The sequence below is a fragment of the Triticum urartu genome, chromosome 4 (assembly GCF_003073215.2).
Source record: "Triticum urartu cultivar G1812 chromosome 4, Tu2.1, whole genome shotgun sequence".
Classification (NCBI taxonomy): domain Eukaryota; kingdom Viridiplantae; phylum Streptophyta; class Magnoliopsida; order Poales; family Poaceae; genus Triticum; species Triticum urartu.
This window is the reverse complement of record NC_053025.1, coordinates 151141061-151213149: the sequence shown is the minus strand read 5'-3', so window position 1 is coordinate 151213149 and position 72089 is coordinate 151141061. Positions and strand designations below refer to the sequence as shown.

The following is a 72089-nucleotide window of genomic DNA, read 5'->3' as shown; positions in this document are numbered from 1 at the left end:
GCTTGCTCCCTTTGCACCAAAGAGGAAAGGAGGACGCTGCGCGGGCTGGCACCCGCCTGGCGCCCTGAGTCGTCATGGCTTGCGTCACGGGCACCTCACAAGGTACCCTGCCTTGATTTCTCCGTCTCCTCGTGAGCCAGCCTGATGAGGCCGCGCCTGAGGAAGTTCCGTGTCGTCTGCCCCGCGAGGCTTGGCCCCTCGCGAGGGTCTTGAGTCTTGTGTTGATGAAGATGGGCCGTGCTGGGGCCCCTTTGAGCCACGCCGCAGGCCGTAGGCAGGCAAGTCTGGGGACCCCCGTTCCCAGAACGCCGACAGTAGCCCCCGGGCCCAAGGCGCGCCTGGACTTGGCCGTGCTGAGAGGCGAAAGGGCAAGGTTGAAGCGCCGCGGGCCCTAACAACCTGCGGCCTTGGGCGCCGCGTGGCGGTTGATTGGACGTGGGCGGCACTGTTCCCCCACGCCCCCTTATTCTGCGCCCTGCTAGGCGGACTTGTAGTTGTACACAGCCGCTCCCCTTCCTGTTGCTCGAGCGTCCCCTATTCTTCCTCCCTCCGAACGCCAGCTCCTGCCTCCAATCCAATCTCGAATCTTCCCCCTCCTCCCCATCGCCATGACTCCGACGAAAAAGGAGAGAGAGAAGAAACTCATGCCTCCGTCTTGTGCGCCGCCATCGGTGGCTCCCGCCGTCGGTCGGTCGACCATACTCAATCAGGAGTGTCTGGGCAAGGTTAGCTTGGCTCTGGCCACCATCTTCAATGAGTGCGGGAGGACGAAGGCTTGGCCCGCGTCCCACTTCTCCATCGACAGGATAGCCACCGAGGTCCCATATTTTACCGACGCCCTGTGGGTGGGTTTGGTTCCCCCCTTTTCTGATTTCTTCAATGTCGTGCTCTCCCATTATCAGATCCACATGATGCATCTAAGTCCTGAGTCCATCACCCTCCTTTCGGTCTTCGCCTTCGTTTGCGAAGCCATGGTGGGCATCCCTCCTTCGGTTGCCTTGCTGTGCCACTTCTTCTCGCTGCATCTTGTCGACCCTACCCAGTGCTGGGCGTGCGTGAGCTTCGCTGCCGAGCCTGAGACTGTGGCCTCTGGGATTGACTTCAAGCTCCCCCTGCCCGCGGTTGGGTTCCGCGAGCGGTGGCTGTATGTGGACGCGAGGGTGCCCAGCCCCCTGCTATCGGAGCCGACATCGCCTGCTGTCCCCAATTCGGGTTGGGGCCAGGAGACGCTCGAGAGCCCTCGGCTCATCTTCGTCTGGAGCCGCTTCGCGCTCCTGAGGAAGCTCGGTGTGACAGCGCCCAAGGTGGTGAAGGAGTTTCTGTTATGCCGTGTTGCTCCCCTTCAACGCCACTCTTGCCGGATGTGGGCCTTCCGTGGGCGCGAGGATAGCATGAGGCTCCAAGAAGAGGACCTGGCTCCTGAGGTGCTGAAGTCGGCGCTCTTGACCTTGGCCAGGGACCCCAACCCCAGCAGCGTCCGGCAGGGAGGGGCCTTGCTGTATCTCTGCCAGAGCAGGGTCGACTTCGTGAAGCAGATGCCCATCTTTGATGAGTGGGTGCTGCGCCCCGCCGGCCTCCAGGGACCTCGTGAGAATCCAGTGGTGGTGACTGCCCTTCCAATCGGCCAAGGTGACTCATCCTCAAGTGGCGGAGCAGGGAGGCAGGAGGCGCCGGAGGCCGAGGGGGCTCCTGATGAGGTGACAGCGCCGGGTGATGCTCCCGAGGGGACAGCTCCTGGAACCCGTGCCGCTGAGGCTAAGGGTGGCAAGCAGCCGCTCCCAGCGCCCAGGGCTGAGGCCTCGGAGGCCCCAGCCGCGTCTTCTGGCGAGGTGATGGGTGGCACGCGCCAGGCAGGCGCCCCTGATGCGGATCGCTCCGATGCTCCATCTTCGTCGCAGGTTGATCCTTGCGCTCTTCTCTTGGGCCGCTTCCGCGTGGACTTTGAGGCCCTCCGGAGGAAAAGGGAGGCCCTGGGTGATGACTTCCCTTGTCGCGTGCTGAAGCGCAGGAAGTACTTCGCCACTGACGAGCAAGTCTTCTCCCTTCCTGGCTTCTGATCCTCTTGTTGCTTTCACTGATCCTTGCTCCGCAGGCCCCTTCCGGCCGAGCTCGCGGAAGTAGCTGAGGTGCCGCCTCCTTTGGCTCCGCCCCCTCTACCGTCCTCAAGTGCTCCGAGCAGCTCTGCCCTTGTGGTGAGGGCGATTGAAGGGGTGGACCATCCCGAGGTGCACCGCGGCCCTTCATTCCCCCCGATTTTCCTTCGCGGGCCCTCTCGGGGCATAGCCAGCCTGCCGTGGGCTTCTCGTCTGGTCGTGGACTGCGACTGGTTGAGGCGCCCCCTGCGCCCTTCATTTGGAGATGGGCTGGCTCCAGGCTGGCTTCTGGTGCGGGGCGCCCGGCCGTCGCGAGGGTGCCAGCCCCCAGCCCCCTGCCCGGAGGGGGGACGATGATTCGTGGCCCCCGGCGCTTGCTTGGGGCAGATGATGGTGTGGAAGACGTGCTTGAGCGCGCCCGGGAGCGCCGCGCTCGCCGCCAAGGGTTCCTTCGAAGGGCGACTGACGCGGTGAACCTGCTTGGGGAGGAGCTTGCTGATGAAGACGCGCGCCTGGAGGCCGAGGGCCTGCGCCTGGCTGCAGGGAGGCGCGAGCTGGATGCCGCCATCGCCCTCGCGCGCCGTCATCGTGATCTTGATGATGAAGAGGCAAAGGCGTCGCTAGAGGCTTCTCGGGTGGCCCGATCCCGGGCTACCGAGGAGGCCCGGGGAGCTGACCGACGGCGAGAGGCGGCGGAGGAGCGGACTCGGGAGCTCCTGGCCCGGTGCCACTCACTGGAGGAGCAAGTGGAGCTGCGCGAGTTGGCCCTTGCATCGATGAGGGTGGCCTCCGGCGACCCAGCTGAGCTCCAGAAGCATGAGGAAGCGTTGACGCTGGAGGCCGCCGAACGCACCCGCGAGTACGAGCGGCTGGAAACGAGGGAGCGCTTGGTGACGCAGGCGGAGGACGATGTCGCCGCACGGGAAGCTCGTGTCCTGGAGGAGGTCGGACGCCGGGTGGCGATGGCGCGCCAAGACCTCGAGCGCGAGTTCGAGGGGAGGCTGGAGTTGATCCGGGCCGAAGCTGAAGGGAGGACCGCAGCCTTGAGGGCCAAGCGGGAGGAGGCGACGCGGCTGGCCGATGCTTCTCGGGCCGCCCTTGAGGCAGCGCAAGGGGAGTTAGCCGCCTCCCAGGCCGAGATGCTCCGTCTTCGCCAGCGAGTGGAGGAAGCTGAGGGCGTCGCGCGCCAGAACGCGGATGAGATATGTCAGCGGCAGGTCCTGGAGCACATGCACGGCCCCATGCTCGCCATGCTCCGGGAGAGAGCTAGCACAGCCTTAGGCAACATCTGTGAGGCGGCTGTTGGCGAGCCGCACATAGTCAACTATGCTGGCAACCTTCAGTTCTTCACCGTCGTGGTGACGCAGCTGGAGGCGCGGTCGGCCAGGGCCGACAGGTTGGTGGAAGAGAGGAGCCGCGCCCTGCTCAGGCGCGCCTTTTCCCGTGTCTTCAACCATCTCCTGAACATGGATTCCCACTTCGATTTTGACGCCGTCATCGCCCCAGTTCCCCAGGTCGTCCGAGGTGACCTGGCGCACTGGGTGGAAGACAACGTGGACGCCCTTGTCAGGGCCTTCGCTTCGGACGACGACGACAACGTGATCGTGGCTGCTGACGAGGGCGGTGCGGTGAACGGCCCTGACGCCGCTGGTGGTGACGCGGACAACGATGGCGAGTTCGGCGACGCCAGCGGCGGCTCGGGAGGTGCTTCCGAGGATGCATTGGGGGATTGGTCCGACTGAGTGTGTATCTCTCCTGTCTTTTTTACCCTGCATGAATAGAATTCAGGTTTTTGACTTGATGGCTGTGAGAGCATTTTGGGAGGGGAAGCCCCTCATGTAAAACCTGTGTTCATCGTATTAGTAGTTTTCATATTGCACGAGCGCCCGCGCCTGGTGGTTGGCTGGTTTACCTTTGTTTCGCGCAAGCCCTGAAGCAGCCTGTGGGAGGGCGTGACGTCTTGGGTGTTCTTTAGTTGAATCCGTAGGATATGAGAGTGTCCCCGGCAGGGAGCTTCACAGGCGTTGGCCTTCTTCACAGGCTCCGGGCCTTTTCCAAAATGCGACAGCTTCACAGGCACTCGCCTTGCTTCACAGGCTATGGGCCTTTTCCAAAATGCGATAGCTTCACAGGCACTCGCCTTGCTTCACAGGCTCTAGGCCTTTTCCAAAATGCGATAGCTTCACAAGCACTCGCCTTGCTTCACAGGCTCTGGGCCTTTTCCAAAATGCGATAGCTTCATAGGCACTCGCCTTCTTCACAGGCTCTGGGCCTTTTCCTGAGCGCGACAGCTTCACAGGCATTTGCCTTGTTCACAGGCTCTGGGCCTTTTCCCAATAGGACAACCTCCGCAGACACCCGAAAATCCTCCCGAGAGGGAGCAACAGCGGCAGTTTGGGTTGCGCACGAGCCAGGCCTGACCTGACTCGCGAGGGGCTCGTGAGGGGAGGCAGCTGTGGCGAAGCGGTAACCAGAACGCGAGAAATGGCTTGAACGAGAATAAGCACCCCTTCCCCGAACACACGCAAATCTCAAATTCGAATCCAGCTTAAGTCCAGCGGGGGAAAAGATACAGCCAAAGGGAAAGGCAATGAAAGCAGACAAAAAGGCCGCGTCCGGCACCTAATCTAGTCTTGGACGTCTTCTCACCAGCGCGGAGCTAAGTGCTGTCCACTGGGCGTGGGAGGGAGCCCCAGGGCCTGAGGCCGGCACCCCTGAGACTCCGGGGCGTGTACAGCCCCACTCATTATTACGTGAGAGTGTCATCGAGCGGCGAGCTTCACAGGCACCGGGCCTTCTTCACAGGTACTGGCCTTGCTTCATATCGCCAGATGAGGGCCCCGCCTTGCGCCACACTCTAGTGCCATCAGCAACGACCGGAACCCAGGACGCCGCCCGATGGGGTAGAGCGGTCGCCAGCGGTTCCCCCGACGACCACGGGTCCTCCGCCAGGGGCAGGCCCTGAGGCACCTCCCCAGCAGAGGGCCTACCTCCTGAGAACACCTTGCTCCGAACGCTGCGGTGGTGATGTCGGATCTCGACCCCTCTCCTGCGGCCCCCTGCGCCCTCCTCCCGAGGGGTAGGAGACTGTGGGAGCGGGGAAGCTGCTTGCTGCGGTGACCTGCACCTCCTACGATCCATGGTTAGCGTATACCTGCTCCTGAAGAATTAGCGGTGCCCGATAATCGTTGCCTCCAGCGTGGCCAGTGGGACCGTTCCGGGGCTCCTGGAAAGGCTCGGCTTCTAGTGCCTCGTCCCCCCAGCTTGGGCTGAGGAGCGAGCCTTGTTCGTTCTCGTGAGGGTGTCCTTGGTCCATCATGAGGGGCACGTATTCCTCCGGCGCCATCATCCCGAATGCCACACCGTAATGCCCCGCATGCCACGCGGTCCCGCCTGTCACGCCCACTACGGGGTGGCAGCGCGGCCGCCCACTGGGGTCGCGGGTCGCGTTGAGTCCTTCTTCTTCGCGGGCCGGGGGTGGGGGCAGCGCCGCCGCCGGTCCGGTGCTGACAGCTTCGCTGACATCGGAGTAGCCTTGGAGCCCGCGGGCACGCGCGGAGCCCCCGCGTGGGTCGCCCTGGGCTTGAGATGGGAGCTGGGTGGAGAAGGGGTGAGCCCCCGAGGCGGCGAAGCCCAGGAGCTCCGCCACTCGCTCCAGCAGCACGTCGTGGCCACCCTCCAGCAGTCTGCACTGCAGCAGCTCTCGGGCCACCGTGAGCGCGGCCCTCGAGTTCGCCTGCTCCCGGCGGGTGTACGACGTCGTGGTCGCGGCGTGATTGGAGGCCCTTGCTGCCGACCGTGCCTGCCGCGGTGTAAGAGTTGTCGAAGTCTGTCTGCGTCGCCCGCGGCCCGCAGCGCCCTGCAGACCGCGAGCTGCCTGGGGCACGGGGTCGCCTGAGGCGAGCGGTTCTGCGCGGGCGGGCCACGCAGCCCATGGGTCGGGGTTGCCCTCCTGGTCGCCGGGCATGGTGATGACGACGCGACGGGGCACGGAGCGGTGGAAGACGAATTCCGGCGCACCCCTACCTGGCGCGCCAAATGTCGGATTTCGGGTTCCGGCAGACCCTTAAGGTTCGAACTCTGGGGTGCGCGCGAAGATTACGCCTTCTACCTCACCGTCTCGCAAAGATCTAGACTATTGAATGAACTGCACAAGAGACACAAGGTTTATACTGGTTCGGGCCACTGTTGTGGTGTAATACCCTACTCCAGTGTGTGGTGGGTGGATTGCCTCTTGGGGCTGATGATGATGAACAATACAAGGAAGAACAGCCTCGCAAGGGTCTGCTCTTGGCTGGGGCGATGAACTGTTAGGAGGAGTTCAGTCGCCCTTTTCTCTCTTTCTCACTCTCTCACCCACTGCCTTACTCTCACTCGCCGGCCCCCTTGTTATGTGGGTGGCTGGTCCTATTTATAGAGGCCCTCGTCCTCTTCCCAAATATCGAGCGGGAAGGGAGCCAACAATGGCGGGCTAATTTGAAGGGGGACAGCAAGTATCAGCTATCCTGACAAAAGCAGTCTTCGCCTGCGCAAAGCTCTGGTGATGACGCCGTCTTGGGCTCCATGGTGACCTCCGTCTCGTAGTCCTCCTGGTCTTGGTCTCGTTGCACCGAAATGGCAACCTTTGCCTGATGCCTCAGTACTCCGCGGCTGCGCTTGCTCCCTTTGCACCAAAGAGGAAAGGAGGACGCTGCGCGGGCTGGCACCCGCATGGCGCCCTGAGTCGTCATGGCTTGCGTCATGGGCACCTCGCGAGGTACCCCGCCTTGATTTCTCCATCTCCTCGCAAGCCAGCCTGATGAGGCCGCGCCTGAGGAAGTTCCGCATCGTCCGCCCCACGAGGCTTGGCCCCTCGCGAGGGTCTTGAGTCTTGTGTTGCTGAAGATGGGTCGTGTTGGGCCCCCTTTGAGCCACGCTGCAGGCCGCAGGCAGGCAAGTCTGGGGACCCCCGTTCCCAGAACGCCGACAGTGTAGTTTAAACTTCCAAATCTGACCTGACGGCCAGGGGCATAGCTTTCGATCTACTCTAGATGGCCAAGTGAATTAGCCCACAGTGCGAAGCCGCCGAAGACGAAGATCTGTCCGGGAAGGAAGGTCTCACCCTAGACTGCATCGCCATTGATGATCGTAGGAGCCATCAAGCCTGACGGCGACGACACAGAGGAACTCTCATTGGAAGCACCAATGTCGGTGTCAAAACCGGCGGATCTCGGGTAGGGGGTCCCGAACTGTGTGTCTAGGCCGGATGGTAACAGGAGGCAAGGGACACGAAGTTTTACCCAGGTTCGGGCCCTCTCGATGGAGGTAAAACCTACGTCCTGCTTGATTAATATTGATGATATGGGTAGTACAAGAGTAGATCTACCACGAGATCGGAGAGGCTAAACCCTAGAAGCTAGCCTATGGTATGATTGTTGTTGTGTATGTTGTCCTACGGACTAAAACCCTCCGGTTTATATAGACACCGGAGAGGGTTAGGGTTACACAAAGTCGGTTACAATGGTAGGAGATCTGCATATCCGTATCGCCAAGCTTGCCTTCCACGCCAAGGAAAGTCCCTTCCGGACACGGGACGAAGTCTTCAATCTTGTATCTTCATAGTCCAGGAGTCCGGCTGAAGGTATAGTCCGGCCATCCAGACACCCCCCTAATCCAGGACTCCCTCACCGGCCTCCTCCTCCCTCCATCCTTTATATACGTGGCCAAGGGGCACCCCATAGACACACAAGTTGATCATTGATCTCTTAGCCGTGTGCGGTGCCCCCCTACACCATAATCCACCTCGTTCATATCGTCGTAGTGCTTAGGCAAAGCCCTGCGCTGGTAACTTCATCATCACCGTCATCACGTCGTTGTGCCGACGAAGCTCTCCCTCGACACCCTACTGGATCATGAGTTCGTGGGACGTCACCAAGTTGAACGTGTGCAGGTCGCGGAGGTGTCGTACGTTCGGTACTAGGATCGGTCGATCGTGATGACGTACGACTACATCAACCGCGTTGTCATAACGCTTCCGCTTTCGGTCTACGAGGGTACGTGGACAACACTCTCCCCTCTCATTGTTATGCATCACCATGATCTTGCATGTGGGTAGGATTTTTTTTTGAAATTACTGTGTTCCCCAACAATGGCATCCGATCCAGGTCTATGCGCAGATGTTATATGCACGAGTAGAACACAAAGGAGTTGTGGGCGTGGGTATATACATATTGCCTGCCGTCACTAGTTGATTCTTGATCCGGCGGTATTGTTGGATGAAGCGGCCCAGACCGACATTACGCGTACACTTACGCGAGACTGGTTCTACCAACGTGCTTCGCACACAGGTGGCTGGTGGGTGTCACTTTCTCCAACTTTAGTTGAATCAGATTCAATGAACAGGGTTGTTTTAGAAGATCAAAAAGCAATCCCTATACCGCGTTGTGGTTTTTGATGCGTAGGTAAGAACGGTTCTTGCTCAGCCCGTAGCAGCCACGTAAAACTTGCAACAACAAAGTAGAGGACGTCTAACTTGTTTTTGCAGGGCATGTTGTGATGTGATATGGTCAAGACGTGACGAGATATAAATTGTTGTATGAGATGATCATGTTTTGTTGAAGTTATCGGCAACTGGCAGGAGCCTTATGGTTGTCTCTTTATTGCATAAGATGCAAGCGCCATATAATTGCTTTACTTTATCGCTATGCGATAGCAATAGTTGCAAGAGCAATAGTTGGCGAGACAACCATGTGACGACACGTTGATAGATATCAAGATGATGGAGATCATGGTGTCATGCCGGTGACGATAGAGATCATGACGGTACTTTGGAGATGGAGATCAAAGGCGCAAGATGATCATGGCCATATCATGTCACATATTTTGATTGCATGTGATGTTTATCCTTTATGCATCTTATTTTGCTTAGTTCGGCGGTAGCATTATAAGATGATCTCTCACTAAATTTCAAGGTATAAGTGTTCTCCCTGAGTATGCACCATTGCGACAGTTCATCGTGCCGAGACACCACGTGATGATCGAGTGTGATAAGCTCTATGTTCACATACAATGGGTGCAAGCCAGTTTTTCACACGCGGAATACTCGGGTTAAACTTGACGAGCCTAGCATATGCAGATATGGCCTCGGAATATTGGAGACCAAAAGGTCGAGCGTGAATCATATAGTAGATATGATCAACATAGTGATGTTCACCATTGAAAACTACTCCATCTCATGTAATGATCGGACATGGTTTAGTTGATTTGGATCACGTGATCATTTAGATGACTAGTGGGATGTCTATCTAAGTGGGAGTTCTTAAGTAATATGATTAATTGAACTTTAATTTATCATGAACTTAGTCCTGATAGTATTTGCATATCTATGTTGTAGATCAATTGCTCGCGTATAGCTTCCCCGTTTTATTTATGATATGTTCCTAGAGAAAACTATGTTGAAAGATGTTAGTAGCAATGATGCGGACTAGCTCTGTGATCTGAGGATTATCCTCATTGCTGCACATAAGAATTATGTAATGCATCGCTAGGTGACGGACCTTTTGCAGGAGCAGATGCAGACGTTATGAACGTTTGGTAAAGCTTGGTATGATGACTGCTTGATAGTTTAGTGCACCATGCTTTACGGCTTAGAACCGAGACTTCAAAAACGTTTTGAATGCCACGGAATATATAAGATGTTCTAAGAGTTGAAATTGGTATTTCATACTCATGCCCATGTCGAGAGGTATGAGACCTTTGACAAGTACTTTGCCTACAAGATGGAGGAGAATAGCTCAACCAGTGAGCATGTGCTCAGATTGTCTAAGTACTAAAATCGCTTGAATCAAGTGGGAGTTAATCTTCCAGATAAAAAGGTGATTGACGGAGTTCTCTAGTCACTATCACCAAGTTACCGGAACTTCATGATGAACTATAATATGCAAGGGATGACGAAAACGATTCCTGAGCTCTTCGTGATGCTGAAATTGACGAAGGTAGAAATCGAGAAAAAGCATCAAATGTTGATGGTTGACAAAACCACTAGTTTCAAGTAAAAGGGCAAGGGAAAGAAAGGGAACTTCAAGAAGAATGGCAAGCAAGTTGCTACTCCCATGAAGAAGCCCAAAGCTACACCCAAGCCTAAAACTGAGTGCTTCTATTGCAAAGGAAATGGTCACTGGAAGTGGAACTGCCCTAGATACTTGGAGGATGAGAAGGATGGCATAGTGAACAAAGGTATATTTGATATACATGTTATTGATGTGTACTTTACTAGTGTTTATAGCAACCCCTAAGTATTTGATACTGGTTCAGTTGCTAAGAGTAGTAACTCGAAACAAGAGTTGCAAAGTAAACAGAGACTAGTTAAGGGCGAGGTGATGATGTGAGTTGGAAGTAATTCCAAGGTTGATAAGATCACCATCGCACACTACCTTTACCTTTAGGATTACTGTTGAGCCTAAAATAAATGTTATTTGGTGTTTGCATTGAGCATAAATATGATTGGATCATGTTTATTGCAATACGGTTATTCATTTAAGTCAAAGAATAATTGTTATTCTATTTACATGAATAAAACCTTCTATGGTCATACACTCAATATAAATGGTTATTGAATCTCGATCGTAGTGATACACATATTCATAATATTGAAGCCAAAAGATGCAATGTTAATAATGATAGTGCAACTTATATGTGGCACTGCCGTTTATGTCATATTGGTGTAAAGCGCATGAAGAAACTCCATACTGATGGACTTTTGGCATCACTTGATTATGAACCACTTGATGCTTGCGAACCATGACTCGTGGACAAGATGACTAAGACTCCGTTCTTCAGAACAATGGAGCGAGCAACAGACTTATTGGAAATAATACATACTGATGTGTGCGGTCCAATGAGTGTTGAGGCTCGCGGCGGGCATCGTTATTTTCTGACCTTCACAGACGATTTGAGCAGATATGGGTATATCTACTTGATGAAACATAAGTCTGAAACATTTGAAAAGTTCAAAGAATTTCAGAGTGAAGTGAAAAATCATCGTAACAAGAAAATAAAGTTTCTATGATCTGATTGCGGAAACAAATATTTGAGTTATGAGTTTGGTCTTCATTTGAAACAATGTGGAATAGTTTCGCAACTCACGCCACCTGGAACACCACAATGTAATGGTGTGTCCAAACGTCATAACCGTACTTTATTAGATATGGTGCAATCTATGATGTCTCTTACCGAATTACCACTATCATTTTGGGGTTATGCATTAGAGACAGCTGCATTCACGTTAAATAGGGCACCGTCTAAAAATCCGTTGAGATGACACCGTACGAACTGTGGTTTAGCAAGAAACCTAAGCTGTCATTTCTTAAAGTTTGGGGTTGTGAAAAAGTTTCAACTTAATAAAGCTAAAACCCAAATCAAAGAAGTGCGTCTTCATAGAATACCCAAAAGAAATTGTTGGGTACACCTTATATCACAGATCCGAAGGCGAGATCTTTGTTGCTAATAGTGGATCCTTTCTAGAGAAGGAGTTTCTCTCAAAAGAAGTGAGTGGGAGGAATGTTGAACTTGATGAGGTAATTGTACCTTCTCCTGAATTGGAAAGTAGTTCATCACAGAAATCAGTTCTTGTGATTCCTACACCAATTAGTGAGGAAGCTAATGATGATGATCATGAAACTTCAGATCAAGTTACTACCGAACCTCGTAGGTCAACCAGAGTATGGTCCGCACCAGAGTGGTACGGTAATCCTTTCTGGATGTCATGTTACTAGACCATGACGAACCTACGAACTATGAGGAAGCGATGATGAGCCCAGATTCCGCAAAGTGGCTTGAGGCCACGAAATCTGAGATGGGATCCATGTATTAGAACAAAGTGTGGACTTTGGTTGACTTGCCCAATGATCGGCAAGCCATTGAGAATAAATGGATCTTCAAGAGGAAGACAGACGCTGATAGTAGTATTACTATATACAAAGCTCGAATTATCACAAAAAGGTTTTCGACAAGTTCAAGATGTTGACTACGATGAGATTTTCTCACTCGTAGCGATGCTTAAGTCCGTTTGAATCATGTTAGCAGTTGTCGCATTTTATGAAATCTGGCAAATGGATGTCAAAACTACATTCCTTAATGGATTTCTTAAAGAAGAGTTGTATATGATGCAACCAGAAGGTTTTGTCGATCCTAAAGGTGCTAACAAAGTGACCAAGCTCCAGCGATCCATCTATGGACTGGTGCAAGCATCTCGGAGTTGGAATATATGCTTTGATACAGTGATCAAAGAATATGGTTTTATACAGACTTGTGGTGAAGCCTGTATTTCCAAGAAAGTGAGTGGGAGCACTACAACATTTCTGATAAGTATATGTGAATGACATATTGTTGATCGAAAATAATGTAGAATTTTCTGGAAAGCATAAAGGAGTGTTTGAAAGGAGTTTTTCAAACGAAGACCTTGGTGAAGCTACATACATATTGAGCATCAAGATCTATAGAGATAGATCAAGATGCTTGATATATTTTCAATGAGTACATACCTTGACAAGATTTTGAAGTAGTTCAAAATGGAACAGTCAAAGGAGTTCTTGCATGTGTTGCAAGGTGTGAAGTTGAGTAAAGACTCAAAACCCGACCACAGCAGAAAATAGAAAGAGAATGAAAAGTCATTCCCTATGCCTCAGTCATAGGTTCTATAAAGTATGCTATGTTGTGTACCAGATCTATTGTGTACCTCACCATAAGTTTGGCAAGAGGTTACAATAGTGATCTAGGAGTGGATCACTGGACATCGGTCAAAAATATCCTTAGTGGAATAAGGAAATGTTTCTCGGTTATGGAGGTGACAAAGAGTTCATCATAAAGAGTTACGTCGATGCAAGCTTTGACACCGATCTGGATGACTCTAAGTCTCGATCTAGATACATATTGAAAGTGGGAGCAATTAGGTAGAGTAGCTCCGTGCAAAGCCTTGTAGACATAGAAAATTTGCAAAATACATACGGCTCTGAACGTGGCAGACCCGTTGACTAAATTTCTCTCACAAGCAAAACATCATCACTCTTTGGGTGTTAATCACATAGAGATGTGAACTATATTATTGACTCTAGTAAACCCTTTGGGTGTTAGTCACATGGAGATGTGAACTAATCACATAAAGATGTGAACTATTGGTGTTAAAATCACATGACGATGTGAACTAGATTATTGACTCTAGTGCAAGTGGGATACTAAAGGAAATATGCCCTAGAGGCAATAATAAAGTTGTTATTTATTTTTCCTTATATCATGATGAATGTTTATTATTTATGCTAGAATTGTATTAACCGGAAACTTACTACATGTGTGAATACATAGACAAACAGAGTGTCACTAGTATGCCTCTATTTGACTAGCTCGTTGAATCAAAGACGATTAAGTTTCCTAGCTATAGACATGAGTTGTCATTTGATTAACGGGATCACATCATTAGAGAATGATGTTATTGACAAGACCTATTCGTTAGCTTAGCATTATGATCGTTATAGTTTCATTGCTACTGCTTTCTTCATGACTTATACATGTTCCTCAGACTATGAGATTATGCAACTCCCGAATACCAGAGGAACACCTTGTGTGCTATCAAACGTCACAACATAACTGGGTGATTATAAAGATGCTCTACAGGTGTCTCCGATGGTGTTTGTTGAGTTGGCATAGATCGAGATTAGGATTTGTCACTCCGTGTACCGGAGAGGTCTCTCTAGGCCCTCTCGGTAATGCACATCACTATAAGCCTTGTAAGCAATGTGACTAATGAGTTAGTTGCGGGATGATGCATTAGGGAACGAGTAAAGAGACTTGTCGTTAACAAGATTGAACTAGGTATGATGATATCGATGATCGAATCTCGAGCAAATAACATACCGATGACAAAGGGAACAACGTATGTTGTTATGCGGTTTGACCAATAAAGATCTTCGTAGAATATGTAGGAGCCAATATGAACATCCAGGTTCCGCTATTGGTTATTGACCGGAGATGAGTCTCGGTCATGTCTACATAGTTCTCGAACCCGTAGGGTCCGCACGCTTAACGTTCTATGACAATTTGTATTATGAGTTATGGGATTAGATGACCGAAGTTTGTTCGGAGTCCCGGATGAGATCGGGGACATGATGAGGAGTCTAGAAATGGTCGAGACGTAAAGATCGATATATTGGAAGGCTATATTCGGACATCGGAATGGTTCCGAGTGATTCGGGTATTTTTCGGAGTACCGGAGAGTTACAAGAATTCGTATTGGGCCTTAATGGGCCATACGGGAAAGGAGAGAAAGGCCTCATGGGTGGCCGCGCCCCTTCCCCATGGATGATCCGAATTGGACTAGGGAAAGGGGGCGCCCCCTTCCTTCCTTCTCCTTCTCCCTTCCCTTTTTCCTATTCCATGTGGGAGGTGGAATCCTACTTTGGGCACCCTATGAGGGCCGCCCCCCTCCTCCCTCCATCCTTTATATACGTGGCCAAGGGGCACCCCATAGACACACAAGTTGATCATTGATATCTTAGTCGTGTGCGGTGCCCTCCTCCACCATAATCCACCTCGGTCATATCGTCGTAGTGCTTAGGCGAAGCCCTGCGCCGGTAACTTCATCATGACTGTCATCATGCCATCGTGCCGACGAAGCTCTCCCTCGACACTCTACTGGATCGTGAGTTCGTGGAACGTCACCCAGTTGAATGTGTGCAGATCGCGGAGGCGTATGTTCGGTACTAGAATCGGTCGATTGTGAAGACGTACGTCTACATCAACCGCGTTGTCATAACGCTTCCGCTTTTGGTCTACGAGGGTACGTGGACAACACTCTCCCCTCTCATTGCTATGCATCACCATGATCTTGCGGGTGGGTAGGAATTTTTTTTGAAATTACTGTGTTCCCATGGTAATTTGAGAGTCTCTAAACAACATGGTAATTTGCGTAGGTTGTGAATTTAGTCCTAATATGATGGGCATGCAAGATGGATATAATAAAAACTTTCATATAAAGAGCATTGAATACTATGAGAAGTTTAATTCCTTATGATTGTTTTGAAATATAAGGATGGTGATATTAGAGTCATGCTAGTGAGTAATTGTGGATTGGTAGAAATACTTGTGTTAAAGTTTGTGATTCCCGTAGCATGCACGTATGGTGAACCGTTAATGTGATGAAGTCGGAGCATGATTTATTTTTTGATTGTCATCCTTTGTGTGGAGGTCGGGAGCGCGCGATGGTTAACTCCTACCAACCTCTCCCCTAGGAGCATGAGTCTAGTACTTTGTTTCAATGACTAATAGATTTTTGCAATAAGTATGTGAGTTCATATTACACCAATATAAATAAAGAATGTGTTCACAACAGTACCAAAAGTGGTGACTTATTTCATTATACTAACAGATCTCATGAGTTTTTCTTTTGAGTTTTGTGTTGTGAAGTTTTCAAGTTTTTGGGTAAAGATTTGATGGACTATGGAATAAGGAGTGGAAAGAGCCTAAGCTTGGGGATGCTCAAGGCACCGCAAGGTAATATTCAAGGACAACCAAGCATCTAAGCTTGGGGATGCCTGTAACATCCCAAATTTTCAATTTGGAATGTTATACATTAGGTCATCATTGCATATCATATTTTATTGCATTTTTTGGCTTGATCCTGGAAATTTTACGCAACTCAAGGACCCACGGAGAGAGTTGGGGATTTCGTTATTTTCATATTTGAGTTTTCTCGAAATTTGAAAAGAGGATCGTTTGCTTTTAATTATTTTCTCTTCGAATATTTTTTTTGTAAAAAAATAAAAGAGAGAGGATAAAATGACTTCCTCAAAATAAAGAAATATTGGAGATTTAATATGAAAATCAAATAAAAAACTTATTCGGAGTTTTATCGCTATTTTATTTGAATTAGGAAAAATATGCGTTTTTCAAAATTGCATTAGAGTCCCAAATAAATGTTCACCTTGTCCGGTAGATTTTTAGAGGACGTGGAAAATTTATTTCAGGATTTTTGGAGTCTGTTTAGTATTTCTTTTATTTATTTTTCTATGCAGAATATTTTTTTTGAAAAAGTCAACCGACCTACGGGTCGTGCCCGAGCCGGATTCCTTCGGTCGCGGGGCTTTATAAGCCGCAGCCCGAGCTGCCCCGTGGCCCAAGTCGCCGCCGCCAGCCCACCCCGCCGAAACCCTAACCCTAGCCCCCCCGCCGCCGCGCGCTGCTGCTGTCGCTGCCGCCGCTCGCCGCCGCCCCCGTCACAACCGCCGCCGCCCGACCCCGCCGGAGGTAGCCGCCGCCGCCATCGGTTTTTTGCGAGAAAACCGACCGTTTTTTTTGTTTTTTAGATCAGTTTTTTTCGATTTAGTTATTTAGCGGACGTTCATCCATACATTCGTTTTAACGAACGGTTTTCGCCCGTTAACCGCAGACAGCGAACGTTCGTTCGTTAGCCTGTTTGTCAGTTTTTCTTTTTCTCAGATTTTTCGTGATTATTTTTTATCGTGATTTCTGATCCGATTTTCATTTTAGTTTATCTTTTCGCTCGTTTATCGGAATCAGGCGATTCAAGCGCCTAGAGTTTCGTCTCCAAGCCCTATTTCTGTTTAATCAACTTAAACACGTTTTTGCTACTGTAAAATTTGACTTTAGTCCAGATTAGTAAACGGATCTTGTTTCTTTCGCAGTTTGAGTTTCATTGCTTCGTTTGATTTGATTCTTTTTGCAAACCGGAGTTCTTAAGTTGAACTTTCTGGTTAGATCTTCTTATTTGAGTTTTACCCGTGCATCTTTGCTTGGTTGCTTATTGTATGCTTTTTTGATTGCGATAGAGTACCCGGAGTGTGAAGCGTGCTACTACGAGTCTCTAGGTTGCACGGATCATCAGCAAGGCAAGTAACACTTTGATCATACTTCTTTACTACCCAGTTTTATTGCATTAGGTCAATCCTCAAACAATTGCATGATTAGGATCTGATTAATATGTAGGTTTTGGGAAGTATATGAGGTAGTACCTATTGTCCTATTTATTACCAAACCTTTGGGAGTTACTTATACGTTGCTTATATTGCTATGCTATGCTCGTAGACGTGGTTTGGGTTTGAGTGTATTCATGACAGATGTGAGTATTTTAATTTATGGTTAACTTAAGGTGGCAACTTTAATACACATCTGGGTGGATTGAGGCACCCGGGGAACCCAGTGTTGCCTGTATTTTTGGAAATCCCAGGGTACCGTGTGATTCTCCTATGGACTGCCACCCAGGCTCAAAGGGATCATAAGATTATTCATGCTAGAAACTTCCGTGTGCAGCCACATGCCATTATGGGCTCTGGCATAGTTGAGTAAGTTGTGGGAAACCTTTCCATGATGGGCTAGCAGATGTAGGGGATTGTAGGTGTACCAGCCTATCTATCGGTTAAGGGGACCTCTTCAGAAAGACTGTGTCTCGGTCATCCGTTTCTCAAACATCATGTAGTGAGAGAAACCCAACGGAGGAGATCGAGTCTTGTGGGGAAAAGTGCACAAACCTCTGCAAAGTGTACAAACTAATCATGGTTAGCCGTGTCCCCGGTTATGGACATCTTGAGTATCTAGTTCTTGGATTATCATGTGGATCTCATCACTCTTAATATAATTTGATTGGGTTTAATGATGAAGCTTAATTGGGATTGAGTTGGGTGAACCTTCTCAATGTTCAACAACCACCATGATAGTTAAATAAAATTTATTCCTTTGTTGTAGGGAAAAATTGGCTTTCCGCAAAACATATTAACCATACAGCCTCCACCAGCCATATACATGTAGTGATAGCATTATTCTGTTCATTACTCTCTTGCGTTACCTTGCCAGCATATTCCATGTGTTGACCCATTTTCAGGCTGCAATGTTCATGTTGCAGACTTTTCAGACGACGAGTAAGGTGCCTTAGGTCGTGGTCTTTCACTCAGTGATGTCGCTGGAGTTGATGGACTCACTTTATCTTCCAAGCCTTCCGCTGTTATCGTATTAGATGGCATTAAGCCATATTTATTGTAATAAGTTCTCTTTTGAGACATTCGATGTAATAAGTGTGTGATTGCTACTCTGTTATAAATCCTCAAGTACTGTGCGTGTCAGCATTATCGATCCAGGGATGACACTAATGCACAGAGATCAGGCTGTTTGAGGTCCGGTCGCTACAATGCCCCGGATGGCATCACCTCTTTCGTCTTCGTTCCATCGGTAAATTTACTTGAGGCTATATTTTAATGCACCACATGATAGGTGTTTTGCTTGGAGCGTCTTGTATGATATGAGTCTTTGCTTTTTAGTTTGCCACAATCATCTTTGCTATACATACCTTTTGAGAGGGACACGCATGAATCATGAATTTATTAGAATACTTTATGTGCTTCACTTATATATTTTGAGCTAGGCAATTTTGCTCTAGTGCTTCACATATATCTTTTTAGAGCACGTCGGTGGCTTTATTTTATAGAAATTGTTGAACTCTCATGCTTCACTTATATTATTTTGAGAGTCTCTAAACAACATGCGTAGGTTGTGAATTTAGTCCTAATATGATGGGCATCCAAGATGGATATAATAAAAACTTTCATATAAAGAGCATTAAATACTATGAGAAGTTTGATTCCTTATGATTGTTTTGAGATATAAGGATGGTGATATTAGAGTCATGCTAGTGAGTAATTGTGGATTGGTAGAAATACTTGTGTTAAAGTTTGTGATTCTCATAGCATGCATGTATGGTTAACCGTTATGTGATGAAGTCGGAGCATGATTTATTTTTTGATTTTCATCCTTTGTGTGGAGGTCGGGAGCGCGCGATGGTTAACTCCTACCAACCTCTCCCCTAGGAGCATGAGTCTAGTTCTTTGTTTCAATGACTAATAGATTTTTGCAATAAGTATGTGAGTTCATATTACACCAATATAAATAAAGAATGAGTTCATGATACATCCATTTTGCATCAAGCTTTTATATCGATATTTATTGCATTATGGGCTGTTATTACACATTATGTCACAATACTTATGCCTATTCTCTCTTATTTTACAAGGTTTACATAAAGAGGGAGAATGCTGGTAGCTGGGATTTTGGGCTGGAAAAGGAGCAAATATTAGAGACCTATTCTGCACAGCACCAAAAGTCCTGAAACTTCACGGAAGTCATTTCCAGAATATATAATAAATAATGAGCGCAAGAAGTTCCAGAGGGGGCCACACCCTGCCCACGAGGGTGGGGGCGTGCCCTACCCCCTTGGGCGCGCCCCCCTGCCTCGTGGGTCCCCTGGTGGCCCTCCGATGCCCATCTTCTACTATATGGAGTATTTCGATGAGGAAAAATCATAAGCCAACTTTCGGGACGAGACTCCGCCGCCACGAGGCGGAACCAATCTAGGGCTCTGGCGGAGCTGTTCTGCCGAGGAAACTTCCCTCCGGGAGGGGGAAATCATCGCCATCGTCATCACCAACGATCCTCTCATCGAGAGGGGGTCAATCTCCATCAACATCTTCACCAGCACCATCTCCTCTCAAACCCTAGTTCATCTCTTGTATCCAATTCTTGTCTCCAAGTCCGGGATTGGTACCTGTGGGTTGCTAGTAGTGTTGATTACTCCTTGTAGTTGATGCTAGTTGGTTTACTTGGTGGAAGATCATATGTTCAGATCCTATATACATATTAATACCCCTCTGATTATGAACATGAATATGCTTTGTGAGTAGTTACGTTTGTTCCTGAGGACATGGGAGAAATCTTGCTATTAGTAGTCATGTGAATTTGGTATTCGTTCGATATTTTGATGAGATGTATGTTGTCTCTCCTCTAGTAGTGTTATGTGAACGTCGACTACATGACACTTCACCATTATTTGGGCCTAGATGAAGGCATTAAGAAGTAATGAGTAGATGATGGGTTGCTCGAGTGACAGAAGCTTAAACCCTAGTTTATGTGTTGCTTCGTAAGGGGCTGATTTGGATCCATATGTTTCATGCTATGGTTAGGTTTACCTTAATACTTTTGTTGTAGTTGCAAATTCTTGCAATAGAGGTTAATCATAAGTGGGATGCTTGTCCAAGTAAGGGCAGTACCCAAGCACCGGTCCACCCACATACCAAATTATCAAAGTACCGAACGCGAATCATATGAACGTGATGAAAACTAGCTTGACGATAATTCCCATGTGTCCTCAGGAGTGCTTTTCTCTATATAAGAATTTTTCCAGGCTTGTCCTTTGCTACAAAAAGGACTGGGCCACCTTGCTGCACTTTATTTACTTTTGTTACTTGTTGCTCGTTACAAATTATCTTATCACAAAACTATCTGTCACCTATAATTTCAGTGCTTGCAGAGAATACCTTGCTAAAAACTGCTTATCATTTCCTTCTGCTCCTCGTTGGGTTCAACACTCTTACTTATCGAAAGGACTACGATATATCCCCTATACTTGTGGGTCATCAGTTCACAACAGTACCAAAAGTGGTGACTTATTTCATTATACCAACGGATCTCTTGAGTTTTTCTTTTGAGTTTTGTGTTGTGAAGTTTTCAAGTTTTGGGTAAAGATTTGATGGATTATGGAATAAGGAGTGGAGAGAGCCAAAGCTTGGGGATGCCCAAGGCACCCAAGGTAATATTCAAGGACAACCAAGCATCTAAGCTTGGGGATGCCCCGGATGGCATCCCCTCTTTCGTCTTCGTTCCATCGGTAAATTTACTTGAGGCTATATTTTAATTCACCACATGATATGTGTTTTGCTTGGAGCGTCTTGTATGATATGAGTCTTTGATTTTTAGTTTTCCACAATCATCGTTGCTATACATACCTTTTGAGAGCGTCACGCATGAATCGTGAATTTATTAGAATACTCTATGTGCTTCACTTATATCTTTTGAGCTAGGCAATTTTGCTCTAGTGCTTCACATATATCTTTTTAGAGCACGGCGGCGGCTTTATTTTATAGAAATTGTTGAACTCTCATGCTTCACTTATATTATTTTGAGAGTCTCTAAACAGCATGGTAATTTGTGTAGGTTGTGAATTTAGTCCTAATATGATGGGCATTCAAGATGGATATAATAAAAACTTTCATATAAAGAGCATTGAATACTATGAGAAGTTTGATTCCTTATGATTGTTTTGAGATATAAGGATGGTGATATTAGAGTCATGCTAGTGAGTAATTGTGGATTGGTAGAAATACTTGTGTTAAAGTTTGTGATTCCCGTAGCATGCACGTATGGTGAACTGTTATGTGACGAAGTCGGAGCATGATTTATTTTTTAATTGTCATCCTTTGTGTGGAGGTCGGGAGCGCGCGATGGTTAACTCCTACCAACCTCTCCCCTAGGAGCATGAGTCTAGTACTTTGTTTCAATGACTAATAGGTTTTTGCAATAAGTATGTGAGTTCATATTACACCAATATAAATAAAGAATGAGTTCACAACAGTACCAAAAGTGGTGACTTATTTCATTATACTAACGGATCTTATGAGTTTTTCTTTTGAGTTTTGTGTTGTAAAGTTTTCAAGATCTGGGTAAAGATTTGATGGACTATGGAATAAAGGAGTGGAAAGAGCCTAAGCTTGGGGATGCCCAAGGCACCCCAAGTTAATATTCAAGGGCAACCAAGCATCTAAGCTTGGGGATGCCCCGGATGGCATCCCCTCTTTCGTCTTTATTCCATCGGTAAATTTACTTGAGGCTATATTTTAATTCACCACAGGATATGTGTTTTTCTTGGAGCGTCTTGTATGATATGATTCTTTGCTTTTTAGTTTGCCACAATCATCCTTGCTATACATACCTTTTGAGAGGGACACACTTGAATCGTAAATTTATTAGAATACTCTATGTGCTTCACTTATATCTTTTGAGCTAGGCAATTTTGCTCTAGTGCTTCACATATATCTTTTTAGAGCATGGCGGTGGCTTTATTTTATAGAAATTGTTGAACTCTCATGCTTCACTTATATTATTTTGAGAGTCTCTAAACAGCATGGTAATTCACGTAGGTTGTGAATTTAGTCCTAATATGATGGGCATCCAAGATGGATATAATAAAAACTTTCATATAAAGAGCATTGAATACTATGAGAAGTTTGATTCCTTATGATTGTTTTGAGATATAAGGATGGTGATATTAGAGTCATGCTAGTGAGTAATTATGGATTGGTAGAAATACTTGTGTTAAAGTTTGTGATTCCCGTAGCATGCACGTATGGTGAACTGTTATGTGATGAAGTCAGAGCATGATTTATTTTTTAATTGTCATCCTTTGTGTGGAGGTCGGGAGCGCGCGATGGTTAACTCCTACCAACCTCTCCCCTAGGAGAATGAGTCTAGTACTTTGTTTCAATGACTAATAGGTTTTTGCAATAAGTATGTGAGTTCATATTACACCAATATAAATAAAGAATGAGTTCACAATAGTACCAAAAGTGGTGACTTATTTCATTATACTAATGGATCTTATGAGTTTTTATTTTGAGTTTTGTGTTGTAAAGTTTTCAAGTTTTGGGTAAAGATTTGATGGACTATGGAATAAGGAGTGGAAAGAGCCTAATCTTGGGTATGCCCAAGGCACCCCAAGGTAATATTCAAGGACAACCAAGCATCTAAGCTTGGGGATGCCCCGGATGGCATCCCCTCTTTCGTCTTTGTTCCATCGGTAAATTTACTTGAGGCTATATTTTAATTCACCACATGATATGTGTTTTTCTTGGAGCGTCTTGTATAATATGATTCTTTGCTTTTTAGTTTGCCATAATCATCCTTGCTATACATACCTTTTGAGAGGGACACGCATGAATCGTGAATTTATTAGAATACTCTATGTGCTTCACTTATATCTTTTGAGCTAGGCAATTTTGCTCTAGTGCTTCACATATATCTTTTTAGAGCACGGCGGTGGCTTTATTTTATAGAAATTGTTGAACTCTCATGCTTCACTTATATTATTTTGAGAGTCTCTAAACAGCATGGTAATTTGCATAGGTTGTGAATTTAGTCCTAATATGATGGGCATCCAAGATGGATGTAATAAAAACTTTCATATAAAGAGCATTGAATACTATGAGAAGTTTGATTCCTTATGATTGTTTTGAGATATAAGGATGGTGATATTAGAGTCATGCTAGTGAGTAATTGTGGATTGGTAGAAATACTTGTGTTAATGTTTGTGATTCTCGTAGCATGCACGTGTGGTGAACCGTTATGTGATAAAGTCGGAGCATGATTTATTTTTTGATTGTCATCCTTTGTGTGGAGGTCGGGAGTGCGCGATGGTTAACTCCTGCCAACCTCTCCCCTAGGAGCATGAGTCTAGTACTTTGTTTCAATGACTAATAGATTTTTGCAATAAGTATGTGAGTTCTTTATGACTAATGTTGAGTCCATGGATTATACGCACTCTCACCCTTCCACCATTGCTAGCCTCTCTAGTACCGCGCAACTTTCACTGGTGCATTAAACCCACCATTACCCTTCTCAAAACAGCCACCATACCTACCTATTATGGCATTTTCATAGTCATTCTGAGATATATTGCCATGGAACTTCCACCGTTTCGTTTATTATAACACGCACCATCTTTGTCATATTGCTTTGCATGATCGTACGATAGCTAGCATGATGTGCTACGGTAGATTATTGCACATGCCAGTACACCGCCGGAGGCATTCATATAGAGTCATACTTTGTTCTAGTATCGAGTTGTAATTCTTGAGTTGTAAGTAAATAAAAGTGTGATGATTATCATTATTAGAGCATTGTCCCATGTGAGGAAAGGATGATGGAAGCTATGATTCCCTCACAAGTTGGGATGAGTCTCTGGACTTTATGAAAAATAAAAGAGGCCAAAGAAGCCGAAATAAAAGAAAAGAGGCAAAAGAAGCCCACAAAAAAATGAGAGAAAATAGAGAAAGGACAATGTTACTATCCTTTTTCCACACTTGTGCTTCAAAGTAGCACCATGATCTTCATGATAGAGTCTCCTATTTTGCCAGTTTCATATACTAGTGGGAATTTTTCATTATAGAACTTGGCTTGTATATTCCAATGATGGGCTTCCTCAAATAGCCCTAGGTCTTCGTGAGCAAGCGAGTTGGATGCACACCCACTTATTTTCTTTTTTAAGCTTTCATAAATTTATAGCTCTAGTGCATCCATTGCATGGCAATCCCTACTCACTCACATTGATATATATTGATGGGCATCTCCATATCCCATTGATACACCTAGTTGATGTGAGACTTTCTCCTTCTTTTTGTCTTCTCCACAACCACCATATTTTATTCCACCTATAGTGCTATATCCATGGCTCACACTCATGTATTTCATGAAAGATGAAAAAGTTTGAGAAAACTAAAGTATGAAGCAATTGCTTGACTAATATCGGGGTTGTACATGATGAAATACTTTGTGTGATGAAGATGGAGCATAGCCAGACTATATGATTTTGTAGGGATAACTTTCTTTTGCCATGTTATTTTGAGAAGACATAGTTGCTTTATTAGTATGCTTGAAGTATTATTGTTTTTATGTCAATATTAAACTTTTGTTTTGAATCTTATGGATTTGAATATTCATGCCACAATAAAGAAGATTACATGTATAAATATGTTAGGTAGCATTCCACATCAAAAATTCTGTTTTTATCATTTACCTACTCGAGGACGAGCAGGAATTAAGCTTGGGGATGCTTGATACGTCTCGAACGTATCTATAATTTTTTATTGTTCCATGCTATTATATTATCTGTTTTGGATGTTTTATATGCATTAATATGCTATTTTATATTATTTTTGGGACTAACTTATTAACCCAGAGCCCAGTGACAGTTTTTGTTTTTTCCTTGTTTTTGAGTTTTACAGAAAAGGAATATCAAACAGAGTCCAAATGGAATAAAACTTTATGGTGATTTTTCTTGGGCCAGAAGAAACGCGGGAGACTTGGAGAGCATGCCAGAAGACCAATGGGGAGGCCACAAGCCCTAGGGGCGCGCCCCAGGGGTGAAGGAAATATGCCCTAGAGGCAATGATAAAGTTATTATTTATTTCCTTATATCATGATAAATGTTTATTATTCATGCTAGAATTGTATTAACCGGAAACATGATACATGTGTGAATACATAGACAAACAGAGTGTCACTAGTATGCCTCTACTTGACTAGCTCGTTGATCAAAGATGGTTATGTTTCCTAGCCATAGACATGAGTTGTCATTTGATTAACGGGATCACATCATTAGGAGAATGATGTGATTGACTTGACCCATTCCGTTAGCTTAGCACTTGATCTTTTAGTATGTTGCTATTGCTTTCTTCATGACTTATACATGTTCCTATGACTATGAGATTATGCAACTCCCGTTTACCGGAGGAACACTTTGTGTGCTACCAAACGTCACAACGTAACTGGGTGATTATAAAGGTGCTCTACATGTGTCTCTGAAGGTACTTGTTGAGTTGGCGTATTTCAAGATTAGGATTTGTCACTCCGATTGTCGGAGAGGTATCTCTAGGCCCACTCGGTAATGCACATCACTATAAGCCTTACAAGCATTGTAACTAATGAGTTAGTTCCAGGATGATGTATTACGGAATGAGTAAAGAGACTTGCCGGTAACGAGATTGAACTAGGTATTGAGATACCGACGATCGGATCTCGGGCAAGTAACATACCGATGACAAAGGGAACAATGTATGTTGTTATGCAGTTTGACCGATAAAGATCTTCGTAGAATATGTGGGAGCCAATATGAGCATCCAGGTTCCGCTATTGGTTATTGACCGGAGACGTGTCTCAGTCATGTCTACATAGTTCTCGAACCCGTAGGGTCCGCACGCTTAAAGTTCAGTGACGATCGGTATTATGAGTTTTTGTGTTTTGATGTACCGAAGGTAGTTTGGAGTCCCGGATATGATCACGGACATGACGAGGAGTCTCGAAATGGTCGAGACGTAAAGATCGATATATTGGACGACTATGTTCGGACACCGGAAAGGTTTCGGACATATACCGGAGTACCGGGGGGTTACCGGAACCCCCTTGAGGGCTTAATGGGCCTACATGGGCCTTAGTGGAAATAGAGGGCAGCAAGGGGAGTGTGGGGCGCCCCCCCCCCCAAGGCCCAAACCGAATTGGTTTAGGGCAAGGGGGCCGGGCCCCTCTTTCCTTCTCCTCCTCTCCCTTTCCTTCCCCCTCTCCTACTCCTACTAGGAATAGGAGGAGTCCTACTCCTAGTGGGAGTAGGACTCCCCCTTGGCGCGCCTCTCCCTGGCCGGCCGCCTCCTTCCCCTTGCTCCTTTATATACGGGGGCAGGGGGCACCCCATAGACACACAATTGATCATTGGTCCCTTAGCCATGTGCGGTGCCCCCCTCCACCATAACCCACCTCGATCATATCGTAGCAGTGCTTAGGCGAAGCTCTCCCGTGAAGCTTTGCTGGATCGGAGCTCGCGGGACGTCATCAAGTTGAACGTGTGCAGAACTCGGAGGTGTCGTGTGTTTGGTACTTGGATCGGTCGGATCATGAAGACGTACGACTACATCAACCGCGTTGTGCTAATGCTTCCGCATTCGGTCTACGAGGGTACGTAGACATACTCTCCCCTCTCGTTGTTATGCATCACCATGATCCTGTGTGTGTGCGTAGGATTTTTTTTGAAATTACTATGTTCCCAACAAGGGGGTGATACGTCTCGAACTTATCTATAATTTTTGATTGTTCCATGCTATTATATTATCTGTTTTGGATGTTTTATATGCATTAATATGCTATTTTATATTATTTTTGGGACTCACTTATTAACCCAGAGCCTAGTGCCAGTTTCTATTTTTTCCTTGTTTTTGAGCTTCGCAAAAAAGGAATATCAAATGGAGTCCAAACGGAATAAAACTTTCACGGTGATTTTTCTTGGACCAGAAGACACACGTGGGATTAGAGTCCAAGTCAGAAGACCCTCGAGGAGGCGATAAGCTAGGGGGTCCGCCCTTAGGGCTTGTGGCCCCCTCAGAGACCCACTGACCTCCTTCATTGGCCTATAAATTCAGATATATTCCCAAACTCTCAGAAGCATCCATGAAAAAACTTTTCCGCCGCCGAAACCTTCTGTTCCCGTGAGATCCCATCTTGGGGCCTTTTCCGGTGATCTGCCGGAGGGGGATTCGATCACGCAGGGCATCTACATCAACCCTATTGCCCTTCCGATGAAGCGTGAGTAGTTTACTTCAGACCTATGGGTCCATCGCTAGTAGCTAGATGGCTTCTTCTCTCTATATGTTCTTCAATACCATGTTCTCCTCAATGTTCTTGGAGTTCTATCCGATGTAATATTCTTTTGCGGTGTGTTTGTCGAGATCCGATGAATTGTGGATTTATGATCAGATTATCTATGAATATTATTTGAATCTTCTCTAAATTCTTATAGCATGATTTGATATCTTTGTATTTCTCTTCGAATTATTGATTTGGTTTGGCCAACTAGATTGATATTTCTTGCAATGGGAGAGGTGCTTAGTTTTGGGTTCAATCTTGCGGTGTCCTCACCCAGTGACATAGTAGGGGTAGCGTGGCATGTATTGTATTGTTGCCATCAAGGATAAAAATATGGGGTTTTCATCATATTGCCTGAGTTTATCCCTCTATATCATGTCATCTTACTTAAGGCGTTACTCCGTTCTTTACAAACTTAATACTCTATATGCATGCTAGATAGCGGGCGATGTGTGGAGTAATAGTAGTAGATGTAGGCAGGAGTCGGTCTACTTGACACGGACGTGATGCCTATATACATAATCATTGCCTTGGACATCATCATAACTTTGCGATTTTCTATCAATTACTCGACAATAATTTGTTCGCCCACCTTATTATTTGCCTTCAAGAGAGAAGCCTCTAGTGAAACCTATGCCCCCGGGTTTATTTTCCATCATATATTTTCAGATCTATTTTATGTTTTAGCAATCTTTTATACCTATCTCTATCAGATCTCACCTTTGTAGTTGACCGAGAAGGGATTGACAACCCCTTTATCGCGTTGGGTGCAAGTGTGTGATTGTTTGTGCAGGTGCATAGATTGGTGACTTGCTTGTACCTCCTACTAGATTGATACCCTGATTCTCTAATTGAGGAAAATACTTATCTCTACTTTGTTGCATCACCCTTTCCTCTTCAAGGGAAAAACTAACACAAGCTCAAGAAGTAGCAGTCTCTGATTGTAGTGTCACGTTAGCAGTATCCTGCAGTAGTGAACCGGCTAGGTCAACTCACATCTCGCAATGCATCGATCAATCGAGCCAGCAAACTACATACGCGCACAAGTCTTGCTCGCATCGATCGGGTTCAGTAAGCAGTGAAGGGATCACTCAGGTTCAGCTGGCAGCGAAGGGATTGCTTGGTTCAGTTAGCAACGAAGGAATCGCTCGGATTTAGTAGTAATTCGAGGGATCGATCGCTCGTGTTCAGTAAGCGAGGGATCGCTCGGGTTCAATGTAGTATGAGGGATCGACCGCTTAGATTCAGTAAACGAATGACTCGCTCGGGTTCAGTCGGCGAAGGGCTCGCACACGCTCGCGTACTAGAGAAATGCATAAATCACTGTTGGGGATCGTTGCAGAAATTAAAAAATTTCTACGCATCACCAAGATCAATCTATGGAGCTTACTAGCAACAGAGGGGAGTGCATCTTCATACCTTTGAAGATCGCGATGCGGAAGCGTTGCAAGAACGCGGTCGGTGGAGTCGTACACGAAGCGATTCAAATCGCGGCCGAATCCGATCTAAGCACCGAACAACGGTGCCTCCGCGTTCAACACACGTGCAGCCCGGTGACGTCTCCTGCGCCTTGATCCAGCAAGGAGAGAGGGGGAGGTTGGGGAAGACTCCGCCCAGCAGCAGCACGACGGCGTGGTGGTGGTGGAGGAGCGTGGCACTCCAGTAGGGCTTCGCCAAGCACTCGAGAGACGAGGAGGGAGAGGGGTACGGTGTTGGAAATATGCCCTAGAGGCAATAATAAAAGCATTATTATTATATTTCCTTGTTCATGATAATTGTCTTTTATTCATGCTATAATTGTGTTATCCGGAAATTGTAATACATGTGTGAATAAATAGACACCAACATGTCCCTAGTAAGCCTCTAGTTGACTAGCTCGTTGATCAACAGATAGTCATGGTTTCCTGACTATGGACATTGGATGTCATTGATAACGAGATCACATCATTAGGAGAATGATGTGATGGACAAGACCCAATCCTAAACATAGCACAAGATCGTTTAGTTCGTTTGCTAGAGTTTTTCCAATGTCAAGTATCTTTTCCTTAGACCATGAGATAGTGTAACTCCCGGATACCGTAGGAGTGCTTTGGGTGTACCAAACGTCACACCGTAACTGGGTGACTATAAAGGTATACTACGGGTATCTCCGAAAGTGTCTGTTGGGTTGACACGGATCAAGACTGGGATTTGTCACTCCGTATGACGGAGAGGTATCTCTGGGCCCACTCGGTAATGCATCATCACAATGAGCTCAAAGTGACCAAGTGTCTGGTCACGGGATCATGCATTACGGTACGAGTAAAGTGACTTGCCGGTAACGAGATTGAACGAGGTATTGGGATACCGACGATCGAATCTCGGGCAAGTAACGTACCGATTGACAAAGGGAATTGTATACGGGGTTGCTTGAATCCTCGACATCGTGGTTCATCCGATGAGATCATCGAGGAGCATGTGGGAGCCAACATGGGTATCCAGATCCCGCTGTTGGTTATTGACCGGAGAGCCATCTCGGTCATGTCTACATGTCTCCCAAACCCGTAGGGTCTACACACTTAAGGTTCGGTGACGCTAGGGTTGTAGGGATATGAATATGCAGTAACCCGAAAGTTTTTCGGAGTCCCTGATGAGATCCCGGACGTCACGAGGAGTTCCGGAATGGTCCGGAGGTAAAGAATTATATATAGGAAGTGCTATTTCGGCCATCGGGACAAGTTTCGGGGTCACCGGTATTGTACCAGGACTACTTGAAGGGTCCCGGGGGTCCACCGGGTGGGGCCACCTATCCCGGAGGGCCCCATGGGCTGAAGTGGGAGGGGAACCAGCCCCTAGTGGGCTGGTGCGCCCCCCTTGGGCCTTCCCCCTGTGCCTAGGGTTGGGAACCCTAGGGTGGGGGGGCGCCCCACTTGCCTTGGGGGGCACTCCACCCCCCTTGGCCGCCGCCCCCTTGGGAGATTGGATCTCCAGGGCCGGCGCCCCCCCTTGGGGACCCTATATATAGAGGGGGGAGGGAGGGCAGCCGGACCCATGCCCCTGGCGCCTCCCTCTCCCCTCCAACACCTCCTCCTCCTCCGTAGAGCTCGGCGAAGCCCTGTCGGAGTACTGCTTCTCCACCACCACCACGCCGTCGTGCTGCTGCTGGAGCCATCTTCCTCAACCTCTCCTTCCCCCTTGCTGGATCAAGAAGGAGGAGACGTCACGCTGACCGTACGTGTGTTGAACGCGGAGGTGCCGTCCGTTCGGCGCTAGGATCTCCGGTGATTTGGATCACGTCGAGTACGACTCCCTCATCCCCGTTCTTTGAACGCTTCCGCTCACGATCTACAAGGTATGTAGATGCATCCGATCACTCGTTGCTAGATGAACTCATAGATGGATCTTGGTGAAACCGTAGGAAATTTTTTGTTTTCTGCAACGTTCCCCAACATACGGCTGCACCAAGAGAGAGAGAGAGAGATTCGTGTCCCTGGCAGCCCCAAAAACCCCACTATATATAGGGGAAGGGGAGGGGGCGCCGGCCCCCGGGGCGGCGGCCCCTCAGGGGGGGGGGGGTAGCGGCCCCCTTAGGGTTTCCAACTAGGGGGGGCAGCGGCCCCCTAGGGTTTCCAACCCTAGGCGCCTTGGGCCCTTGGGGGGTGCACCAGCCCACTAAGGGGCTGGTTCCCACCCAACTACGGCCCATTAGGTCCTTCGGGGCAGGTGGACCCTCCCGGTGGACCCCCAGAACCCCTTCAGTGGTCCCGGTACAATACCGATAAACCCCGAAACCTTTCCGGTGACTGAAACTGGACTTCCCATATATAAATCTTCACCTCCGGACCATTCCGGAACTCCTCGTGACGTCCGGGATCTCATCCGGGACTCCAAACAACATTCGGTAACCACGTACATCTATTCTCTATAACCCTAGCGTCATCGAACCTTTAAGTGTGTAGGCCCTACGGGTTCGGGAACTATGCAGACATGACCGAGACATCTCTCCGGCCAATAACCAACAGCGGGATCTGGATACCCATGTTGGCTCCCACATATTCCACGATGATCTCATCGGATGAACCACGATGTCAACGATTCAATCAATCCCGTATACGATTCCCTTTGTCTATCGATATAGCACTTGCCCGAGATTCGATTGTCGGTATACTGATACCTTGTTCAATCTCGTTACGGCAAGTCTCTTTACTCGTTCCGTAACACATCATCCCGTGACCAACCCCTTAGTCACATTGAGCTCATTACGATGATGTCTTGCCGAGTGGGCCCAGAGATACCTCTCCATCATACAGAGTGACAAATCCCAGTCTCGATTCGTGCCAACCCAACAGATACTTTCTGGGATACCCGTAGTGTACCTTTATAGCCACCCAGTTACGTTGTGACGTTTGGCACACCCAAAGTACTCCTACGGTATCTGGGAGTTTCACAATCTCATGGTCTAAGGAAAAGATACTTGACATTAGAAAAGCTTTAGCAGACGAACTAGACGATCTTGTGCTAGGCTTAGGATTGGGTCTTGTCCATGACATCATTCTCCTAATGATGTGATCCCGTTATCAATGACATCCAATGTCCATGGCCAGGAAACCATAACCATCCATTAATCAATGAGCTAGTCAACTAGAGGCTCACTAGGGACACGTTGTGGTCCATGTATTCACACACGTATTGCTGTTTCCAGATAATACAATTATAGCATGAACAATAGACAATTATCATGAACAAGGAAATATAATAATAACCATTTTATTATTGACTCTAGGGCATATTTCGAACAGTCTCCCACTTGCACTAGAGTCAATAACCTAGTTACATTGTGATGAATCGAACACCCATAGAGTTCTGGTGTTGATCATGTTTTGCACATGGAAGAGGTTTAGTCAACGGATCTGCGACATTCAGGTTCGTATGCACTTTACAAATCTCTATGTCTCCATCTTGAACATTTTCACGAATGGAGTTGAAGCGACGCTTGATATGCCTGGTCTTCTTGTGAAACCTGGGCTCCTTGGCAAGGGCAATGGCTCCAGTGTTGTCACAGAAGAGAGTCATCGGTCCCGACGCATTGGGAATAACTCCTAGGTCGGTAATGAACTCCTTCATCCAGATTGCTTCATGTGCTGCCTCCGAGGCTGCCATGTACTCCGCTTCACATGTAGATCCCGCCACGACGCTTTGCTTGCAACTGCACCGGCTGACTGCCCCACCATTCAAAATATACACGTATCCAGTTTGTGACTTGGAGTCATCCAGATCTGTGTCAAAACTAGCATCGACGTAACCCTTTATGACGAGCTCTTCGTCACCTCCATAAACAAGAAACATATCCTTAGTCCTTTTCAAGTACTTCAGGATATTCTTGACCGCTGTCCAGTGTTCCATGCCGGGATTAATTTGATACCTTCCTACCAAACTTATGGCAAGGTTTACATCAGGTCTGGTACACAGCATGACATACATAATAGACCCTATGGTTGAGGCATAGGGGATGACACTCATCTTTTCTCTATCTTCTGCCGTGGTCGGGCATTGAGCCGTGCTCAATCTCACACCTTGCAATACAGGCAACAACCCCTTCTTGGACTGATCCATATTGAACTTCTTCAATATCTTGTCAAGGTACGTGCTTTGTGAAAGACCAATGAGGCGTCTCGATCTATCTCTATAGATCTTGATGCCTAATATGTAAGCAGCTTCTCCAAGGTCCTTCATTGAAAAACACTTATTCAAGTAGGCCTTTATGCTTTCCAAGAGTTCTATATCATTTCCCATCAATAGTATGTCATCCACATATAATATGAGAAATGCTACAGAGCTCCCACTCACTTTCTTGTAAACACAGGCTTCTCCATAAGTCTGTGTAAACCCAAACGCTTTGATCATCTCATCAAATCGAATGTTCCAACTCCGAGATGCTTGCACCAGCCCATAGATTGAGCGTTGGAGCTTGCACACCCTGTCAGCATTCTTAGGATCGACAAAACCTTCTGGCTACATCATATACAGTTCTTCCTTAAGGAAACCATTAAGGAATGCCGTTTTGACGTCCATTTGCCATATCTCATAATCGTAGAATGCGGCAATTGCTAACATGATTCGGATGGACTTCAGCTTCGCTACGGGTGAGAAGGTCTCATCGTAGTCAACCCCTTGAACTTGTCGATAACCCTTAGCGACAAGCCTAGCCTTATAGATGGTTACATTACCATCCGCGTCTGTCTTCTTCTTAAAGATCCATTTATTTTCTATGGCTCGCCGATCATCGGGCAAGTCAGTCAAAGTCCATACTTCGTTTTCATACATGGATCCTATCTCGGATTTCATGGCTTCAAGCCATTTGTCAGAATCCGGGCCTGCCATCGCTTCTTCATAGTTCGAAGGTTCACCATTGTCTAACAACATGATTTCCAAGACAGGGTTGCCGTACCACTCTGGTGCGGAACGTGTCCTTGTGGACCTACGAAGTTCAGTAGCAACTTGATCTAAAGTTTCATGATCATCATCATTAACTTCCTCTCTAGTCGGTGCAGGCACCACAGAAACATTTTCTTGAGCTGCGCTACTCTCCGGTTCAAGAGGCAATACTTCATCAAGTTCTACTTTCCTCCCACTTACTTCTTTCGAGAGAAACTCTTTCTCTAGAAAGGATCCATTCTTGGCAACAAAGATCTTGCCTTCGGATCTGAGGTAGAAGGTATACCCAATAGTTTCCTTAGGGTATCCTATGAAGACGCATTTTTCCGATTTGGGTTCGAGCTTTTCAGGTTGAAGTTTCTTGACATAAGCATCACATCCCCAAACTTTCAGAAACGACAGCTTAGGTTTCTTCCCAAACCACAATTCATACGGTGTCGTCTCAACGGATTTCGACGGAGCCCTATTTAAAGTGAATGTGGCAGTCTCTATAGCATAACCCCAAAATGATAGCGGTGGATCAGTAAGAGACATCATAGATCGCACTATGTCTAATAGAGTGTGATTACGATGTTCGGACACACCATTACGCTGAGGTGTTCCAGGCGGCGTGAGTTGTGAAACAATTCCACATTTCCTTAAGTGTGTGCCAAATTCGTGACTCAAATATTCCCCTCCACGATCTGATCGTGAGAACTTTATTTTCCTGTCACGTTGATTCTCAACCTCACTCTGAAATTCCTTGAACTTTTCAAAGGTCTCAAACTTGTGTTTCATCAAGTAGACATACCCATATCTACTTAAGTCATCAGTGAGGGTAAGGACATAATGATAACCACCACAAGCCTCAACACTCATTGGACCGCACACATCAGTATGTATGATTTCCAATAAGTTGGTTGCTCGCTCCATTGTTCCGGAGAACGGAGTCTTGGTCATTTTGCCCATGAGGCATGGTTCGCACGTGTCAAATGATTCATAATCAAGAGACTCCAAAAGTCCATCTGTATGGAGTTTCTTCATGCGTTTGACACCAATGTGACCAAGGCGGCAGTGCCACAAGTATGTGGGACTATCATTATCAACCTTACATCTTTTGGCATTCACACTATGAATATGTGTAACATCACGTTCGAGATTAAATAAAAATAAACCATTGACCAGCGGGGCATGACTATAAAACATGTCTCTCATATAAATAGAACAACCATTATTCTCATATTTAAATGAGTAGCCATCTTGCATTAAACGAGATCCAGATACAATGTTCATGCTCAAAGCTGGTACTAAATAACAATTATTGAGGTTTAAAACTAATCCCGTAGGTAAATGTAGAGGTAGTGTACCGACGGCGATCACATCGACCTTGGAACCATTCCCGACGTGTATCGTCACCTCGTCCTTTGTCAGTCTCCGCTTATTCCGCAACTCCTGTTTTGAGTTACAAATATGAGCAACTGCACCGGTATCAAATACCCAGGAGCTACTACGAGCGCTGGTTAGGTACACATCAATAACATGTATATCACATATACATTTGGTATTGTCGGCCTTCTTATCCGCTAAGTACTTGGGGCAGTTCCGCTTCCAGTGACCGTTTCCTTTGCAATAAAAACACTCAGTCTCAGGCTTGGGTCCATGATTTGGCTTCTTCCCGGCAACTGGCTTACCGGGCATGGCAACTCTCTTGCCGTCCTTCTTGAAGTTCTTCTTACCCTTGCCTTTCTTGAACTTAGTGGTTTTATTCACCATCAACACTTGATGTTCCTTTTTGATCTCCACCTTCGCTGATTTCAGCATTGAATATACCTCAGGAATGGTCTTTTCCATCCCCTGCACATTGAAGTTCATCACAAAGCTCGTGTAGCTAGGTGGGAGCGACTGAAGGATTCTGTCAACGACCGCATCATCCGGGAGATTAACTCCCAGCTGAGACAAGCGGTTGTGCAATCCAGACATTTTGAGTATGTGCTCGCTGACAGAACTATTCTCCTCCATCTTACAATTGTAGAACTTGTCGGAGACTTCATATCTCTTGACCCGGGCATGAGCTTGGAAAACCATTTTCAGCTCTTGGAACATCTCATATGCTCCGTGCTGCTCAAAACGCTTTTGGAGCCCCGGTTCTAAGCTGTAAAGCATGCCGCACTGAACCAGGGAGTAATCATCACTACGCGACTGCCAGGCGTTCATAACGTCTTGAGTTGCTGGGAAAACAGGTGCATCACCTAGCGGTGCTTCAAGGACATATGCTTTCTTGGCAGTTATGAGGATAATTCTCAGATTACGGACCCAGTCCGTGTAGTTGCTACCATCGTCTTTCAGCTTGGTTTTCTCTAGGAACGCGTTGAAGTTGAGGGCAACATTAGCGTGGGCCATTTGATCTACAAGACATATTGCAAGGTTTTTAGACTATGTTCATGATAATTAAGTTCATCTAATCAAATTATTTAATGAACTCCCACTCAGATAGACATCCCTCAAGTCATCTAAGTGATACATGATCTGAGTCAACTAGGCCGTGTCCGATCATCACGTGAGACGGACTAGTCATCATCGGTGAACATCTTCATGTTGATCGTATCTTCTATACGACTCATGTTTGACCTTTCGGTCTTCCGTGTTCCGAGGCCATGTCTGTACATGCTAGGCTCGTCAAGTCAACCTAAGTGTATTGCGTGTGTAAATCTGGCTTACACCCATTGTATTTGAACGTTAGAATCTATCACACCCGATCATCACGTGGTGCTTCGAAACAACGAACCTTCGCAACGGTGCACAGTTAGGGGGAACACTTTCTTGAAATTATTGCGAGGGATCATCTTATTTAAGCTACCGTTGTTCTAAGCAAATAAGATGCAAAACATGATAAACATCACATGCAATCAAATAGTGACATGATATGGCCAATGTCATTTTGCTCCTTTTGATCTCCATCTTCGGGGCGCCATGATCATCATCGTCACCGGCATGACACCATGATCTCCATCATCGTGTCTTCATGAAGTTGTCTCGCCAACTATTACTTCTACTACTATGGCTAATGGTTAGCAATAAAGTAAAGTAATTACATGGCGTTTTCATTGACACGCAGGTCATACAATAAATTAAGACAACTCCTATGGCTCCTGTCGGTTGTCATGCTCATCGACATGCAAGTCGTGATTCCTATTACAAGAACATGATCAATCTTATACATCACATATATCATTCATCACATCCTTTTGGCCATATCACATCACACGTCATATGCTGCAAGAACAAGTTAGACGTCCTCTAATTGTTGTTGCAAATTTTACGTGGCTGCTATAGGTTTCTAGCAAGAACGTTTCTTACCTACGCCAAAACCACAACGTGATATGCCAATTTCTATTTATCCTTCATAAGGACCCTTTTCATCGAATCCGATCCGACTAAAGTGGGAGAGACAGACACCCTCTAGCCACCTTATGCAACTAATGCATGTCAGTCGGTGGAACCTGTCTCACGTAAGTGTACATGTAAGGTCGGTCCGGGCTGCTTCATCCCACGATGCCGCCGAATCCAGATAAGACTAGTAACGGCAAGTAAATTGACAAAATCGACGCCCACAACAACTTGTGTTCTACTCGTGCATAGAAACTACGCATAGACCTAGCTCATGATGCCACTGTTGGGGATCGTTGCAGAAATTATAAAATTTCTACGCATCACCAAGATCAATCTATGGAGCTTACTAGCAACGAGAGGGGAGTGCATCTTCATACCTTTGAAGATCACGATGCGGAAGCATTGCAAGAACGCGGTCGGTGGAGTCGTACACTAAGCGATTCAGATCGCGGCCGAATCCGATCTAAGCACCGAACAACGGTGCCTCCGCGTTCAACACACGTGCAGCCCGGTGATGTCTCCCGCGCCTTGATCCAGCAAGGAGAGAGGGAGAGGTTGGGGAAGACTCCGTCCAGCAGCAGCACGACGGCGTGGTGGTGGTGGAGGATCATGGCACTCCAACAGGGCTTCGCCAAGCACTGCAAGAGACGAGGAGGGAGAGGGGTAGGGCTACGCCAAGAGAGAGGGAGACTCGTGTCCCTGGCAGCCCCAAAACCCCCACTATATATAGGGGAAGGGGAGGGGGCGTCGACCCCCTAGATCCATCTAGAGGGGGGCGGCGGCCCCTCGGGGGGGGCAGCGCCCCCCTAGGGTTTCCAACCCTAGGTGCCTTGGGCCCTTGGGGGGCGCACCAGCCCACTAAGGGGCTGGTTCCCACCCAACTACAGCCCATTAGGTCCTTCAGGGTAGGTGGACCCTCCCGGTGGACCCCCGGAACCCCTTCGGTGGTCCCGGTACAATACCGATAAACCCCGAAACCTTTCCGGTGACTGAAACTGGACTTCCCATATATAAATCTTCACCTCCAGACCATTCCGAAACTCCTCATGACGTCCGGGATCTCATCCGGGACTCCTAACAACATTCGGCAACCACGTACATCTATTCCTTATAACCCTAGCGTCATCGAACCTCAAGTGTGTAGACCCTACGGGTTCGGGAACTATGCAGACATGACCGAGACATCTCTCCGGCCAATAACCAACAGCGGGATCTGCATACCCATGTTGGCTCCCACATGTTTCACGATGATCTCATCGGATGAACCACGATGTCAAGGATTCAATCAATCCCGTATACGATTCCCTTTGTCTATCGATATAGCACTTGCCCGAGATTCGATCGTCGGTATACCGATACCTTGTTCAATCTCGTTACGGCAAGTCTCTTTACTCGTTCCGTAACACATCATCCCATGACCAACCCCTTAGTCACATTGAGCTCATTACGATGATGTCTTACCGAGTGGGCTCAGAGATACCTCTCCGTCATACGGAGTAACAAATCCCAGTCTCGATTCGTGCCAACCCAACAGATACTTACAGGGATACCCTTAGTGTAACTTTATAGCCACCCAGTTACGTTGTGACGTTTGGCACACCCAAAGTACTCCTACGGTATCCGGGAGTTTCACAATCTCATGGTCTAAGGAAAAGATACTTGACATTAGAAAAGCTTTAGCAGACGGACTACACAATCTTGTGCTAGGCTTAGGATTGGGTCTTGTCCATCACATCATTCTCCTAATGATGTGATCCCGTTATCAATGGCATCCTATGTCCATGGTCAGGAAACCGTAACCATCTATTGATCAACGAGCTAGTCAACTAGAGGCTCACTAGGGACACGTTGTGGTCTATGTATTCACACATGTATTACTGTTTTTGGATAATACAATTATAGCATGAACAATAGACAATTATCATGAACAAGGAAATATAATAATAACCATTTATTATTGCCTCTAGGGCATATTTCCAACAATCACTGCATCGCTCGGGCTCAGCCACCCACCGTATTCCAGGAAATCCCCGAAAATTTCTTCGCCCTCACTTCTACCATGATTTTTTTACGTCATGGACGGCCAAAAGAATGCCATGCAGGTGCGCCCCCAACCCGCCCAGGATGAAAAGTCATTTTTTGTCACAAAAGTAGGAGCCCACCACATCCATGATGATACATGTTTTTGTCACAATTATGAATTATCGTCATGAAAGTGTCACATCCATGGCAAAAAAAGTTCTCGTTCGGGTTATAATGTCACGAATGTGTCTTCTTTTTATTATGGGACTCCTGTAATCCTAGGCCTTCGGTATTCTTATAAGTCGAGGCTGGGCTGGTTGATAGAACACAATCTAGACATCTCAGATCATACATCTAGAGACAATAATCTCAAAGTAGACCATCTGTACTTTATACTCCATCCCAAAGCAATAAAACAGAAGCATATGTAGGGTTTTATCTCTTCAAAGAGCTCAGACATGTGTAAAAACTCGTGTCCTCGTTAGTCATTACCATCATCTCTAGACTCTTAGTTTGGGCCCCCCTACATGAGATGTATCGAATTTAGCTCCGTCAGGTTGCCTCTCAACAAACACTTTTCTTTAATGCCTTTTAGCTAGGCTTAAGATTTCAATGGTTTTCACATGAAAATAGGAATTTAAGAATAAAAGAGAGCATCAAAAGGCATATATCAAGCTTAACCCACTTCCTATGCATGGGCATCTTATAAGTCAACAAATTATTAGAGGAAGCAATCCCTAGCATAGGCAAGAGAGAATAATGCAACTTTAAAGCTTTCAACACAAAGAGAGGTAATTTAATAACATGAATTTACATAACCTAGGATATTTTCCTCTCTCATAATAATTACATGTGGGATCATGATCAAACTCAATAATATGGCTATCACCTAGGATACTTTCCTCATGATCCATATGCACATAGATTGTATTATCCTCCAAAATTGTGGGATCAACCTTAGCTAAAGTCACTACCTCTCCAAAACCACCTTTATCAATAATTTCATAAAATTGAACACTCTCTAAACATGTTGGATTCTTTCTACAAGTCATGACCTCTTCAAACCCACTTTCAGTAGTATCATAATTACTGCGATCAAATATAGGCTCATCATTGGTACCAAATAAATTTTCAATGTCACAAGAACTTTCATAATTATCTCCCCAATCATGATCATCATAATGACTAGTAGGCATAACAAAATCATCCCCAATAGTGCCTACTAACATATCATCACCATTAAGAATAATACTTTCATCAAGTGTGTAATTATTTGTATAGTAAACTTTAAGGTAGTTTCCTCCATAAGATTCTTAGCTACCAACTTATCATTTTCATACTTGAATTATGAATTTCACCATGTTTATTCAAATCATATTTAGCATTTGATGAGCATAGCCAACTAACCTATTCTTTATTTATAGGCCCAAAGTATGTAGTACCTTTGAGAAGATCAGAAATTTCCATCTAGCACGATAAAGAAAAAGTAACTAAGCAAAATAGATAACAAGGAAGTAAAGTAATGGAGTGTAGGACCTGTGATTGTGATGACAGCTCCCCGGTAATGGCTCCAGAAAAAAGCTTGGCCTTACTAGGAGGTTGACAATAGCTTTCTTCGCTAGTATTACCTTAACTCCCCGACAATGGCGTAAAAAAAGGCTTGCTTCCTCTCTACTAGGAAGTTGTTGGGCCTCCAAGTGCAAGTGGGTGTAGCAAGCAACAATTTCCCTTAAGTGACCTCAAGGTTTATTGAACTAACAAGAGCTAGGCAATTACAACCAATTATCAATATCGTTTTTTCTACACGTGATCTGATGGCCAAATTCACCGAGTGCGTGGGATAGACAAACGTGGTTCAGTTTTTTGGCCTAAATTTGAAGGCTGATGCCGGATTACATAGGCATCTAAAGGCTTGGAAGGAATTATGACCCAACGACTAAAATGTTGGTGATGGTGTTCAATTTTAATTGTCCTATATATATTGTGAAATGCTTTATGATCCATCGTTAATATTTTTTTTTTGACAACAAATATTTCTTAAGTTGTTACCATTCACCGTTGGCTGAAGAACTCTCTCAACATTATTAGGTAACTAAATAAAGTTACTTCTATGTGAAGAACTTATCATCATTTCTCCGCAATAAATGAAAAAGAAAAGAGAACTTATCATCATCAATCAAAAAAGAATCCCCTAAAAAGATCAATAAAAAAAGAAAAGAAAGATACTTCACCATGACGAACTTTATTATCCGAAAGATACTTCGCCATGAAGAAGTCTATCAGTAGGTGCGTTGTGACTTAAATGGCGTTCGCAGTTATTCGAGAGATGGCGGAGGACTAATCGGGGAAACACCTCCAACGCACACCCTCCACCTCCACGACTAATTAAAATTCCCAAACACTGCATCGTCTCTCCCCCGTTGGTTCCAACCCCCTCCTTCCCTCCCTCTTCAGATCCGATCTCTCCAACACCACGGGCACACACCACCAGCCCTCCCCCGCCGTCTCGCTCCAGGGAGCTCTCGCCACCGCCGCCTGCCGCCATGGCGGCGGCCAACGCCCCCATCGCCATGCGTGAGGCGCTCACGGTAACTACAGCACCATCGCATATACCCGTCCATCATTCTTCTCTCTCTCTCTCTCGGAAGTCAGATCAGATCTCTGAGGAGGGACTAGCTAGGCCTTGCGACTTACTGATTGGTATGGCCGCCATGGCGGTGGCTTTGTTGCTTGTTGCAGCTGACGAGCCTGGGGATCGCGCCACAGTTCGTCACCTTCACCCATGTCACCATGGAGTCGGACAGGTACATCTGCGTCAGGGAGACCTCGCCGCAGAACAGCGTCGTTATCATCGACATGGCCATGCCCAGCCAGCCCCTCCGCAGGCCTATCACCGCCGATTCCGCGCTCATGAACCCCAACACCAGGGTCCTCGCGCTCAAAGGTATGTGCCTCACTAGATCTCTATACGAGCTCTACGGGATCTCATTCTCATGACCGCCCGTGCTACAACTGCTGCCATCCTAGTCCAGTCACCGCGTCCTGGGATCTGGAATAGTTGGGCGACGATTTCAGCTTCCATCTCAGCTCAGTACACATATCTTGGGAGGGGGGCTACGGATTTGCTTAACTGAGATCAAGTTTTAGCTTGGCATCTGGTAGTTTTGCGTCTCAGTTGCATTTTGTGTGTGTTTTAGTAACACATTTACTGTTCGGATGATCTTGGGAAGTTGTGAGCCTAAATGTTGATATTGATACTTGCATTCTGCTAGTATGCAGAGCACACAATAATAGGTTGGTCATCTATTATGTGAAATTCAATGATAAATCTCGATGATTAGATGCGTTTTATAATTAGTACAGCACATCCTCTAATGAAAGATCACACACCCAAAGTTTCTTTAGATTAAAAGTGAATGATATATGCTTATCAGTTCTCTAATGAGATCTTAGTTTACATGTGCCTGCAAGTGATTAGGATTCGAAGAATGTATCTATTATGTTGATAATGTTACCATGGCCAAAACATTGAATCCCTTCGATTGAGCATAGTTTGGTCCCTAGGATGGGGGCCTATTAGAGTTAATATCTAATTGTGAGTATTTTTTTTGCCGATGTTCTCATTGAATTGATGCCTTCTCCACAAATTGGCTCTACGGTAGTTGCTTACTATCTATTTTTATTAAAGAAATGCCCCCTTGTTGTCATGGGGTGGAGCTTTGAATATAAAACTGAAGTCATTTGTTCTGGACCGTACACTAATCTACCCATTTGATGTGATAAATGATTATGGTGTTTTTCTGTGTAACATGCTTCCTTGACATCTCAAATGCAAGCAAAGTGATAGTGGCAAGAAACTGTTCTCTCATAATCAGTCTTACTTTAGTTGGTTAAGTTGGAATGACTGCTTTATACATCGACAGCATAGTGTATTGCTGCTATATGTTTGATGGGGAAATAATCTATAAGAACTGCATATTTCAGAGTCAGCCTTTACCATCTGTTCACCTCAATCTGAATATGACGGAGTTTACAAATAGCAGTAACAAGTTTTTGCAAAATTTTGCAGCCCAAATAGCTGGAACGACGCAGGATCACCTGCAGATCTTCAATATTGAAGCTAAAACAAAAGTAAAGTCGCACCAGATGCCTGAGCAGGTGAAGTTTCGAAGTCTTCTCTAGTTATCTAGTATATTTGGTAATTTTATTTAATTGATTATGTGCAATCTTACTTGACATATTATCTGACATGTCTTCTTGTCTACAATCACAGGTTGTGTTCTGGAAATGGATCACCCCCAAGTTGCTGGGCTTGGTAACACAGACATCTGTTTATCACTGGTCAATTGAAGGTACTCATCTGACAAATCACAGCTGTTCTCTGCTGAAGCACCATTTCCAGCTTTGCATGATTTCACTGTTATGTATAGGAACTAAGATAATTATTGCTTGCTGATGTTGGAATGCAGGAGATTCTGAACCCACCAAGATGTTTGATAGGACAGCTAATCTGGCCAATAATCAGATCATTAACTACCGTTGTGACCCGGCAGAGAAGTGGCTTGTGCTTATTGGAATTGCACCTGGTGCTCCTGAGGTATGCTCGCAAAGATCATTCTTAATTAGCATCATCATAACCTGATGCACTGTTGTTCTGTAATTGAATGTGATATGATGATCAAAATTCTGGTTGTGTCCCTTCCTGCTATGGTCTGTTCTGTCCCTCTGGTTGTTTGACTATTCTTGGTGTTAAATGCTACTCCCTCCGTCCGAAAATACTTGTCATCAAAATGGATAAAAAGGGATGTATCTAGAACTAAAGAGGGAGTATAATTACGATTTCACAAATTTCCAAGTATCTAGTCTGCTATGTTGAGCTACAGGTGCAGCTGATATATGCACTGAGTAAATGGTACTTTGTTATGCATGCTTCTTATATTCATGGGCTTTCTACTTCACCTAGCAGAGGCCGCAGTTGGTGAAGGGAAATATGCAACTTTTCTCTGTTGATCAGCAGCGTAGCCAGGCACTTGAAGCCCATGCAGCATCTTTTGCAACTTTTAAGGTATTAATCAATTAGTTTGTGGAGGTTATAATTATTAGTTCACTTCTAGTATTTGTCAACGGTGCTTTACTTCTCCTGTCCAGGTTCCTGGCAACGAGAATCCATCAACACTCATCTGTTTTGCCTCGAAGGCAACTAATGCTGGACAGATTACTTCTAAGTTACATGTTATTGAACTGGGGGCTCAGCCAGGTTTGCATAAAGAACCGCCATGTTCTATTTTTGATTATCATTATTTCTGCATTCCAGTCTTGTAAATGTGGCAGTATGTCATCTATCCACCGATGTTTTTCCTTACAGGCTACCCTTTCCAAGTGATTTTTTTTCTGTTAGTCATTCTCTTTTTTTACCTTTCCAAATCATTTATTGCAGGGAAACCTGGTTTTTCCAAGAAGCAAGCCGATCTCTTCTTCCCACCAGATTTTCAGGATGATTTTCCTGTAGCCATGCAGGTGTATATCTTTTAGGTCCCACATGTAGTATACCCTGTTAGATATCACATATATCTAACTCGTTTTATCTTCTTTATTACAGATCTCTCAAAAGTATGGACTTGTCTATGTAATTACGAAGCTTGGCCTTTTGTTTGTGTATGACTTGGAAACTGCCGCAGCAGTTTATAGAAATAGAATCAGTCCAGATCCTATATTCTTGACAGCAGAGTCTTCTACAACCGGTGGATTTTATGCCATCAACAGAAGAGGACAGGTCTTACATGCCACAGTTAATGATGCGACTGTTGTGCCTTTTGTCAGCGGCCAAGTATGATTCTGGCATTTCATAAATTCTTCTGCTGATGCATACTTTAGATATTCCTTTTAAATTTCTAATACATTTTGGTTCATGCAGTTAAATAACCTTGAGCTAGCTGTGAATCTTGCCAAAAGAGCTAACCTTCCTGGGGCGGAGAACTTGGTAAGCTCCATAACTACTATGCTTTTTTGAATGATGTTTACATTTGCATAATTTTCTTGATTGTTGCCCATGCTTCTATTTTTGCATGTCTTTGTACGAGTTGAATCATTATTTCCTTGCTAGATCATTTAACTATGTGCTAGTATCATTATGTTCCATAAGAGCGCGTGCCGACATGCTTATGCAATTTTCTCAATATGCACCTATGTTCCTGCCTAATAAGCACTTCTGAATGTCACGTCATTTTTTGCTTGTATATCTTGTTCCAGTAACCATTTTCTGTAAGTTGAACGTTTATGCAGTTCTGAATGAGCACTTCTGAATGTACTAATAACTTATAAATGTGCTTGTGCTGTGGGTATTTTAGTGGCTCACAAACACCACATGTACTGTTTCGCTTGCAGCCATGTTAATGTTAATTCTTCATATTGGATTTAAAATTCAAGGAATATTCCATTCTTACACTTGCCTATCTCATTTGATGTGTAGAGGGACTAACCACTACTTTTTGTTATTCTGAATTGCAGGTTGTGCAAAGATTTCAGGAACTGTTTTCGCAAACAAAATACAAGGAAGCGGCGGAGCTCGCTGCAGAATCCCCTCAGGGTCTTCTGCGAACCCCTGAGACTGTTGCAAAATTTCAGGTGCCTTCCTGTTCTTGTTGCCCATGAGCTGTTAATGTGAATTCACCGCCTTTTCACAGCTCATTTCCTACATTTATACTTTCTCAATGAGCCAGGCATTCTTCATAGCCCCAACTGTCAGAATTACAAAGTGTGCTTGATATCTGACCCTAGAGATCATCCTGCTCTTACGAAATTTCCAGCGAAGAGACTGCTGTGCTAAAATGCTTAGGGCCGTTTTTTTTCTTTAATTTAAGCCAATGGGTTCTGCTTACCACATAATAGAAATGTTTCATAGTTAACTGTTCCTCGCTGGAAAGTGTAGGTTATGCTTGTCTGACATGTGATTTGTGTTCATCAAATGCAGAGTGTTCCTGTTCAAGCTGGGCAAACGCCTCCACTGTTGCAGTACTTTGGCACATTGCTAACTCGAGGGAAGCTCAATGCTTACGAGTCCCTTGAGTTATCTCGACTTGTTGTCAATCAGAACAAAAAGAACCTTCTGGAAAATTGGTTGGCAGAAGATAAGTTGGAATGCAGTGAAGAGCTAGGAGATCTTGTTAAGGTAACATGGGTGCTCTGCTGTGTTTGTTGATTGCACAAATCTCATCGTGCGTCAGTAAATTTCATTCGCTGCCTGTGTCTGGATTGTTTACTAATCCAATCGGTACTTTGGTGTAGACGGTAGACAATGACCTTGCATTGAAAATATACATAAAGGCTAGGGCAACACCTAAAGTCGTTGCTGCTTTTGCCGAAAGGAGGGAGTTTGACAAGATCCTTATATATTCAAAGCAGGTATATTGCGTTGGTACTGCTGAATTCTTGTTTTTGGTAGGTAGTAGCCAGTTCAGCTTGAACATTGACTGTGCTGTCTAATTATCTCTTCCAGGTTGGGTACACTCCCGATTACCTTTTCCTCCTCCAGACCATCCTACGTACAGATCCACAGGTAATAAGATTGTTTAAGGCCTTTAAAGACAAACTGGGTTGTGGTGAAACATTTGGTACCTGGTTGTGGGGTTTATTCTTTATGTGACTTTGCCTAATTGTGTATATCCTATATATTCTTTACCAGGGAGCTGTAAATTTCGCTCTCATGATGTCACAAATGGAGGGTGGTTGTCCATTAGATTATAATACCATAACCGATCTCTTCCTTCAGGTAGGTTTATATTTTTTTTCCTTTTTACTATGAAATTTGGTTGTACATCCTGCCTTATGCGTCTTTTGTTAACAGAGAAATATGATACGGGAGGCAACAGCTTTTCTGCTGGATGTTCTGAAACCAAACTTGGAAGAACATGCTTTTCTGCAAACCAAGGTCAGCATTTAGTTTTTATTTAATTGTGAATCTTTACAATATAGACCTCCCTGTTACTCAGTAGTAGCTTCTGTTTGAATTTATTTTAGGTTTTGGAGATCAACTTGGTGACTTACCCTAATGTTGCTGATGCCATCCTTGCTAACGGTATGTTCAGTCATTACGACCGCCCACGCATTGCTCAACTGTGTGAAAAGGCTGGTTTGTACTTGCGAGCCCTCCAGGTCCGTATCTTTGCATGGTTTTGGTTGTGATCTATCCTCATTGTCTTGCAGTTTAACAAGTCTTGTATTGTGATACAGCACTATGCAGAGTTGCCTGATATCAAACGTGTCATTGTAAATACCCACGCCATTGAACCACAGGTTTGTTTTCTTCAGTTATGTTTGACTGTCTATTTATTATTACCTGGCCTTTTAACAACTTCCTTTCATAGGCCCTCGTTGAGTTCTTTGGAACCCTTTCAAAAGAATGGGCACTAGAGTGCATGAAAGACCTTCTACTGGTCAATCTGAGAGGAAACCTTCAAATAGTTGTGCAGGTAATCTTTCTGTGTTCCTTTACCTTTCGTTCTTGTGGTTTTGTTCTTCTTTCTTATCGATTCTAATCATCTCCAATCCTGTAACAAATCTGAAGGCCGCCAAAGAATACTCTGAGCAGCTAGGTGTTGATGGTTGCATAAAACTATTTGAGCAATTTAAATCTTATGAGGGCCTGTACTTTTTCTTGGGATCCTATTTGAGCTCCAGGTATTTAGCCCAGTTGATGATATCTTTCAACCACCATTGTTTTCTTAATGTAGCACACTTAAACATCATATTTCTTTACATCCAACAGTGAGGATCCAGATATCCACTTCAAGTACATAGAATCAGCTGCAAGGACTGGACAAATCAAAGAAGTTGAGCGTGTAACCAGAGAGTCTAATTTCTATGATGCTGAGAAGACAAAGAACTTTCTGATGGAAGCAAAACTACCTGATGCCCGCCCACTGATTAATGTTTGTGACCGCTTTGGTTTTGTTCCAGATCTGACTCACTATCTGTACACAAATAACATGCTCAGGTATATTGAAGGCTATGTACAGAAGGTATGTAACTCTTCAAACTTAGTTTATCTTAGTACTTCTTCTGATATACTCATTATATTAATGTCTGTTTCCCTTTATCTGGTTTGTAGGTTAACCCTGGGAATGCTCCATTGGTAGTGGGGCAGCTACTTGATGATGAGTGCCCTGAAGATTTCATTAAGGGTTTGATTCTATCTGTCCGCTCTCTCCTTCCCATTGAACCACTAGTTGACGAGTGCGAGAAGAGGTTTCATTCTAATCATTGTCTCTGTACACTTTGCATATGCCTGCCTTTTTAGCTGGTCTCATTTCTTTGATCTTTTAATCAGGAACCGCTTACGTCTGCTTACACAATTCTTGGAGCACTTAGTGAGCGAGGGTAGCCAAGATGTGCATGTCCATAATGCTCTTGGGAAAATTATCATCGATAGCAACAACAACCCAGAGCATTTCCTTACTACCAATCCATTTTATGACTCTCGTGTGGTTGGTAAATACTGTGAAAAGCGGGATCCTACACTTGCTGTTGTTGCTTACAGGCGTGGACAATGTGATGATGAACTTATTAGCGTCACTAACAAAAACTCACTTTTCAAGCTGCAAGCTAGGTATGTTTATGGTTTATTGTCCTTTTGATGCCATGTAAATATGTTATTTTTCTGAATCATTATATCTGTTGCGTCATTGCTTACACGTTCAGTCCAATGTTTTGAGTTGTCAGGTATGTAGTTGAAAGAATGGATGGTGATCTTTGGGATAAAGTTCTACTGCCTGAAAATGAATACAGAAGGCAGTTCATTGACCAAGTTGTTTCTACGGCCCTGCCTGAAAGCAAGAGCCCTGAGCAAGTTTCTGCTGCTGTTAAGGCTTTCATGGAAGCTGACCTCCCGCATGAGCTGATTGAACTTCTTGAAAAGATTGTCCTCCAGAATTCTGCATTCAGTGGAAACTTTAATCTTCAGAACCTGCTCATCTTGACAGCCATTAAGGCAGACCCATCCAGGGTCATGGACTATGTTAACAGACTGGACAACTTTGATGGCCCTGCTGTCGGAGAAGTAGCTGTCGAGGCACAACTGTATGAGGAGGCTTTTGCCATATTTAAGAAGTTCAACTTAAATGTTCAGGCCGTCGATGTTCTGTTAGATAACATCCGAAGCATAGAAAGAGCTGAAGAGTTTGCATTCCGTGTTGAAGAAGATGCTGTTTGGAGCCAGGTTGCCAAGGCCCAGTTGCGTGAAGGTCTAGTCAGTGAAGCAATTGAGTCATTCATCCGTGCAGATGACGCAACACATTTCCTTGATGTCATCCGTGCTGCTGAGGAAGCTGATGTATACCATGATCTTGTCAAGTACTTGCTGATGGTAAGGCAAAAGGCAAGGGAGCCCAAAGTCGATGGAGAACTCATCTTTGCATATGCGAAGATTGATAGGCTTAGCGACATTGAAGAGTTTATTCTTATGCCAAATGTTGCTAATCTCCAAAATGTTGGTGACCGGCTTTACGATGAAGAACTTTATGAAGCTGCAAAGATCATCTATGCCTTCATCTCTAACTGGGCTAAGTTGGCTGTCACCTTGGTCAAGCTGAAGCAGTTCCAAGGAGCTGTAGATGCTGCTCGCAAGGCTAACAGCGCTAAAACATGGAAGGAGGTCTGCTTTGCCTGTGTTGATGCTGAGGAGTTCCGTCTAGCGCAAATATGCGGTCTCAATATCATCATTCAGGTATATATAAGCTAGAAAATTTCTGCGAAGCAACAAAATTATGCTTCAACACATGTTTCTAGTTCTATAAAAAAATCTTCAGAGTCCTGAGGCACTTTTATATAGTTCTTTCTGATATGCCTTGTTTTGTTTAGGTTGATGACTTGGAAGAAGTGAGTGAATACTATCAGAACAGAGGATGCTTCAATGAACTTATTTCTCTCATGGAGAGTGGTCTTGGACTTGAGCGTGCGCACATGGGCATCTTTACAGAACTTGGAGTCCTTTATGCTAGATACCGCCCTGAGAAGCTCATGGAACACATCAAGCTTTTCTCCACCCGGCTGAATATTCCTAAGCTTATCCGTGCTTGTGATGAACAACAACACTGGAAAGAGCTTATGTACCTATACATCCAATATGATGAATTTGACAATGCTGCTACCACTATTATGAACCATTCTCCAGATGCATGGGATCATATGCAATTTAAGGATGTTGCTGTTAAGGTTGCAAATGTTGAGATATATTACAAGGCTGTGCACTTCTATTTGCAAGAACACCCTGATCTCATCAATGATCTTCTCAATGTGCTTGCGCTTCGCTTGGATCACACAAGAGTTGTAGACATAATGCGCAAGGTTTGCCTCAAAATGAATATTTAATGTCGTATATGGGATGATTATGGGAAGGGTCTCTACTGGTGTGTCTGTTTTATGTTCTAATCTAGAAGTCTGAACTATTTTTATTCCATTTATAGGCTGGTCAGTTGCATCTTGTGAAACCATACATGGTTGCTGTTCAGAGCAACAATGTCTCTGCTGTCAATGAAGCATTGAATGAGCTTTATGTTGAGGAGGAGGACTATGAGAGGCTCCGTGAGTCGGTTGACATGCATGATAACTTTGATCAGATAGGTCTTGCCCAGAAGGTACAGTAAATAAATAGACGAATATGTAATGCTTGTTAATGGCGTTATTGTTTTTATAATCAGTTTCTTAACTCTTGATCAGCTTGAGAAACATGAATTGCTTGAGATGAGGAGGATTGCTGCTTACATTTACAAGAAAGCTGGCAGATGGAAGCAATCTATTGCCCTATCGAAAAAAGACAACATGTACAAGGATTGCATGGAAACATGCTCACAGTCTGGTGACCGTGAGCTGTCGGAGGATTTACTTGTCTATTTCATCGAGCAGGTTAGTGAAAAAAGCATTTTATGAGTGCGCAAACTGTGCTAATATTATTGCCTTCTTAGATAATTGCAGCAGATATTTTCTTTCGTGCTGGTTTTAGTGCTGTGATCACCTTTCTAAGATTCCCAATTCTGAGTGTTGCATCCTGTGCATATCAACTAGCTAAGAGTAGATAAATCCAAGAAACATGCAAATTAAGAACTAATCTGACCTTCATTGTTTTGGTAGACCAGTGTTGTCTGTGCAGTATTGCATTTCTAATCAGTAAGCATCTCTGACTATTGCAGGGAAAGAAAGAATGTTTTGCTTCTTGCCTCTTCATTTGTTACGACTTGATTCGTGCGGATGTTGCTCTCGAGCTTGCATGGACAAACAACATGCTGGACTTTGCTTTCCCCTACCTATTACAGGTATATTAAGTCTGTTTGCATGTTTGGAAATGTTCAGTTTTGTTATAATAGCATTCTTGCTATGTATGCAGTTCATCCGTGAGTACACAAGCAAGGTAGATGACCTGGTGAAGGACAGGATTGAATCGCAGAAAGAAGAAAAAGCCAAAGAGCAGGAAGAGAAGGACGTTGTTGCTCAGCAGGTAATATAAAGCGCTCTTCTTTTTGTTCAGTGTCCTGTTATTTGTTCTTAAGCAGTTAGCATGACAAGTTGTGTTTTGTTATACAGAACATGTACGCTCAATTGCTCCCTCTCGCCTTGCCTGCTCCGCCTGGTATGGGGGGTCCACCTCCGATGGGCGGCATGGGTATGCCTCCTATGGGCGGGATGGGTATGCCTCCGATGGGTGGGATGGGTATGCCTCCGATGGGTCCTGGTCCGATGCCGGCATATGGGATGCCTCCAATGGGAAACTACTGAGTTGGCTTTTGAAGAACATAGATGATGTCGATTGTTTCAGTCTTTTTTTACACAGAGGGAGCATGAGGATCCCAAAGGTATCTTTCAAGTTGTAGATTGATTTGGGCTATTGGTTGTTTCAGTTAATATTCTTTTGGTACCAGGGCAATTTTGGCGAGCAATATTTCTAGCCGAGGTAGAGTAAATTTACTGGTTGCTATATATTATGATCGGGTAGGATGAGGATGAGATTAGGTTCCAGCTGAAGAATGAGAGGTGGAAGACTGGTACCATTTGTATAGCTTGTGTGATAAAAAGACTAAGACATTTTGGGTGTACACTCCTCCGTGTTGGTGTTGCCACCCGTGAACATAAACACTGCCTGTATGTTATATGTTACACTTTGTGTTCAGAGGTTTGGGTTTTGTACCTGGAAGAATGCTTTTGTTGAACGACACGGTGTATTTGTATCTGTATTTTGTTAGTGGTCAGCAGTTCTCCTGAGCAAACTTGGATCTTTTGCTCCATTTGGACGTTGGATGAAAATTATTTGACGGTGGCGATGATGTCTCGTCTTTACTGTACTTGTAACCAGCCGTAGTAAGCTTAAACTGGACAAAGATGATACGCGAAGAGCTTGGAAGTTCTTTTTTTGGGGAGAGAATGTCAGCTTATTGATCACAGAAAGTATACATTTAGAATGTATCAAGAGCGTTCTTCCTTTGGTTAACTATTCCTACTGTACTCGGGTCGAAAGCTGATAGCGCTTTGTATTACTTCCGGGCTGGCCAAGCCGACCGAACGGAGAAAACACCCTATCATCATAATAATAATCAGTCAAAGGCAATTCAATATCCAAATCATCATAATAAGAATAGGGCCTCGATCAGAGTTTCATTCTTCTGAAGGTGAGAAAAAAGATCGTTACACGTGATAAAAGTGATTAGAATAAGCACACAACTGCACTAAGTATGATCCGTGACAAACCATCAACATGACTAAAGAGACTAGACGAGACCCGCCAAAACTTTGATATCGGAGATTACCGTTCCAATGCTTGAGCGATCCGCTATTTGAGAATGAATCCTTTGAATGATGGAAAGACAATCTGAAGCAAAGATGGTACCCACAAAATGTCGACGGAGCGCTGGTGCTTCAGCTAATTCCGGTGTGGTGACCTCCTCAATATTGACCATGACTATGTCAACTGGCGGCGGTACCCATTGAGACATCGACAGGTTTGAAACAATTCTGCACAATCAATTCCAAATACGCTCGTCGTCCCATCGACACGGCAAAACAACGTCTGGCGGCGCGTAGGATGCGCAACTGCCAGCGTCCGTGTCTGGTTGCGCTGCCCCCGTGTCTGGTTGCGCCGCCTGTACGTTGCGAGCGACGACTTAAGCTTTGGTGGCCTTGTAGAGTCTGCTGCTCGACGACAAAGTTGGGGTTCGCCGCGACCATGGCCGTCACGGTCTCCTTGCTCGCGCGCTCGGACCAGTCGGCAAACCGACCCGTGTTGAATTGCAAAACATGTCCAGACCACTTGGTCTAAATGGTTTGAGGGCCGGCGTTAGAACCAACAGATCTGGAGACACAAACTCTCGATCACTTTGTAAGCATCAAATCAAAGGTCATCAAGCAGAGATACACTAAAGAAACTTTATTTAAACCTGCAATCACCGCAACCACCTTATCAGTATCGTCGGACGGAAAAGAGGAGGGAGACGGAGGCAACGGTGCTTAGGAAAGCTCATGGCGGCGGCTCTGGTTGAGAATCCTTGGGGTGATTCGAATTGTTTTTTCAGAGGTATAGCTAGACTTTATTGATCATAGACCACATGAAGTGGTATAAAAAATGATTATGGGATGATCAGCCAAAGGTGTCGTCCCTGATCAATACGAATTGTTTTCTTGACCCTGTGGTGGTGTGGGTCCATTTACATTGACCGAACTTAACCTGGCCCATTCCATTTATTTTAACATGTGAAAGGTAAGAAGTTGCAATCGAGAAGGGCTGCCACAAGTCGAGTAACTTATATGGAGTCAGTCAATGAAGGTGATGAATGACTGACTATGATCGATAGAGCCTGGAACTAGTCGGGACACGTAACAAAACTAGATACAGTGCAGGGGACATTGCATTCACATACCATGGGGGAATCAAAATAATAATCACATTTTACCTACATGTAAGTTGCCTAATTTTAAATTTAGGTAAGTCGATTTTCTATTGTTGATTCTTTTGTTCAGATTTATGTTTTTTTCCTTGTATTCTTTTATAGCTTCTCAAACCGATTTTTGACTTGCCCTCGTTTTGGGGTAAGTCGACTTTTTCTTAGGCTGAATTTTTGACTTGCCCCGTATACATTGCCTTTTCGAGGCGTTGGGGTGTGTCTAGAGCACATCTAGATGTGCTCTAGTTATTGCACATCTAAGTGAGTGAATCATGCATAAAGAAGAAAAGGAAAAAGAAAAAGAAAATATCCACACGAATCTCAACGTAAGATCAATGACATAGGACTTAGATGTGCAATACTTATGGCACATCTAGATGTGCTTTAGCAAAACTGTTTTGCTTTGCTTTTTATTTTTTTGGGGATTTTTCATAATGGGTATTTTTGGATGTTGGATGAGTAGAATTGTATATAGCAAGTATTATACAATATGGATGTAAATTATACTGTTATATACTTATTCTTTGCATATTTAAAAAGTGTAATTTCAGTGCAATATCATGTGCAAATTTTTTATATGTTGTTTATTTATATCTGCCACTAATTCATTTTTTTAGGAAACTTGTTTTTTTAATAAAATTTCACTATTATATGCTTATTCTTGCATTATAAAAAAATTGCAATTTCTATGTAAATTATGTGCAATTTTTTCCATTATTTGTTTCTTTTTTTTCATTTTCTTTCATCTGAATGAGTAATACCAATGCAACTAATTCATTCTTTCTTAGAAAACTTTCTTATTTTATTTTTATTTATTTTCTTATTTAAGAGTAATACAAATGCCACTAATTCATTCCGTTATGAAACTTTTTTTTGCAAAAAATCCACTAGTATATGCTTGTTCTTGCATATGATAAAAAAATGTAATTTCTACGTGAATGGAGTGCAAAGTTTGTCATTGTTTTTTTTCATATTCCTCTTAAAGGGTAATACCAATGCCACCAATTTATTTTCTTAATTATTATTATTTTATTTTGTTTTAGTATTTATTTAATTCTCTTTGTGTAAAATACCAACGCCACTAATTTATTTCTTCTTTGGAAACTTCTTTTTCTGTGCGTAAATTCCATTATTATATGCTTATTCCTGCATATTTTGAAAAAAGCCCAATTTTGGTGTTAATTTTGTGCAAATTTTGTCGTTATTTGTTTCATTTTACATTTTTTTCTTCTTCTTAAAGTGTAAACCAATGCCACTAATTCATTCTTACTTAGAATTTTTTCTTATTTTGATTTTATTTTAGTATTCCTTTCATTTCCCCCGTTTAGAAAAGTACACATATTATAGGCCTGCCTACACATTTGATCATCATCCTCATGCGAATACTAATTGAACTCTAACTTCGTATCCTATAAAAGACTCACTTAGTGATGATGGTGTGTCTGTCATCCGTCAATTCAGACCATCTCATCTGCATCCAACGGATGTGAAGTAAGTAGCATTTTTGCAACAAGACCCCACCTTTCTTCTCTGATTTGGAGAAAAATCTCTTCAAACCAACCACACCCTCACCTCATCCAAATAGCCACAAAGAATACATTTTGAGTGAAACCTAACATATTTTTAGTGATATATACCAAAGCTAGAGTGTTTTTTCTTTCAAATTCATGAACATGTATTATTATATTTTGATCCGTTGCAATGCACGAGCACATTGCTAGTATACCTAAATAGTTGATCCCCACTAACTCAATTACATTAACATGCAACTATGCCAACTCATCATGTCACCATGCATGCTTCAGTAACTTTAATTCTCTCAACATGCAACTATGCCAAATCATCAAGCCATCATACATGGAAAATTAATCACACCTTAACATGCACCTGAAGGAAATATGCCCTAGAGGCAATAATAAAGTTATTATTTATTTTACTATTTCATGATAAATGTTTATTATTCATGCTAGAATTATATTAACCAGAAACATAATAAATGTGTGAATACATAGACAAACATAGTGTCACTAGTATGCCTCTACTTGACTAGCTCATTGATCAAAGATGGTTAAGTTTCCTAACCATAGACATGAGTTGTTATTTGATCAATGGGATCACATCATTAGGAGAATGATGTGATTGACTTGACCCATTCCGTTAGCTTAGCACTTGATCGTTTGTTTACTGCTATTGCTTTCTTCATGACTTATACATGTTCTTATGACTATGAGATTATGCAACTCCCGAATACCGGGGGAACACTTTGTGTGCTACCAAACATCACAACGTAACTAGGTGATTATAAAGGTGCTCTACAGGTGTCTCCGATGGTACTTGTTGAGTTGGCATAGATCAAGATTAGGATTTGTCACTCCGATTGTCGGAGAGGTATCTCTGGGCCCTCTCGGTAATACACATCACTATAAGCCTTTCAAGCATGATAACTAATGAGTTAGTTATGGGGTGATGTATTATGGAACGAGTAAAGAGACTTGCCGGTAACGAGATTGAACTAGGTATTGGATACCGACGATTGAATCTCGGGCAAGTAACATACCGATGACAAAGAGAACAACGTATAGTGTTGTGCGGTTTGACCGATAAAGATCTTCGTAGAATATGTAGGAACCAATATGAGCATCTAGGTTCCGCTATTGGTTATTGACCGGAGACATGTCTCGGTCATGTCTACATAGTTCTCGAACCCGTAGGGTCCACATGCTTAAAGTTCGATGACGGTTATATTATGAGTTTATGTGTTTTGATGTACCGAAGGAAGTTCGGAGTCCCGGATGTGATCACAGACATGACGAGGAGTCTCGAAATGGTCGAGACATAAAGATTGATATATTGGAAGCCTATATTTGGATATCGAAAGTGTTCCGGGTGAAATCGGGATTTTACCGGAGTACCGGGGGTTACCGGAACCCCTCGGGGGTTTAATGGGCCAAGATGGGCCTTAGTGGAGAAGAGGAGGGGCGGCCAGGGCAGGCCGCGCCCCTCCTCTCCCTCTAGGCCGAATTGGACAAGGAGGGGGGGCCCTTTCCTTCCTCTCTCCCTCCTCCTCCCCCCTTCTCCTACTCCAACTAGGAAAGGAGGGAGTCCTACTCCCGGTGGGAGTAGGACTCCTCCCTGGCGCGCCTCCTCCTGGCCGTCCGCCTCTCCCCCTTGCTCCTTTATATACGGTGGCAGGGGGGCACCTCTAGACACACAAGTTGATCGCAAAGATCTCTCCCAGCCGTGTGCGGTGCCCCCTCCACCATAATCCACCTCGGTAATACTGTAGCGGTGTTTAGGCGAAGCCCTGCTGTGGTAGCTTCATCAACATCGTCACCACGCCGTCGTGCTGACGAAACTCTTCCCGAGCTCTACTGGATCGTGAGTTCGCGGGATGTCACTGAGCTGAACGTGTGCTGAACGCGGAGGTGCCGTACGTTCGGTAGTGAGGATCGGTCGATCGTGAAGACGTACGACTACATCAACCGCGTTGTCATAACGCTTCCGCTTAACGGTCTATGAGGGTACGTGGACGACACTCTCCCCTCTCGTTGCTATGCATCACCATGATCTTGCGTGTGCGTAGGATTTTTTTTTTGAAATTACTACGTTCCCCAACAGTGGCATCCGAGCCTGGTTTTATGCGTAGATGTTATATGCACGAGTAGAACACAAGTGAGTTGTGGGCGATACAAGTCATACTGCTTACCAGCATGTCATACTTTGGTTCGGCGGTATTGTTGGATGAAGCGGCCCAGACCGACATTACGCGTACGCTTACGCGAGACTGGTTCTACCGACGTGCTTTGCACACAGGTGGCTGGCGGGTGTCAGTTTCTCCAACTTTAGTTGAACCGAGTATGGCTACGCCCGGTCCTTGAGAAGGTTAAAACAACACTAACTTGACGAACTATCGTTGTGGTTTTGATGCGTAGGTAAGAACGGTTCTTGCTCAGCCCGTAGCAGCCACGTAAAACTTGCAACAACAAAGTAGTGGACGTCTAACTTGTTTTTGCAGGGCATGTTGTGATGTAATATGGTCAAGACATGATGCTATATTTTATTGTATGAGATGATCATGTTTTGTAACCGAGTTATCGGCAACTGGCAGGAGTCATATGGTTGTCTCTTTATTGTATGCAATGCAATCGTCCTGTAATTGCTTTACTTTATCACTAAGCGGTAGCGATAGTCGTAGAAGCAATAGTTGGTGAGACGATAACGATGCTACGATGGAGATCAAGGTGTCGCGCTAGTGACGATGGTGATCATGACGGTGCTTCAGAGATGGAGATCACAAGCACAAGATGATGATGACCATATCATATCACTTATATTGATTGCATGTGATGTTTATCTTTTATACATCTTATTTTTCTTTGATTGACAGTAGCATTATAAGATGATCTCTCACTAAATTTCAAGATAACAGTGTTCTCCCTGAGTATGCATCGTTGCCAAAGTTCGTCGTGCCCAGACACCACGTGATGATCGGGTGTGATAAGCTCTACGTCCATCTACAACGGGTGCAAGCCAGTTTTGCACACGCAGAATACTCAGGTTAAACTTGACGAGCCTAGCATATGCAGATATGGCCTCGGAACACTGAGACCGAAAGGTCGAGCGTGAATCATATAGTAGATATGATCAACATAGTGATGTTCACCATTGAAAACTACTCCATTTCACGTGATGATCGGTTATGGTTTAGTTGATTTGGATCACGTGATCACTTAGATGATTAGAGAGATGTCTATATAAGTGGGAGTTCTTAAGTAATATGATTAATTGAACTTAAATTTATCATGAACTTAGTCGTGGTAGTATTAGCATATCTATGTTGTAGATCAATAGCTCGCGTTTAGCTCCCCTGCTTATTTTGATATGTTCCTAGAGAAAGCTAAGTTGAAAGATGCTTGTAGCAATGATGCAGATTGGATCCGTGATCTGAGGATTATCCTCATTGCTGCACAGAAGAATTATGTCCTTGATGCACCGCTAGGTGATAGACCTATTGCAGGAGCAGATGCAGACGTTATGAACGTTTGGCTAGCTCAATATGATGACTACTTGATAGTTTAGTGCACCATACTTAATAGCTTAAAATCGGGACTTCAAAGACGTTTTGAACGTCATGGATCATATGACATGTTCCAGGAGTTGAAGTTAATATTTCAAGAAAATACCCGAGTTGAGAGATATGAAGTATCCAACAAGTTCTATAGCTAAAAGATGGAGGAGAATAGCTCAAGCAGTGATCATGTGCTCAGATTGTCTGGGTACTACAATCGCTTGAATCAAGTGGGAGTTAATCTTCCAGATAAAATAGTGATTGACAGAATTCTCTAGTCACCATCACCAAGTTAGTAGAACTTCATGATGAACTATAGTATGCAAGGGATGACGTAAACGATTCCCGAGCTTTTCATGATGATGAAATCGATGAAGGTAGAAATCAAGAAAGAGCATCAAGTGTTGATGACTAACAAGACCACTAGTTTCAAGAAAAGGGCAAAGGGAAAGAAAGGGAACTTCAAGAAGAACGGCAAGCAAGTTGCTGCTCAAGTGAAGAAGCCCAAGTCTGGACCTAAGCCTGAGACTAAGTGCTTTTACTGCAAAGGGACTAGTCACTGGAAGCGGAACTACCCCAAGTATTTGGCGGATAAGAAAGATGGCAAAGTGAACAAAGGTATATTGGATATACATGTTATTGATGTGTACTTTACTAGTGTTTATAGCAACCCCTCGGTATTTGATACTAGTTCAGTTGCTAAGAGTAGTAACTTGAAATGGGAGTTGCAGAATGAACAGAGACTAGTTAAGGGTGAAGTAACGATGTGTGTTGGAAGTAGTTCCAAGAATGATATGATCATCTCGCACACTCCCTATACTTTCGGGATTAGTGTTGAACCTAAATAAGTGTTATTTGGTGTTTGCATTGAGCATGAATATGATTTAATCATGTTTATCGCAATACGGTTATTCATTTAAGTTAGAGAATAATTGTTATTCTGTTTACATGAATAAAACCTTCTATGGTTATACACCCAATGAAAATGGTTTGTTGAATCTCGATCGTAGTGATACACATATTCATAATATTGAAGCCAAAAGATGCAAAGTTAATAATGATAGTGCACATTATTTGTGGCACTGCCGTTTAGGTCATATTGGTGTAAAGCGCATGAAGAAAATCCATGCTGATGGGCTTTTGGAATCACTTGATTATGAATTAGCTGATGCTTGCGAACCATGCCTCATGGGCAAAGATGACTAAGACTCCGTTCTCCAGAACAATGGAGCGAGCAACTGCCTTATTGGATATAATACATACTGATGTATGAGGTCCGATGAGTGTTGAGGCTCGCGGCGGGTATCGTTATTTTCTGACCTTCACAGATGATTTGAGCAGATATGGGTATATCTACTTGAAGAAACATAAGTCTAAAACATTTGAAAAGTTCAAAGAATTTTAGAGTGAAGTGGAAAATCATCGTAACAAGAAAATAAAGTTTCTACGATCTGATCGCAGAGGCGAATATTTGAGTTACGAGTTTGGTCTTCAATTAAAACAATGTGGGATAGTTTCACAAACTTATGCCACCTGGAACACCACAACGTAATGGTGTGTCCAAACGTCATAACCGTACTTTATTTGATATAGTGCAATCTATGATGTCTATTACCGATTTACCACTATCATTTTGGGGTTATGCATTAGAGACATCTGCATTCACATTAAAAAGGGCACCGTCTAAATTCGTTGAGACGACACCGTATTAACTGTGGTTTAGCAAGAAACCTAAGCCCTCGTTTCTTAAAGTTTGGGATTGCGATGCTTATGTGAAAAAGTTTCATCTTGATAAGCTCAAACCCAAGTCGGAGAAGTGCGTCTTCATAGGTTACCCAAAAGTAACTGTTGGGTACACCTTCTATCACAGATCCGAAGGCAAGATATTTGTTGCTGAGAATGGATCCTTTCTAGAGAAGGAGTTTCTCTCGAAAGAAGTGAGTGGGAGGAATAGAACTTGATGAGGTAACTGTACCTGCTCCCTTATTGGAAAGTAGTTCATCACAGAAACCAGTTCCAGTGACGTCTATACCAATTAGTGAGGAAGTTAATGATAATGATCATGAAACTTCAGATCAAGTTGTTACTGAACCTCGTAGGTCAACCAGAGTAAGATCCGCACCAGAGTGGTACGGTAATCCTGTTCTAGAGGTTATGTTACTAGACCATGACGAACCTACGAACTATGAAGAAGCGATGGTGAGCCCAGATTCCGCAAAATGGCTTGAGGCCATGAAATCTGAGATGGGATCCATGTATGAGAACAAAGTGTGGACATTGGTTGAGTTGCTAGATGATCGACAAGCCATCGAAAATAAATGGATCTTCAAGAGGAAGACAGACGCTGATAGTAGTGTTACTATCTACAAAGCTAGACTTGTCGAAAAAGGTTTTGACAAAGTTCAAGGTGTTGACTACGATGACATTTTCTCACTCATAGCGATGCTTAAGTCTGTTCGAATCATGTTAGCAAATTGCCACATTTTATGAAATCTGGCAAATGGATGTCAAAACTACATTCCTTAATGGATTTCTTAAGAAGAGTTGTATATGATGCAACCAGAAGGTTTTGTCGATCCTAAAGGTGCTAACAAAATGTGCAAGCTCCAACGATCCATCTATGGACTGGTGCAAGCATCTTAGAATTGGAATATACGCTTTGATGAGTTGATCAAAGCATATAGTTTTATACAGACTTGTGGTGAAGCCTGTATTTACAAGAAAGTGAGTGGGAGCACTACAACATTTCTGATAAATATATGTGAATGACATATTGTTGATTGGGAATAATGTAGAATTTTCTGGAAAGCATAAAGGAGTATTTGAAAGGAGTTTTTTTTTCAAATAAAGACCTCGGTGAAGCTACTTACATATTGAGCATCAAGATCTATAGAGATAGATCAAGACGCTTGATAAGTTTTTTCAATGAGTACATACCTTGACAAGATTTTGAAGTAGTTCAAAATGGAACAGTCAAAGAAAAAGTTCTTACCTGTGTTACTAGGTGTGAAATTGAGTAAGACTCAAAGCCCGACCACAGCAGAAGATAGAAAGAGAATGAAAGTCATTCCCTATGCCTCAGCCATAGTTTCTATAAAGTATGCCATGTTGTGTACCAGATCTATTGTATACCCTAAACTGTGTTTAGCAAGGGAGTACAATAGTGATCTTGTAACATCCCAAAATTCTAAATTTTGGAATGTTATAATAAATAGATAGATTTGATTGATTGTTTGATTGATTGTCTGAAAGTGAGTGAATTCGAATTTTTTGAAAGTTAAATGAGAGGGAATAAAAGGACTTTCCCAAACTTTCATATTTGCTTTCTGATCTCCATGAATTCAAATTCTTTTCAAATACAAAACCCTTGAGCGAAGATGATATGACTTCTTCCATTTAAAATTAAATGAAAGGGTATTTGAAAATAATTGAATTTCATTGGAAATATTTCAATTCATAAACTTCATGCAGCTCAATGATTTTCATGAGAGAAGATAAAATGACTTCTTCAAATTATATGAAATATGAGTTGGGAGTTCAAAGAATTAAATTCAAAGTTCTTTTAAATTTATTTTCAATTTGGAGTTATTTGAGTTTTATTCAAATTATTTTTCTCCAAAAATAAAATATATGGAAAATAGGGTAACATGATTCCCTACATTAGAAAATTGGAGAGAAATAAATTTGAAATCATTTTGGTATTTTTTAAAATGATTTTTGTTGGATTTTAATAGACCACCAGCACTCTTTGAATTATTTGAATTTGTGTGAATTTTATTTAATGCTAGAAAAATGTTCATGTTGTTGGAAATCTTTTTCTGAAAATTTTGATATATTATATGCCTATATAATATTTTTATTTTTTTATTATTTTATTTGTGTGGAATTTTTTTTTTAAAAATTCCGCCGACTAGGCCGGCCCAGCCAACCAGGCCAAGCCCAGCCCAGCCGAGCCTTCCCCGACCTCGCGCTAGAGGCCGGATCTTGCACGACTGCGCCGCTGCCTCGACGTGCGTGCTTCGCCTGGACTCCCCGCCGCCTCTCCTTGCCCCTCCTCCACGCCACCTCCTCGCCCTCCTCATAAAGCCGCCGCCCCGGGCCCCGCCTCTCTCTCTGCCGCGCCGCGCCGCCCCTCTCGCAGATCGCTGCCGCCTGCCGCCGCACTCGCGCCGCCGAGCCGCTTGCTGCCGCCGCCCGCGCGCTGCTGCCTTGCGCGGCCCAGCGCCGGCGCCGCCGCCCAGCGCCCGCCCCGCGCAGCCACCGCCCGCTCCTCGCCGGAGCCGCTTCGCGTCGCTGCTGCCGTCGCCGGAGTTCGTCTCACCGCCGCCAGTTTTCTTGCGAAGACTGTCAAACTGCCGAGAACCGTGGTAAAAACCGCCACCGACCGGTCCGATACAAATCGGTTTTTTATATAAACCATTTTTTTATTTAACGGGCGTTCTCTGTTTAGATCTCTTTAGCGAACGGTTTTCGTTCATTAGGGTTCAGTAGTGAACGTTCACTGTTTAGTATTTTCCTTTTTCTGTTTTAATTTCGGCCAGGGACCTATTCGTGATAATTTTCTTCACAGATTAGTCCCTGTACTTCAATCTATCATTACTTTTGACCCGTTTATCCAAATCCAATGAAACCAACGCTCACGTCTTCGTTACGATCTCCTCTATCCAGTAAAACAACTGAAACATGTTTTTGAAAAGTTTAAAATTTGAATTAGACCAGATTTGAATTCAAACTTCGTTTGATCATAACTTGAGTTTCGTAGCTCCGTTTGAGTTGATTCTTTTTGCAAATCGAAGCTCTTGACCTAAACATTCTAATAAGGCCAAATTCACATAATTTTGGTACTGCTAGAAATTGTTTTATGTTGCAAGAGTTATTTGCTTGGTTTTGATGTTTCCGAATCGTCTTCTTCGTTCTTTATGATCTTTTGAGTGATTGCTTATGTGTGGTTACTATTGTTTGCTTACGATAGATTGACCGGAGTGTGACAAGTAGATCTATCAAGAGTTTTGGGTGCGAATCATCTTCATCAACATTGCAGGCAAGTTCACACTTTGATCATATCCCTTTCATACCCAGTTTTTATGCATTAGTTTCACCCTCAAACATTGCAAGAGTAGGATTGATAACAAGTGGGTATTGGGAAGTAGTTGATGAGGTAGGAACCTATTGCCCTGCATTCAAACCTTGGGAGTTACTATTACGTTATGCTTATACTGCTATGCTATGCTCGTAGACGTGGATTGGGTTTTGAGAGTATCCATGACAGATGTGAGATTGTTAATTAATGGTTTACTTAAGGTAGCAACTTAAACACACATATGGGTGGATTGAGGCACCTGGTTATTCCAGGATTGCCTATCTAGGCACCTGGGTAGATCAGGATTGCCTGTTTTTTTATGGACCGCCACCCAGGCTCAAAGGGATCATGAGATTTTTCATGCTAGAAACTTCCGTGTGCAGCCACAAGCTATTATGGGCTCTAGCATAGTTGATTAAGTCGTGCGAACTCTTACAGTGGTAGAGTAGCAGATGTAGGGGATGTAGGTGGTACGGTCTACCGATCGTAAGGTGCTAGCGCTTCTGAAAGACTATGTCTCGGTCATCCGTTACTCAAACACCATGTAGTGCGAGAAACTAAACGGAGGCGATCGAGTCTTGTGGGGAAAAGTGCGCAAACCTCTGCAGAGTGTATAAACTAATCATGATTAGCCGTGTCCCCGGTTATGGACATCTTGAGTATCTAGTACCTGGATTATCATGTGAATCTCATCACATTATTTTAAATTAAGTTGTTGGGTTTAATGATGTTATTTAATTGGGATTGAGAATGCTGTCAACCATTCTCAATGTTCAACAACCACCATGATAGTTAAATAAAATTTATTCCTTTGTAGTAGAGAAAAATTGGCTTTTCGCAAAAACTATAACCATAGAGCTTTTCCACCAGCCAAATATGCATGTAGTGATAGCCATTGTTCATCATTTCTCTCTATGGTGTGAATTTGCCAGTACATTCAATGTACTGACCCTTTGTGGCTGCAACGTCTCATGTTGCAGGATTTCTTACGACGAGTAAGTGATACGTTAGGGTTATGATTTCTACACTCAACTTTGCCGTTGGTGTTGATGGGAATCCACAACCTTGTTACTTCCGCTATTTGGATCGAGGTAATAGTATTTACGTTATTTTATACATGTGATTTACCTCTGTTATAAATCCTCGAGTACTGTGTGTGTCAGCATACCGATCCAGGGATGACACTTAAGCACAGAGACTTGATCCATTCGGGTCAGGTCGCTACAGATCTAGGAGTAGATCACTAGACAACGGTCAAAATTATCCTTAATGGAATGAGGATATGTTTCTCGATTATGGAGGTGACAAAAGGTTCGTTGTAAAGGGTTACATCGATGCAAATTTTGACACTGATCCAGATGACTCTAAGTCTCAGTCTGGATACATTTTGAAAGTGGGAGCAATTAGCTAGAGTAGCTCCGTGCACAGCATTGTTGACATAGAAATTTGCAAAATACATACGGATCTGAATGTGGCAGACCCATTGACTAAAATTCTCTCACAAGCAAAACATGATCACACCTTAGTACTCTTTGGGTGTTAATCACATAGCGATGTGAACTAGATTACCGAATCTAGTAAACCCTTTGGGTGTTGGTCACATGGCGATGTGAACTATGGGTGTTAATCACATGATGATGTGAACTATCGATGTTAATCACATGGTGATGTGATCTAGATTATTGACTAGTGCAAGTGGGAGACGGAAGGAAATATGCCCTAGAGGCAATAATAAAGTTATTATTTATTTCCTTATTTCATGATAAATGTTTATTATTCATGCTAGAATTGTATTAACCGGAAACATAATACATGTGTGAATACATAGACAAACATAGTGTCACTAGTATGCCTCTACTTGACTAGCTCATTGATCAAAGATGGTTAAGTTTCCTAACCATAGACACGAGTTGTTATTTGATCAATGGGATCACATCATTAGGAGAATGATGTGATTGACTTGACCCATTTCGTTAGCTTAGCACTTGATTGTTTGTTTACTGCTATTGCTTTCTTCATGACTTATACATGTTCTTATGACTATGAGATTATGCAACTCCCGAATACCGAAGGAACACTTTGTGTGCTACCAAACGTCACAACGTAACTGGGTGATTATAAAGGTGCTCTATAGGTGTCTCCGATGGTACTTGTTGAGTTGGCATAGATCAAGATTAGGATTTGTCACTCCGATTGTCGGAGAGGTATCTCTGGGCCCTCTCGGTAATACACATCACTATAAGCCTTGCAAGCATGATAACTAATGAGTTAGTTACGGGGTGATGTATTACGGAATGAGTAAAGAGACTTGCCGGTAACGAGATTGAACTAGGTATTGGATACCAACGATCGAATCTCGGGCAAGTAACATACCGATGACAAAGAGAACAACATATAGTGTTGTGCGGTTTGACCAATAAAGATCTTCGTAGAATATGTAGGAACCAATATGAGCATCCAGGTTCTGCTATTGGTTATTGACCGGAGACATGTCTCGGTCATGTCTACGTAGTTCTCGAACCCGTAGGGTCCGCACACTTAAAGTTCGATGACGGTTATATTATGAGTTTATGTGTTTTGATGTACCGAAGGAAGTTCGGAGTCCCGGATGTGATCACGGACATGACAAGGAGTCTCAAAATGGTAGAGACATAAAGATTTATATATTGGAAGCCTATATTTGGATATCGGAAGTGTTTCGGGTGAAATCGGGATTTTAACGGAGTACCGGGGGTTACCGGAACCCCCCTGGGGGTTTAATGGGCCAAGATGGGCCTTAGTGGAGAAGAGGAGGGGCGGCCAGGGCTGGCCACGCGCCCCTCTCCCTCTAGTCCGAATTGGACAAGGAGGGGGGGGGGTGCCCCCCTTTCCTTCCTCTCCCCCTCCTCCTTCCTCCTCCTACTCCAACTAGGAAAGGAGGGAGTCCTACTCCCGGTGGGAGTAGGACTCCTCCCTGGCGTGCCTCCTACTGGACGGCCACCTCTCTCCCCTTGCTCCTTTATATACGGGGGCATGGGGGGACCTCTAGACACACAAGTTGATCGCAAAGATCTCTCCCAGCCGTGTGCGGTGCCCCCTCCACCATAATCCACCTCGGTAATACTGTAGCGGTGTTTAGGCGAATCCCTACTGCGGTAGCTTCATCAACATCGTCACCACGCTGTCGTGCTGAGAAACTCTTCCCGAGCTCTATTGGATCGTGAGTTCACGGGACGTCACCGAGCTGAACGTGTGCTGAACGCGGAGGTGCCGTACATTCGGTACTGAGGATTAGTCGATTGTGAAGACGTACGACTACATCAACCGCTTTGTCATAACGCTTTCGCTTAACGGTCTAAGAGGGTACGTGGACGACACTCTCCCCTCTCGTTGCTATGCATCACCATGATCCTGCGTGTGCGTAGGACTTTTTTTGAAATTACTACGTTCCCCAATAGCACCATGCATGCTATTAATATATTCAAGAAATATTCTGTAAGTATATAATGATAAAATATAATCAATTTTAATTCCTAATATTGTAACCGAAATACTGAAGTTTCATACTGCCAAATCTCATAGAAATAACCGCATCCAATTCTCACAGCAACACGCGGGATATCATCTCTAGTATATACACAAACCTCTTACCATAATTAAGCTCCATTGCATTGATCGATCAAAACTTACACATAGAAGCTATATCTATGAACTTCAACACTTGTGTATAGTTTCCGGGATTTGCTCAACCAAATATAATACTATAGCCAGCTAGCTTGTGTTGTGAGCCGAGGAAGACATATGTCCAAAGCATGCACCCTCATGCCAGTCACCGTCGGCTAGTACATAGGTGCCCCCTCTTGTCAAAGAAGAAAAAGTGTCTTGTCAAATTCTAAACCCATCATTTCTTAGAGAACCACATATCTATTCTTCTTTATTTGTAGTCGTTTTTGTCTTGTGTCTTACCAGGTATCATATCAGTTTCTATTATGTTTCAGACAAAGCCCAAGTACCAGATGGCCTTTTGTTTTGTGGTTGCAAAGGGTTGAGTGTTCCTCTAAAATAATTTACTCACCCAAAATCAAAATCAGCTTGCATCAATTTGGGTACTTGTCCCTAGCCGACCCATAATATTCAGGCGCTTAGAGTGCCAAACAAACTCTGCAACCGTCTCCGGCTCTTCCTGACAGTGCGACGCTGTCGAGTTTTGTCTTTCAAATAAGACCTTGAATTTATATTATAAACTTCCAATGATGCAAAAATCCTAGAGAACCAGGAAATAAATCTCAAGCACGAGCCAGTCACTGCCAATGCTCCACTACTCGAGCTAGCTGTCGTGGGAACGAGTCTGACAGTAGAAGTAGGGGGTACGTAGGATAGGGTAGTGTCCTAGCTACGGCGAGGTTGTATGCACAAATTTACGAGTTCAGGCCCCTCTCAGAGGAGGTAACAGCCCTACGTCTCGGTGCCGCGGAGGCTTGTCGATTGGAGTGTTGAATAGTTACAGGGGGTGCGGACCCTTGTGCCAGAGGGGAGGGGTGGCTTATATAGAGTGCGCCGACCCCTCACAACCTCTGCTGCATAGGGGGTTCGATGAGAGTTAAGTCCTGAACGTTACTGGTAACGCCCGTATTAAATGGTCTTTATGACGACAGTGTGAATGCCTGACCGTTGCCATCCTGGGGTGACTTTAGATATTCTGTACTCCGAGTAGGTTTTTGTACGGTCGAGTGAGTAGCCATGGTCGAGTGGAATTGTGATATCCGAGTGGAATCTTCCGTCGTGTGGATTGCACTTCGTGAGGATTTCAGCCGGTATCTTCTGTTGAACCTTGTAGGCCTTGGACTCTTATGTAGTGTCCTTGTGTAGGGCGTCTAGGTCAGGCCTAAGACCCTACCCTAGGTACATGTCATCTTCATTAGCCCCCGAATGGATTGAGGACCGAGTGAAGAAGGGTTGAAGTTGATTCTGACCTAGTTCAATGCCTTAGAGACATTTCCTTAGGGGCCTGAAACCATGCTGGTTTTCAACCCTTCATCAATCTCCTTGATCGATTCTGGCTTTTGGAATTTTTGAGTGAATTATGCTGTATGTCTTTGAGCAGATTGTATTTGGATATCCCCGGAGTGATCGGCTGCCTTGCGGCGCCCGGATCTCATGAGATTCGAAATTTGGAGAAGCGCGCGGGACGGGATGCGGCACGATAAGTGGGGTAGGTGGATAGGGACTCCTGATCCTCGCGCCACCTTTTCGCCACGTATTGGGCCGGTGCTGGTTGCGGGATGCGCTAGGATTGCATGGGCCCATGAGTCAGTCACTCGGATGTGTGACCATAAAAGGCACTGCTGCCGATGCGGGGTACTGTGCTTCTCCATTCGCCCCTCTGAAAGCACAAGTGCTCCCTGGGTGATTTTGGTAATTAATGTCAACATATCTTTTGTTGGACTAATACTTCTATCGAGTATATTTCAGATAAGTTCAACAGTGGAGTGGCTTGGACAAGAGGATGTGGAACCCCTTCAAAATGCTAAGGATAAAAGATTGGCAAAAGCTCAAGACTCTACATTTTCATTTTAGTGATCCAAGATCACATTGAGTCCATAGGAAAAGCCAATACTATTAAAAGGGGATGAGGTGTTGCTTAATGGCTTGCTTGCTCAAAGTGCTTAGTGATATGCTCCAAATCCCTCAACCACTTTTTCATTTCCACATATGTCCTAAACCTAAAGTCAAACTCGGCCCCACCGATTTGATCTATCCGGCGCCACCGAGTTCACTTGACATAGCCACTCCCAGAAACCCTAATCATTTCGGTCTCACCGATGGGATCTCGATCTCACAAAGATGGGCTTGCAAACTCTTTGTTGCCTGTTGCAATCATTTCGATCTCACCGAGATATGCAATCGGTCCCACCGGGTTTGCTTGACCAACTCTCTGTCTTGCTTATTACCAAAATCGGTCCCACCGAGTTTGTGTAATCGGTCAAACCGAGTTGAGGTTTTACCCTAATCCTACCACATCGGTCCCACCGAGTTGATCATATCGGTCCCACAAAAAATCCTAACATTCATATTTTGAACCAAATCGGTCTAACCAAGTTTCTCGATTCGGTCCCACCGAGTTTGGTGAATTGTGTGTAACAACTAGATTTTGTGTGGAGGCTATATATACCCCTCCACCCTTCCTTCATTCGTGAGGAGAGACATCAGAACATGCCTACACTTTCAACATACATTTTCTGAGAGAGAACCACCTACTCATGTGTTGTGACCAAGACATTCCAATCCAACCACAAGAATCTTGATCTCTAGCCTTCCCCAAGTTGCTTTCCACTCAAATCATTTTTTCACCAAATCCGAATATGTGAGAGAGAGTTGAGTGTTGCGGAGACTATCATTTGAAGCACAAGAGCAAGGAGTTCATCATCAACACACCATCTATTAACTTTTGGAGAGTCATGTCTCCTAGATTGGTTAGGTGTCACTTGGGAGCCTCCATCAAGATTGTGGAGTTGAACCAAGGAGTTTGTAAGGGCAAGGAGATCGCCTACTTTGTGAAGATCTACCCAAGTGAGGCAAGTCCTTCGTGGGCGATGGCCATGATGGGATAGACAAGGTTGCTTCTTCGTGGACCCTTCGTGGGTGGAGCCCTCCATGGAATCGCGCAACCGTTACCCTCCGTGGGTTGAAGTCTCCATCAACATGGATGTACGATAGCACCACCTATCGGAACCACGCCAAAAATCTCCGTGTCTCCAATTGTGTTTGCACACTCCAATCCCACCCCTTTACTTTCTTGCAACTTGCATGCTTTACTTTCCGCTGCTCATATACTCTTTCCATGCTTGCTTGAAACGTATTGTGAATGTTTAAACTAGTGCTAAAACTCCACCTTAACTTAAAGAAATTAAAAACTGCTACTTTTCCTTGTTAAGGGTCTAATCACCCCCTCTCTAGACACCTCTTCTTGATCCTACAATTGGTATCAGAGCCCTGGTGTCCATTGCTTTGGTTTAATCACCATTGGAGGAAGATGGATGAGTCTATGTTGGGGAGTCTTAGATGTAGAGTACCTATACTTGATGGAGAGTTCTTTCATGAGTGGAAAATTGAGATGCTTGAGATTTTCAATGAATATCACTTGAACAAGTACATTACTAGCACTTTGCACCCGTTGTTGACCCCTTGCATCCTACCCTTGACGAGTCTATTGACATGATTCACAACCTTAGAACTATCAATCTTATTACTAGAGGTTTGCCTACAAATTTGTTTAGTTGCTTGCCTACTCTTGATTGTGCCTACACTCTATGGAGATTTCTTGAGGAACGATTTCCAAACTATTCCTTGCAAAACTTAGATGAGATTCTTCACAAGTCTATTGCTTTGAGTAAGATGAATTCCAATGATCCTAAGTTTGGTGATTGTTTATTTGAGCTTACTAACCTCATGCGTGCCAAAGGAGATGTTGGAATCATTAGCAATATCGTCTCCGAAGCCATTAGACTTCATAAAGATGACATTGTAATGGTCATTTATCTAATGAATCAATCTCTCTAGGAATTGATCAATCACAAGACAATGTTGAACATGGATACTATGATGAGGATGATGATAGTGACTTTGATCTTGATGAGTCTATGAGACACTTTGGTCTTATGGCTAACATTCGTGGCTACATGGCTGGAGGAAAGGAATGGGTTCTTGATAGTGGATGTACCGATCACATGACCGGAGACAAGGATATGTTTCATGAGCTTGCTGAAAATGACGGCCCTCGAAAGTATGTCACCTTTGGTGATAACTCAAAGGGTAAGGTGGTTGGCCTAGGTAAGGTGGCCATCTCACATGATAGCTCCATACAAAATGTT

At 44.3% G+C, this 72089-nt stretch overlaps 1 protein-coding gene across 1 annotated transcript; it reads left to right on the top strand.

Annotated features, from left to right (window-relative positions):
• The first annotated feature begins 41564 nt into the window (after positions 1-41564).
• LOC125551176 (clathrin heavy chain 1) lies at positions 41565-52366 on the top strand. The gene is made up of 30 exons (XM_048714333.1): positions 41565-41758; positions 41910-42114; positions 43240-43328; positions 43444-43522; positions 43640-43767; positions 44137-44235; positions 44319-44427; positions 44608-44687; positions 44770-44997; positions 45085-45150; positions 45678-45794; positions 46141-46338; positions 46455-46571; positions 46666-46725; positions 46852-46938; positions 47014-47097; positions 47187-47321; positions 47400-47462; positions 47534-47638; positions 47734-47846; positions 47935-48187; positions 48277-48413; positions 48496-48774; positions 48888-49890; positions 50025-50510; positions 50630-50800; positions 50883-51068; positions 51353-51475; positions 51547-51657; positions 51744-52366. The coding sequence occupies exons 1-30, from the start codon at positions 41714-41716 to the stop codon at positions 51933-51935; spliced, it is 5148 nt and encodes a 1715-aa protein (XP_048570290.1). The 5' UTR covers positions 41565-41713; the 3' UTR covers positions 51936-52366.
• The last annotated feature ends 19723 nt before the right edge of the window (positions 52367-72089 follow it).

What these genes read in the sequence shown, in the direction of transcription:
- LOC125551176 (XM_048714333.1), top strand. Translation starts at nt 41,714, where the DNA reads ATGGCGGCGGCCAACGCCCCCATCGCCATGCGTGAGGCGCTCACG. An exon ending in AGCTAGGAGATCTTGTTAAG is followed by an intron (nt 46,339 to 46,454) that starts GTAACATGGGTG and finishes ACTTTGGTGTAG; the next exon opens with ACGGTAGACAATGACCTTGC. An exon ending in CTTTTCAAGCTGCAAGCTAG is followed by an intron (nt 48,775 to 48,887) that starts GTATGTTTATGG and finishes TTGAGTTGTCAG; the next exon opens with GTATGTAGTTGAAAGAATGG.